A 72089-nucleotide genomic window follows, 5' to 3' on the forward strand; every position below is an offset into this window, starting at 1 on the left:
TATCAAATTCTCTATTTTTAATATAAAATCGGAATTTGGTGTTTATTGAAGGTAAACTAAATGCACAATCAAATACTTACCATGTCGGGATAGTATTATGAGGTTTTTTTCCTGGTTTTTCCCTCATAATTTACTATGGAATCACTAACAGGAGAATTTTACTGTCATCATGGCATGTATTTGTCTTTTTAAAGACGAATTACATGTTATGATCTTTTCTGACGGATATTCTCAAGTTAAAGTTGATTTCATGTAATCGAATGAACTATCTTATAAGTAAAGTCGTCCCAGGAACGCAACTCAACAATATTGGCAATATCATTTTAAAGTCGTCTACTTTAAAATGTATAAGGTATGTCTGAATTGACAATATAGATGAGTCAGATAAAATTAAATTATTAGAAGAATTTTTCACTAAGTAACAAAAAACAAAATTTGTTTAATTTACTAATGTTTGTATTTTGAGAACGATTTCCGAAGTGGAAATTGAAACGTCAATAAACGTATTTTAACCTTTAATTGTGGCTTATTCCCATTTAAATATAAATTAATTTAAAATGCCACAAGAAAATAGCTTCAGAACAATATTTGATAGTTTATCTGCTAAATCATTGTTGTTATTTTTGTTTTCAGTATTTATGTGTCCAATGGCATGTCCAATCTTTATTACTGATTCTGTTTTAGTGTGACCATATTCTTGACATCGTGTCCTCCTCCTCCTCCTAAGTGCCTTCTCTGTTGAGGTTGGCGATCAATCTGGCAAATTTCTCTCTGTTCTGAGCTTGATAAATTAATTCATTTCCTTTTGTGAGGGTCCAATCTCTGATGTTTCGTAGCCAAGATTTTTTCTTTCGTCCTATGCCCCTTTTACCTTCAATATTGCCTTCTAATATTACCTGGAGCTGCTCAAATTCCCTATGGCGCATTATGTGTCCTAGATATGACGTCTTTCTAATTTTGATAGTATTGACCAGATGAGGGCGTGTGTTCATTACTCTCAGTACTTCTTCATTCGTAGTTCTGCTGGTCCAGCTTATTCTTAGCATTCGGCGGTACATCCACATTTCAGGTGTCTTTGGTAAAATTTTATTGGGTTGTTTGTTAAGGCTTTAGTAAAGTAAGTTTCTACTTCTACTGCTTGAGCTAAATTATTTATCATTTTGCTATAGTCATTCACGCCATATAAAAATTGGGGAATTTTTATTCATATCATTTACGTTGTTTTCCTGTGGAAGTAGCTGAAACATATTTAAGAGTGTATTTGGAGCTTCTTCTTTTTTTGAATCTTGACGTTTAAGCCTTTTTCTTTTTATTTTATTGTTTGCCATGTGTGTTTATTATTTTGAGAGTCTTCATGTTCTTCATCTGACATCGAATCATATTCATTCTGTGTTTCTGGATTGTTTTTTAAGTTTAAGTTAGCTAGAGAGTTTGATGTAGAATGAGAAACGTTCGTTTGCTGGGCAACTATTGGCTGTACCTGATATTGTTGTTGATAATTATTAAAAGGTATCATTTGGTTTACTGTTGGTTGATTTGAGCACAATGGTGAAGCTAAAGTATTTATTTGACTTGGTAATGAGGATATATTAGGTTTGTAGGCTCGTTCTGCATTACAGTTGGAAACTGCACGGTAACGTACTGAAAATCGTTTGATCCTAGTCCGTTCTCTGTTGGACACATTTTCACTTCACTTAGAGCTGACTTTCATTTCCCATTGACTGGATAAATGAAAATTTATTTATTTTCCAACAGTCAATTTAAAATTACCAAATTTTGAGAAGATTAATAATTAGTTAGCAGTTAGCACAATTGCAATATTTTCAGAGAACCGCGAAAACTTACTACCTATTTTTCCCCAAAATTCTCATTCCTTCCTTCGTTTGTTTTTGGGTTTCGATTATATAATCATTTACCCAGTACATGTAAGGTTATGCTCGTCTTGCTCTAGGCAATGCACAACCAGGGATAAATTTCTACTTCTGTTTACTTTACTGCTAATTGACAACTGGGTGATACTGAAAGATCAGGTTTTTCATTTGTTTATCTTCTTCATTTAAGGTTACTTTTTACTGCTAATTGACAACTGGGTGATACTGAAAGATGAGCTTCTCCATTTATTTATTTTCTTCATTTAAGGTTACTGTTTACTGCTAATTGACAACTGGGTGATACTGAAAGATCAGCTTTTCCATTATTTGTTTATCTTCTTCATTTAAGGTTACTGTTTACTGCTAATTGACAACTGGGTGATACTGAAAGATTAGCTTTTCCATTTGTTTATCTTCTTCATTTAAGGTTAGATTAGACTTTTCTCGTTTGGGGGTAGCTTCCAAACATTGTCACATTAGGTATATGGGTAATGCTACCTTCGGTTAGGATTAAGGATTTTAAGGACGTACATTTTTGTATGTTAGGATATTTCCAGTATTTTCTAGATTTATTTTGTTATTTTGACAAGTATAAAAAAAAAAAAAAAATTTTTTTATAGATCGATTTGAAAAAATTTGATGAATTTAATAATTATTTTTATAACTTTCTCAGAGGGTTTATATAGAATACTATGTAAAGATATTGGACTCTCTATTCCTGCTTTTATTAGTTCTAAATACAGATCCATATTTTTGTGTTTGTTTATGGGACATTCAAAGAAGATATGGATCACTGTTCCAATGGTTCCGCATTCACATATCGGTGTTTCCGTTTTACCTATTTTGTAGAGATAGCAAGGAGTTTTGCAATGTCCACTACGTAAACGATTAATATTTGTTATGGTATTTCTGCCCATATACCCACATTTGGCATACCATGGTTTTATGGGGAAATCACACTGCAATCTGCAATAGTTTGGATCTTTATGTTTAATTTGGGAATGCCATTCATTGTAGAACTGTGTTAAAATGTCTTTTTTTGTAACGCAAAAGATATCTGTACTAACATTTTTTATATTATATGGTACTCTTAATTCTCTCCCAATATTCGCCAGCCTATCAGCTACCTCATTACCTTTAATCCCCTGATGTCCAGGTACCCATTCTATTCCTATCGAGAATCCCATATTATTAGCTTCTACCAATAGTTTTTTGGTCATTATGGTTACGTAATCCATTTGATCCCATTTGAGACTGGAAATTTTGGATAAAGCACTTTTTGAATCCGCAAACATAACTGCTTTCATGATCCCCTTCTCAATGCACACAGAGATAGCTTTATATATAGCTATCATTTCAGTTGTACAGATTTGTGTGTAATTATGGAGCCTTGATGAGAGGTATGGAGGTATGATTACTATATATTCCACCATATTTTGCTAAAAACATTTCATTAGATTCAATTTCATATTTTTCATATTCTAGGCTATTAATTGTAATAGGATACAAAAGAATTTTTCTTTCTACTTCATATATGGGATTAATTTTGTATCGGATTATATTTTTTGATTTTTTGAGTATGTCCGTATATGCTAATGAGTAGTCTGGTATAGCTTTATTCTTCCAAAATTGGTTATTTGCATTTATAGCTTCATTTAACTTATTTAAACTTCTTATTACTATGTTATTTTTTTTCAGACATTTGTTTCAATATATACTTATGAGCCAATATTTCCCTTCTAATTTTTAGTGTGGATACTGAACATTCCGCTTGTAATATTAAAATTGGTGTAGAACGTAGACAACCTGTTATAATCCTTAAGGCCACATTTTGTACTTGTTCCAACTTCATCATCAGACTTTTACTGCAAGGATTTAAAAGATTGGCTGCATAATCTAAATGAGATCTTACTATCCCTTTGTATAAGCTTAAAAGAATGTTTGGGTCAGCTCCCCATTTTGTACCACAAATTGCTCTCATAACATTAATTCCTTTGTTTGCTTTAGCTATCATATCGTTTATTTGAATTGTCATATTCAAGTTACACTGTAGATGGAACCCCAGATACTTTATTTCATTTTTCCATGGGATTTCCATGTTTTGGTACATAAGGTGGGGGAAGTTATAAGCTTGAGCTCTTTTTCTAAATATTATTGCTTTTGATTTATGTGCTGAGATTTTAAAGTTGTGTGTTTCAAACCACTCCTGTAATTTTTGTAAGTAAGTATTTAAGCAATTAATTGATTTATATATATCTGACCCTTGTACCAGAATTACAAAATCATCTGCATATTGGAAGCACTCCATTTCAGGTTTGATTAAATCATGTAAAGACTTAGAGTACAAATTAAACAATATTGGACTGAGAGGTGACCCTTGTGGCAATTCAGTTGATGCTTGGATTGGGCCTAGTATATTGTTTGATTTATCTTTAATATAAATATTTCTATTGAGCAAGAATTGCATAATTAGGTTTGTATAGGTTGTTGGAATACCATACTTTATTAGATATTTATATAGCAAAAACGTATTGACAGTATCATATGCCCTACTAATATCCAAAAAAATTGCGATTGTATTTAAATTTTTACTAAATCCTGTTCTAATATAATTTATTGTTAAAGCTAAATTATCGTTACACCCTTTATTTCTTCTAAATCCTAACTGTTTTTTTTTCAATTATTTGTTCAATTCTTAATTTAATTATATTTTGGAGTAGTTTGCCCACACATGACTCTAGGGCAATATTTCTATAGTTGTCAGCACATAATGGATCTTTATAGGGTTTTAAGAAAGGAATAACAAGAGTGTTTTTCCATTCTTGTGGAAATCCAGCTTTTCTGTTCATTGTTTGATTAAATATTATTGACAGTGATTCTAATGCTACCTGAGGAAGTCTGCCAATCATACTATATGTTATTAGATCTAAGCCAGTAGCCTTATCCTTTTTTTTAATGACACTTATTATTTCCTCTCTAGAAATATCCTCCACATTGTCATTGGATTGGATAACGGTAAATTCTGGATCTGTTATATCAATTCCCAATTTATTTAATATATCCAAAGCTATGTGTTTGCTGGGAAGTTTGGCAGGAATTATTGCATTTTGATATGTGGAGAACTGTTTAACAGTTCGCCATATTTCTGCTAGAGGAGTGTCCCTGTTTAGTCCATTACAAAAGCATCTAAAACTATTTCTTTTTTTATTTTTTAATATTTTTTTACTATAGGCAAAGATTTTTTTGATTTCTATATAATTATCTGTACTTGCATCTTCTTTGTATTTTTTGATTTTTTCTTTCCTCATTTTAATTAAATTTTAGCATTCCGTGTCCCACCATGGAGGACTTTTCTTTTTTCCTGTGTGCTTTTTTGTTTCCAAAAAGGTTATTTCTTCATCACTCACCTTCTCCATAATTTGCGTAAAGGTGCTATATTCTTTACACCCACTTTTCATTAGTTCTTCTATTTTTGAACAGTATTTTTCCCAATTGGCATTTTTAATGTTTCTTTTGTAACTTTTTTGGATAGATGTATGTTGAATTTGTGTCTGGATTTTACACATCGTTGGGAAATGATCACTACCGCCCGAGTCCTCTAACACATCCCATTGACATCTGTTCGCTATTTCCGAGGAGATTAGTGTTAGATCTACTGCTGAAGCATTCTGACCTGGGAGTGTAATCCGTGTGGATCTTCCATCATTGCAACAAACTAGATCCAAATCCTCTAGAGAGTCAGTAATTATTCTTCCATTAGCATTAGTAGTTACCTGACTTCCCCAAAGTGCATTATGTGCATTCAGATCACCCATTATAATTTTATTGCCTCTGATTTTTTCTATTCGCCCAACCCATCCATTTAAATCTATTTTTGCCCCAGGATGAATATAAATATTAATAATTGTAATGTCCCAATCAATTATTTTAACTGCTAAAATTTGAATTTTACTATTATTATTGTTATAAGTATATACTACTTTATGATCCAAACTATTATCAACAGCAGTAGCAATACCACCATAACCATCTAATCTATCCAATCGATGTATTTTATACCCTCTTAAATAAAAATGATGATTTATTTTTAACCATGTTTAATTTAATAATATTACTTTAGGGTTAAAATCGTGTATAAAAATCTTTAAACTATTATAATTACTGTTTAAACTTTTTATGTTCCATTGTAGGATATATGGATTCTTGGGATCCATCTAGATCTAATAATTTTCTATTTGTTGATGTTTCATGTGTAATTAGCTTGTTCAAGTAGGTGATTAGGTCTTCCTTATGTCTCCAATTCAGTTTTTTTAGTATTTCATTCAATATTTTTTCCGTTTCCCTCTCTAGTTGTTCTGTACGTGAACATCCAGGGATAGGAATTTTAGAACTAACAGAGAAGGTTCCCTCTTCAAATCTGCCATTTGGAGATATTAAATTCTGATTGTGAAGCTCTCTGTCATAAGTTTTATTTGACTCGTTAATTTTTCTTTTATTTTTGTTCCCGCTATTTTCTGTTTTTTTGCTAAACCACTGTTCTGGGTTACTTCGAATATTTTCTATCCATCGCTCATTAATTGGAATTCTGTCAGGTATATTAACCTGATTTGATAGAGGTGGAAATTCGTCCTGGCTTACTCTAAATGTATTTTCTTTTGATAACTTTTTATTGGAGACATATGGATACCTTTCACTTGCCTCAAAATAAGAGAGATTATCTAATGACATAACAGCTTTAATATTCTGTTGTCTGACATATTCAGGACACTCTTTAAAAGTACTTACATGAAAATTACTACTACAATGGAGACATTTCATCATACATTCACATTCATGTGCTTTATCAGCACAATTTTTACATTTTTTATCCCCTCTGCATTGATTTTTTGTATGGCCAAAACGAAAACAATGATAGCATTGAACCACCGGAATCATATATGGCTTTACCCTAAAGGGAATCCCATATATAGAAACCTCTTTTGGAATTTGTTTTCCTGAAAAGGTAAAAGCAACTGTCTCTGTATTTATGTATTTGCCTGAATCATATTTTGATTTTCTTTTAAAACGTCTTACCTCCAAAATTTTAATATTTACTGAGGATGTACCCGAACAACTAATTAATTCAACATCAGAAATACTTGCATCAACATTATTTACTATACCCCTACAAGTTACTTTATTAGCAGGAATAAAGAGTTCATATCCATCATTTTTAATCTCTATATTTGAAACAAATTTATTAGCACATTCCCATTTCTTAAAAATAACGCTAATTCGGTTTTTACCTTTTTTATTAATTTTTTGTATATTCTCAATTTTCTTATCATGTATATATTTTGCTATATTTAAAAAACTATAATTTCCGACGTTATTGTTTTTTGATTCCATATAGACCTCAAATGGGCCAGTGTCGGTATACTGATAAGAATACTGTTTTTTGTCTTTTTTACTCTCATGTTGATTAGTGGTCTCCGAATTATCATTATTTCCTACAAATGTTTTGTCTAAATTTATATTGCATTCTATATCTGAATCATCTCTCTTACTTATTACCATCTCAACACTAGGAGGACCAACCCCCCCTGTGCTATCCCCCATTATTAAACCTCTTTAAACCTTTTTTTTCCAATTGATTATAAACAATATAAATTATTTATATACAACTAAAAATTAAATTAAAGTTTATAAGGATAGGAACAGAACTATTATAATACAACCTCTCTCCACAAAAGCCAATCACGGAAACCGAAGATAGCCTCAACCCTCAACCTCAAATGAGTTTGACAGAACCTCTCTTCTACTTTCGATGGACAAAATCGACAAATTGTTAAGACTTTCTTCAAAAAACCGTGCTTCAAGTTTGACAGTTTTTTGACCGTCCAAAATTCTCATTAAGTTTGACAGTTATTTTGACAATTACTGAATCCTACACATGACACTTTTCGTAGGAAAATTATATCGGCAAAAACATATCCCAACAAAGTGGTCTAAAAACAATAATCTATAAATATAATTTCAGCTAGAAAGAGTGTAATATCTCTTCAAGTGGAAACACTGAAATGAACAGAATATCTATTACGATCACAATAAAGCAACCCTCCTAGATGAACAGTTATATCACGGCCGACAGTTATATATAGAGGAAGAGAATGGCCGCGACAAATTGGAAAGGGCTGTCAATGGAGAGAAGAGAACTGACTGGCGACGTTCTTCTTCTTCTTCTTCTTTTTGGCTTTTATTCTACTGAATAATCAGCCAGTACATTTGTTTTGTTAATTTTTGGGCCACTGTCGTGAGTCTGAGAATATATCTCATGCCCTATTATCAATTGTCAGTGAATATAGACATTTTTTCTACATATCTACATTTTATTTATGTTTTCTATTTTCTTATAGTTGGTTTAAATGTTAATATTGGATAGGATATTATTAAGGTTATAATTTTATATGGTTGATCTGTAAAAATCTGAGAAGAATTTTGATAATTTTAGGGTTAATCTCGCATAGAAGCATTGGTATGTTAATTGGGGTTTTAATATTAATTTTGATCAGCTCCTGATAGACATCATAATCTTTTATTTTGTTTATTGGGCATTCCCAAAATATGTGTTCTAGTGTATCCATTTGCCCAAATTCACAGTATGGGTTATCGCGAATGTTGATTTTATATAAATGTACTCCTGTCAGGCAATGACCAGTCCTCATTCTAATAATGGTAGTAATATGCCGCCTATCTATGTATGGGATTGTATCAAACCATGGTTTATTAGGAAAAGAAAATTGTATGTTGTTATACCACTTGCCTTTATATTGAAAAGAATTTAACCAATTATTTTGATGCATAGAACATATTTTATTTTTTAATAATGGCATGATATCCAAGTTACTTAATCGAATTTTAGCAGGAATATTTAATTCAGCCCCAATCTTTGCCAGTTTGTCAGCTATTTCATTTCCCTTAATATCATTATGTCCAGGAATCCAACATAATCTAATATCTTTCCCATATTTATTTAAATAGTATAGTTTCTTTTTAACTTGCAAGACTCTGTAATCCTTTGTTGCAGTTATCATATTGTTATTAATGTTGTCTATAGCGCTCTTTGAGTCCGTAAATATCTAAATATTTATTTAGATATTTTGCTTTATCAAAATTTTTTTCCTCACAAATCATTAGACCCTTTTGAATAGCTATTATTTCTGCTGTACAGATATTAATAAGTGAAAGAATTTTTTCAGAAAAGGAATAATTTATACTAGGTATGTGTATTCCTATGCCCGTTTTGGCTTCCTCAAGGTTTTGATTTTTTTGTTTTTTTGAAGCATCTGTAAATATTTGTATGTAATTATAGTAATACGAATTTACAAAATTGTAATATTCCCAAAGGTTATGGGAACTATTTTTTTTTAATAATGTTTTTATAATTGGTACATTATAGGTGTAGATATCATATTCATTTGAGTAGCAGGCTGGTATGTCACTTCTGTTCATTGATGGTAAAAACTTTTTAACTGCTGTTAGAGCGTCAATCAAATATGTTGGATTTTTTCCCTTCCAATATCCTTGTTGATAACCATGATATTTTTTTAAGTCTAGAAGCATATTTAATAATGAGTGATTTGGAGTTGTGCTAATCTTTGCTATGTATTTCGTGGCAATCCATTTAAATCTATGGTGTAGATCGATAGTTGCACTTTCTGCTAAAATGACATTAGTGGGAGTAGATTTCATCATCCCATGTGTTGTTCTCAAAGCTTGGAATTGTATTCGGTTTAATTTCATAAAATTTTGTTGAGAGAAGTTATTAATTATACTAGCGCCATAATCTAATTGTGATTGTATCAAGCCATTATATATTAATTTTAGTGTTCTTGTGTCTGATTCCCACCATACTCTACACAGAGCACGTATTATATTAATGCCCTTTTGGGCTTTATTAATCATGTTATCTATTTGGTCTGACCAATTTAGATTGTGCTTAAATATTATACCTAAATATTTTTTCGACAGAACATTAGGGATTATATAGTCATTGTAACAGCCACACCGCTCCGTGGCTGAATACCACCGAAGTTACCCTGACAGTGTCCAACGAGAGTGAACGGTGACAAGAGACAGATACATATGTTTGTTGTTGTAAGATCTAGGTTAAATTGTAACACATGGTTTTCTTTTTTAATAAAATCGTGTAAATCAATATTCACAGTCATTACCTAACTATTTTAACTAATACCCACATCACAACTGGCACCCAACTTGGGCAAAATAGTTTAAAGTGTAGTTCGTACTGTGAAAATCGTAAAGTTTCATTGTGAACAGGAAAAAGTGTTTTTGCTCCCGCCATTGTAAGGTGATTAGTGGACATTTTCACTTAGTTTAGTGCTTCACAACAATAAATCTACTGTGTATGTGACTGCTGTGGAAACTCCGCACAGACCATCCAAAAACATCCTGTGGGAATATCAAGCTTCCATTTAAGGGTATTTACAAGAAATAAGCAACAGAAACTGTACGCCTTTAATTTTTATTACTATTTTTGTCTTAAACTTGCAATCACGGCAACAAACAATAAACACAGTTATTCGCTTAGGTCGACGACGGTTTTTAGTTCAAGCGAATCAACACCAGCAGAAATGTCTTCGGTAAATTTAACAAGCGAACAGTTTCAAGCCTTATTAAATACAATAGCAAGGCCTATTTCGGACTCAGGTAGTTTAGCAAAATGCGCTTCTCGCTTCGATGGATCAAAGGGGGCTGATGTAAAAGCTTTTATAGATGCGGTCGAGATCTATAAAGAGTGCACTCACGTGTCTGACGCGAACGCATTAAAGGGTATACCCATGCTGCTAGACGGTTTCGCCGCCACGTGGTTTCAAGGTGTTAAAAATACGGTAAACACGTGGGCCAGCGCCATTAATTTATTACGATCGACTTTTGGACCTCAAAAACCAGCCTACAGAGTATATCGGGAACTGTTTTCGACGGAACAAGATGCTAGAACTCCGTGTGACATTTTTGTATGCAAAGCGCGCGCGATAATAGCTCAGTTACCGGCAGATACATTAACCGAAGCCACTCAATTAGATATGGTATACGGTTTGTTGCATAGGAGAATACGTGAAAAAGTAGCACGTGATAAGATCAATACATTTAGCGAACTCTTAAAAGAAGCGAGGCAAATTGAAGAATCGTATGAAAATCCGGAAATAAACATTAAAAACGAAAACGAATCAAAATGGGTACGGTGTACCTTTTCTGTGTAAGCAGATTCTCGAAAATCTTCGGTTGAGCCCAAACCTAATCCTTCTCTAGTAACTTCTCGTACTAGCCCTAAACCAACCTTTCCTACTTCGAATCAGACTCCTGGATTCATTAAGAGTAACTGTCCAAAATGCAAATCATCCAGTAAATCCTCAGCAGTATCTGAATTTAGGCTTGCTGAAACAGTTAATGTCGACCAACAGTTTGCCACAAACCTATCAACTAAACCCATTGTTCAGGTCACTATTGAAGGTCATGTAGGTCATTGTTATCTTGATTCGGGAGCACAGTGCAGTATTGCTGGCTCTCAGTTAAGAGATATCCTCTTGAAGGATGAGGTACCCTTTTCCACAAAAAGTGTAGACATGACCCTAGCGGATGGTAGGACTACTTCTACCACTGTTTTGGTCTTTGATTTAGTTGTTATCTTACAAAACCGCTCTCATAGCATTTCCTTAATTTCTGTGCCCACACACACAAATAGTCGTACCTTACTGGGGGCAGACTTCTTAAGAAAAGCTAACATCTTTCTAGACATTCCTAATGACTCATGGTTTTATGGTGATGTCCCTAATATTCCCTACTCATTTGCTCCAGATCCAGCTCAGGTCAGCTCTCCTTGCCAGGTCAATAGCGTTACTCTTGCTCATTTAGAACTACGAGTAGATGAAGGAATTTCTCTATCCTTAGAAGAAAAATCCAATCTTAACAACATTGTTAAGGAGAATTCTGATTTATTCGTATATAATATAGACCCTACTCCATATGCTGAACACTCCATTGTATTGGTTGATGATGTACCAATATCTGTTCCACCTTACCGTATGTCAGAGCCCAAAAGGCAATTACTGCGTCAGGAATTAGATAAACTTTTGGCTCAAGGCATAATCGAAGAGTGTGAGTCCCCATATGCTTCACCCGTGGTACTTGTGCCTAAGAGAGATGGAGGTATCAGATTAACAGTAGACTATCGACGCTTAAACGCAATAACACGTGCAGATAAGTACCCTCTGCCACGTATTGAAGATATTTTGCATGCAGCAAAGGAAACCCGATTTATGACTACCCTCGACTTAAAATATGGTTATCATCAAATCTCTGTACGAACAGCTGATCATGACAAAACAGCCTTCGTGTGTCCGTTTGGCACCTTTCGTTACACACGCATGCCCTTTGGTATGTGTAACAGTCCCGCTAGTTTCCAAAGGATGATTGATAAATTTCGTGCTGGTCTTCAAAATCTGAATATCCTAGCTTATTTAGATGATCTGATAATATTATCCCCATCCTTCTCTGATCACCTAGACGATTTGAAACAAGTATTCAACCGGATGCGCCTATTTAAATTATGTCTAAAAAGAGCAAAATGTTCATTCACCTGTGAGGAAGTCCAATATCTCGGACACATCCTTTCACGTTTGGGTATCCGGCCAAGTGAAAATAAAGTATCTGCCATATTAAACATGACACCACCCCTAAATGTTACTCAACTGCTAAAATTCCTGCAAACATGCTCATGGTTCCGTAGATTCATCGAAAATTTCTCCCATGTTGCTAAACCTTTGTCGAATTTAACCAAGAAAAATGTGAAATGGACCTGGGGAGCAGAACAACAAGAGGCCTTTGAATGTCTGAAACAATTATTGTGTTCCGCCCCAATCCTACGACAAGCTGACTGCAATTTACCTTATATACTTCGTACAGATGCTAGCAATTATGCTTTGGGGGCATGTCTTCTCCAGGGGGAGAAAGAGAACGAACGACCTGTAGAGTATGCTTCGAGACTCCTGACTCCTGCTGAACAAAACTATAGCACTACAGAACGAGAAGCTCTCGCTGTGGTTTGGGCAGTGAAGAAATTTCGAGGATACTTAGAAGGCGCTACTACAATAGTGCAAAGTGATCACCAAGCCTTAAAATGGCTAATGACCTTAAAGTCCCCTACTGGACGGTTAGCTTGATGGGCTTTAGAGCTCATGCCATATGACCTAAAAATAGAATATATCACAGGAAGAAAAAATGTAATCGCAGATACTCTATCAAGGCCTCCCATGACAGAAGTTCCCATCATAGCTGAAGTTCATCTAGTAAGTTTAGAAGATCCCTCTTCTGACACAAGCGTAGATTTCAAGAGGTGAGCAGAAAGAGGATATATCATGAACAATGGGATATTATACCGTTATACTCTTGAAGTAGATGAAGAAGAGCCCCAATTGGTAGCGGCTAGTACACGTATTCCCCACATACTGCATGAGTACCATGATTCCGCTACTGCTGGTCATTATGGAGTGGAGAAGACATATCAAAGAATAATAAAACTATTGGCCTGGAATGAAGAAAATTATCTCTGACCATGTAAGTAAATGTCTTGAGTGTCAACGCTATAAAGTCTCTAACCTCAAACCCGCTGGTCTCCGACAAACCCCTGTACAGTCCCAGAGGTTTGAAGTGCTATCTATTGATTTATTTGGGCCTTTGCCCCTCTCTCCTCAAGGTTATACATGGATTCTGGTAGTGGAAGACACTGCTAGTCGTTGGGTAGAATTATTCCCGTTAGAATCTGCTACTGCCGCTGCCTGCGCCAAGTATTTCATAGACAACATAATCTTACGATACGGAATCCCTCGTCGAGTCGTCAGTGACAACGGTACTCAGTTCGTGAGTGCGGTAATGCAGCAAGTGGCGCATTGTTTTGGGTACCAACAGAACCTTATACCTGTATACCACCCGGAAGCTAACCCCGTCGAACGAAAAAATAGAGACATTAAAACTCAGTTGGCTATTCTAACAAATAATGACCATTCGTCTTGGTCTGAAAAGTTACCCGCTATACGGTTCGCGATGAACACTGTGAAGTGCGACTCAACCGGTTTCACTCCTGCGTACCTCACGTTCGGTCGCGAGTTACGAACTCCTGATGATGCAAATCGTGATTTTCGAAGCATCATAACCAAGGACAACTTCGTGCCACAAATCACGCCCTATCTAATAACTTTGAGTAAAGCTCTTAGTGAAGCCCGCGAGACACATGAACAATCCCAAGATAGACGTAAGAAGTATAAAGACTGCCACCGCCGCTCGGTTTCGTTCGAAATAGGTGATATTGAGCTAGTCGATTCGCATACACTAAGTGACGCGTCTAAGTCCATAACTTAGAAGTTCGCGCCGCGTCGTGACGGACCCTACAAGGTGACCAAAATGCTGTCCCCTACAACCTATGAAGTTTCACACATCGACACTCCGGATGTTCCTGCTGGAAAATATCATGTCTCAGCCTTGACGCCTTTCCATGCCGATCCAGAAGATCCGTGCCCTGCTCCAGTCCAACCTCTCCGTAGAAGAGGTCGTCCAGTGAAATCCTCAGAAGCCGACCCTCCTGCTCCACTGGTCTCCTGCCCAGAGTCTTTGACCCTTGGGTTAGACGATAGCGAAATGGGCCCCCCTGTTGGAGATGACCTTGCTCAAATTGAAACTGAACCTGAACCTGACCCTATTGCCAGACGTAGACAACCCCGACCAAAACGTTGTCATTGCTGTCCTGTAGAGCTCTATTCCTGCTTAGACTCTGTTGCGCCACCCGCGAGTCGCCAGGGTGGTGCAAAGGGGGAGGATGTAACAGCCACACCGCTCCGTGGCTGAATACCACCGAAGTTACCCTGACAGTGTCCAACGAGAGTGAATAATATATATGTTTGTTGTTGTAAGATCTAGGTTAAATTGTAACACATGGTTTTCTTTTTTAATAAAATCGTGTAAATCAATATTCACAGTCGTTACCTAACTATTTTAAGTAATACCCACATCACATCATTAATTTTTATATCTGGTGGATTACTAATAGGTCGGTTCATTTTAAACCACAAAGTCTCGCATTTTGATGAGGATAGTTTAAGATTATGTGTATCAAACCATTTGGATAATTCATATAGGATAAAGTTTACCTGATTTGCTATATGGTTAAAATTACTACCTTTTGTTAGGATAATTATATCATCTGCATATGACAGAAGTACACAATTTTCAGGTATTATTGTGTATATATTTTTAAGATAAATATTGAATAATATTGGGCTTAAAGGTGAGCCTTGTATTAGACCTTGTGTAGTATGCGATGGTCCAACCATTTCGTGATAATGATTTTTAACATATAGAGTCCTATTGTTTAAGAATTGAAATATAAGGTTATTAATGTCTACTGGAATATGAAGATTATTAAGAAGTCTGTATAGTATGTAAATATTCACATGATCGAAAGCTGCTTTAATATCTAAGAAAGTAGCATTTACATATTGGTTTTGTGAGAAAGCCAATTGAACACAAGTATTTAAATAATTTAAATTATCATTAACTCCCATACCTTTTCTAAATCCTACTTGAAATTGGCTAAAGGTTTTTTGATTTTCCACAATCCAACCCAGCCTATTTTTAATCATTGATTCCAGTAGTTTTACTACACATGATGAAAGTCCCAGAGCCCTATAATTTTCTGCTCTTAAATTATAATTTTGAATTTTTTTGTTCTTAGGAATACTTATAATAATCTGAGTTTTCCACTCATTGGGAATCAGTTCACCTTCTTTAACCTTGTTGTATAAATTTAGTAGCCATATTAGCCCTATTTCAAGTAAATGTTTTAACATATTAAAGTTAATATTATCAAGGCCTAGTGATGTGTTTTTCTTTAAAAATAGACTATTTTTTAATTCCGTGAGATTGAATTCACTAGACAAGTGATCAATGGTATCTAATATTGAACCGGATTCAAAATCCGGTTCACTATTAGTTACTGAAAGGTTAGTTAATATTTCAACTTATTTTTTCATTGGGAAGTTTATTGTTTGAAGGTTGAGAGAATGCATTTTTAAATTTTCTTATAGTTTGCCAAATAGAGCTGATGTATACGTTTCTATTAATACTCCCACAAAATTCCATAAACTTTTGCTTCTTTATTGTTTTTAGAAGTCGTTTTGATTTAGCAATTATGTGTTTTGCATTGATATAATTATTAAGATTAAAATTATTTTTAAATTCCTTTAACGCCTCTTTTCTTTTATTTATTATTTCAGTGCATTCCTGGTCCCACCAAGATAGTCTTTTTTGATATTGCAGTTTTCTTATGCCTCTGCCTTGTTTATTTGGGATAGCAATTTTTACTGCTTGGTTAATTATACTTGTGAAGTGGTCATATGATTGATTTTCTATATTTAAATGTTCTTCTATGTATTTACTATACTTGTTCCAATCAATTTCTCTAATGTTGTTTCTAAAATTTAAGTTTTTATTGGTTGTAATGCTTTTTCCTTCACTATAGTTAATTTTCATTAGAATAATTGTAGGAAAATGATCGCTACTACCACAATCTTTTAAGACATTCCATGTACATTGTATTGCTAGAGAGTCAGATACAAATGATAGATCTACAGGGCTGGATCCCTCTAGTGGGGTATGCATTCTAGTGCTTCTTCCATCATTTAAGTATATATAATTAAACTCGTCAAAGATTTTTAATAAAAGGTTACCATTTCTATTACTTACTTGACTACCCCAACATGGGTGATGTGCATTCAAGTCTCCCATAATGAGCACATTGTTCCAATTATTATATATATATATTCAAAAAAATTATATGATAATTTATTTTTTGGTTTGAGTAAATGTTTATAATTGTATATTTATCTATTTTGATAGCTATATATCTAAAGTTAGGGCTTTGCCATTTGGAGTCTAAATTAACCCTACTGTAAATTAGATTATTTATAATGAGTGTGGCAATACCTCCTGCTCCATTTTCTATATCTTCCCTAATTACATCATAACCTTTGATTCTACATATTTGATGAGGTTTAAGTTTGGTTTCATTTAACATAATGATATCAGGAGAATGTTCTGTTATCAAGATATTCAGGTTGTAATTATTGGATTGAAAGCCATTCATGTTCCATTGCATCAAACTAATGTTTTTAAGTGAGTTGTTGGTATAACTCATAATTTGTTTTATTTTTTTAATAATATTTGTCCTGATCGTCTAGATTAGCAACTGATTTGTTGAGTTCTGAATATGTTAATATTAATTCTCTAATTTTAATTTGTTCTTCTTTATTCATATTTGTAAATTTTCTGTATAAATCATCTATTGTATTACAGTAATTTTGCGATGCACTAACAGGCGTTGATTTATTAAAATTATGTTTTAAATTGTTATTATTAATACCAGATATAGATAGAGTGTCATTAATTTGAACTGTACTATTTAGTTGAGATAATCTACCATTTTGATTTATTAATTGCGATTCATGTATAGTTTTATCATATGAAATATTTCTTTTCTTTATTGTTCCCGTTGATTTGACTGCAGAAACGTAACTCCTTTTAGAATTTATGCACTGGCTTGCAGTAGTTCTTCTTTGATTAATATTAATACTGTTGTTTTCTGTATTTTGTTTTGGTTTTATGCTTGGGAAGTTAGCCGGATGGTATTGACTATCTTCTTTTCTATAGTTTTTACTTAAATAATTTTTTGGTACTAGTTGTGCAGCTTCATAAAATGATGAGTTTTCATATGCCATTAACTTTTTAATTTCTGTTTGTCTGGTATATTCAGGACACTTTTTATTAACTGAGTTATGCTCAGGACTCTTACAATATATACACATCGTTAGGCATTTTGCCTCGAGATGTGACTCTAATTCACCCTCTTCCACCTGTTGTCCACAATTATGACATTTTGGTTTAGTTCTGCAAAGAGTCCTGCTATGACCATATATCAAACATTTATAACATTGTGTGACTCTCGACACATATGGAATAATGTTGAATTTAAGATAACTAATTTTTATTTCTCTTGGTAATATCTTACCATCAAAAGTTATAAGTATTGTGCCTGTAGGAGCATATTCAACCGAGTTATCATCTTTAATAATTTTCCTGTTTAGTCTTTTGATGTCTATAACATCGAAGGGCGAGATTAATGATTTTTTGATTTGATCTTCGGTTAGTGACGGGTTAACATCTCTGATGATGCCCTTACATGTTATTTGATTATATGGAATATATATTTTATATTTATCTTTAAGATTGATAGGGTTATTAATAAAATTGTTAGCCGCTTCGCTGTTTGCGAAAGAAACACCAATTTTATTTATACCTTTGACTTTAACCTCCAAGATATCTTTTAAATTTAAATTGAAGAGGTCATTTGCTATTTGCAAGTGATTATACTTGCCTATTTTGGATTTTTTCTCGATTCCTTCTACTACAACTAAGTATGGCCCTACAGCATTATTCTTGTATCTGTTGTCGCTTTGATTAAATTTATTTTTTTTCTCATTATCAGACTTATCATTTATTATCGTATTATTTTCATTATTCGAAATATCCATATTATTGTTTTCATTATTATTATTGATCGCTTGGAGATCAGGTGGCTTTTTCTTGCCGCCATGCGGTGACATATCAGTAGCTGATCAAAATTTTACTAATATAGAAAAAAATATGTAATGGAAAAGACTTACCAATGCTCTAGAAGTTATTTTATATATAAAGAGTTATATATAAAAGTAGATTAATTATCTCTATCTCTTAAGACTTTTGTCCGAAATTTCTTTAACCCAGCCAGTAAAAATCGTAGTATATTACGTTGTATATCGAAAGTAGGATGTATTCCTTTGGCATCTATAATATGACCTAAAAATTCTACTTTAGTTTCGAAAAATTTACACTTATTTACATTAATTTTTACATCATAGTCATGTAAACGTTTCAACACTTTTCTGACATTCTCATAACAATCTATAAGTGACTCACCATATACTAGAATATCATCTAAGTAACATTTAGTATTTTGTACCCCTGCCAAAATACTATCCATCACCGACTGAAAAATACCTGGTGCAGAGCTGATACCATAAGTTAGCCTAGGGAAGGCAAACAAACCTATATGGGTGTTTATTACTAACATTTTTGACGTGACAACGTCTTAAATTAGGTTGTGGCTGGGAGTCATTCATGAAAAAGTGTAACGCCCGCTCACGTCTGTTACAGTGAGTCACCGAACGAGAGAGAGTCCCGCCGGACCGGCGAATGCCTTGCGTCTCTCTCCCACTCAAACATGATCGGTCCGCTGCGCGCGCAGCACTAGAGAATTAGGCGCGTTGAATCGGTGCGTGCTTCCGTGCTTGTGTCTCTGTCAGTGTTGTTCCTTCTACCGATTTTTCGGCAGAACTACCGAATTTGATTCCTATCTACCGAACTGCCCCTTGAATCTACCTAATTTTAAAACAAATATCACAATGACTTGAAAATAAATTCGGATAATACAATTTATCTTTTTATTTCTGTTACCATCAAAAAACTTTTCAGTGTAACCTAATACTTGGTATTTTTAATACGTTTGTATTAAAATTCATTTGATACTTCCCTATACTGTTTAAAAATATATTTGCAAAGATGCAAAGAAAGCGAAATACCCCGAGATTCAAGTTCGTAATTTTATACCTAATAATAACATATTGTATAAACATCATTCCGTAATCATAATCATTCACACACGTCTCTTCAATTCTCAAAGAATCTCAAGTATCAAGTGATAAATTATTAGATAAATGACGGTGTGTGTGCTGTTGGTTTTCTTTGACTGCCGACTTAATCCATTAGCAGATAATGGTTGTTACATCTATTTGAACCAGAACGTTTTAACTTTCTGTAAATATTATGACCTATAACTATTTCTCAAAATATTATTAAACCTTATTTGTATCATAATAGCTGATGTGAGCATTTGGTCCCAATAATTTTTACTCCCTCGCCAGTTAATACCTTTAAACAATACTTAACAGAATAAATATTTAAAGCTGATAAAAACTTTTTAAAGTCCTTTATATGAATTACTGTACGACATGCACCTGTATCAATGTCAAATAAAATTGAATTACCTTCTACTTCTAATACTATTTTCTCTGGAGCTGAATTTTCAGGTTCCAATGAAGACAAGAAACCTAGAAATAATGAATTTTCCTCCTCAATTTCATCCTGTATATTATCATCTTCTTCTAACAAACTAACTTTCGAACGACATACTGCACTTGTATGTCCCACTTTCTTACAACTGAAACATTGCCATGCTTTGGCTGGACATTTTGATGAGTCATGTTTTCTACCACATCTAAAGCATGACTTGGGTTGGACATTACTTCTACCAGTTTGATGGCCATCATATTTCTTCACTGTAGCTTCCCTCTTTCTGAACATTACTTTATCTAACTTCCCTTCTATTGCCGCTACATTTTCCTGTTCCATCCTTCTAACTTGACCTTCTGTAAGTTCTATTGACAAGGCTATCTCATAAGCTCTTTCAAAGGAAATGTTGTCTTCTGCCAGGAGATTACGTCTTATTTGGACTGATCGTACACCACATACAAACCTGTCTCTGAGACATTCTTTCAAAAATTGCCCAAATTTACAATATTGAGCAACACTTTTCAGTTTTGACACAAAACTTTTAATATCCTCCTGAGGCTCTTGCTTTGTATTGTAAAATTTATACCTTTCAGCGATAACTAACCGCTTTGGACTATAATGTTCAATCAGAACTCTTTTTAACTCCTCAAATGTTTTTGAACTTTGTACCTCTGGTGCTAATAAGTCTTTTAAGACACTGTAAGTCTCTCCGCCAATTAAAGAAATCAATAATGGAACTTCCTTGTCTTTTTCCACTACATTACATATAAACAACTGCTCAAGTCTCTCTATATAAGAGGTGATATCACTTTTCGCAGGATTGAACTGCTCAATGTATCCAATTAACGACATTTTTCGACTTTTGCGTGGATTCTTTCTGTGACTCGTCACCAAATATGTTATGTATTTAATGAGGCACCGACTATTGTACAAAACTATTTATTAAAAGTGGTTACAAACATACATTATGGATGGATCCGTAGACCCACGGCGTTCCATCACCTAACCTCATTATCGACCCCTAGTCTTTTCCACAGTGTCTCTTATTCCGCTGCCGGACTCATATATAACAGATAATAGACATAAATAAACAAGAAAAGCGAATAATTGTGGATATATTAAAACATTTTAAGTACCAAGGCCGCAACCATTTTGTAGATAGACGTTGAATATGTAGATAACGAAAAATAAAATCTTCATTAATTTATTAATTGGCAACTGAATTCCAAATAATTATTATTCTTACAATATGTTTTTCCCCATTTAGCAAATTTGCACATGTTTATAAACGACATGGGCAAAAATTTGACTACTAATTTGTAGTTTGTTTTATATTATTAAATAAAATTTTATATATCCCTTAAAAACATCCATGTTAACCTTTAATTATAACCTTTTAATAGTGGATAAAAGTGCTGCGAGCGTGTACGCTCTCACTGATTGTTCTACTTTACTTTTGTTAGAGCTTGATTGGGATATTTCGTGACTGCATAATAATTTCTAGATTCTTGAACTTGCTATCAGTAGCGGGTATGTAATAAAATTTTTTATTGATATGCAGATTAGACAAAAGACTGTTAAGCAATTAAATAAGAGGAAAGCAAGAATTAGATAGTAAGACCAAGTAAAACATGATCTAAAGAATCTTAGAGTAAAAAACTGGACAAGAAGTGCCAAAGACAGGAAAAGATAAAGAAGTTGTACAAAATACTTTGGCGCTAGTGGATATGTTGCTCTTTATTTGCAATTTCTTTTGGAAATACGAAAAGTCGGACCACGAAGAACTTATAGATTTGAGTTGAATGTATGCACAAAAACTCGTAAAATAGTGTGCTTAAAAAAGGGCACTTAATAAACCTACACAAAATTATTGCAAGAAAATGAAGACAACAATCATAAAAATATATCTTATCTTATTCAGAAGATATATGTTTTCAGATAAAACATTTTATCACATCTTATATACTAATCACAAAAATGTAATCATCATTATATTGTGAATTTTAGAATTATATTGATTAAATAACCAAAAACATTTGTTATTATTTTTAGTATAAATTTTATGAAATAAGGCTTTATTCTACGTCCAAGTCTAATATTCCACAAAATAATAATTTTAATTAAAGAGGTTAGATAATTGTACGCAACTGATATACTCGGTTCGCTATTCCCAGTCCGATATGTCTAGTGAATTTAGTAATTATTTTTTTGCGAAGTTAGTTACTTTTTGACAGACTAAAAGTGGCTGGAAATTACTATACAACCAAGCACACGTATTCATAGCCAATATTAATAGTAAATAAACTAAATAGTAAAGAAAGTAGAACTTTGCGAATTACCGAGAATAAATATTTATTTATCTGCACCATATAATAAATATTTAAGTATGTTAAATTATAACAACTAAAATATATTTTTTAAATATATACTACCCAAAATTTGATGTGTTTAGTATACACTTCCACTATTTAGAATAATTCTTCTTTTTTTAAACAAAGTAGTATGCAATAGTAGGATACTTTAACTATTAATACTGAGAAGTAGGAATTGTTGTGTTGTAGGTTTCCGACAATGAATCTATCAAAATATGCCCGAGCTAAGCGAATGGAGTTTACAGGAATACTTCAAATTTTATTGACAGTTCAGCGTGTGGCAAAAGTGTATAAAGTGTTGCCGCTTTTTTAGAGTAAGAATTTTGTTTATGTTTTGATTTTTTGCACAATCTGATCATAATATAATATACATTAATAAATTGTATTTATAAATACATATTAAATTTAGATTATTAGCTTTAAAAACTAATTATTGTTGTGTATTGTGATTGTGCTATACCAAAACAAATAAAGTCTGTAGAAAGCTGATAAGCTTTCATATAAGATAGATTATTTTGAACAAAAAATAATGACGGGAACTTTTTACTATTAAAGCCCTAAAAGAGGTAAGTTTAAAATTTAGAATATATAATTTTGTATTAAAATGTTTTCTAATGGATTTTAGTGTGTTGCAATAGTATTAAATCTAAGTGTATTTACTAATATAATAGTTTGACAAATAGTTGACATTTTAAAAATTCCTTACTTACTAACTATTCTGATGTTTTGGCAACGCTGGGGGGTCTGACGTCGTAAATCTTAAATAACGTGCACGCATTTTTATATGAAAAATACTATATTGCAATGTATTACATAATTTTCGAGGTGAATTCTGCGACATGCATATATCAAGCTTTGAGAATATATAATTTTTGGCGTATTCACAACCTTGTTACGAAATGAAAAAGTTAAAATGAAAAATTAAAAATAGTTATTAGCAAAAATGAATTAAATTACGTTTTAAAAATGTATGTCGCGTGTTTCTGACCGTTAGTAGACTGTTCGATTTTTTCTATCTAATACACAGTAAAAGTTAAAAATTCTTGTATTTTTACTTACCACGAAAAATAGGTCATTGGGAAAATTATGCAAATATGTTCTAACAGTATTATTTATTAAAAAAATTCGATAAAGGCAATACATTCTTTTTAAAAGTGTAGAGTTATATGAAAGTGTAGGAACTAACATAACAGAGATATTGTGAATGTGTTCACAGATATTGGAACTATGAGTCATGCTGCTATATATTTTTTTATTAAAGGCAAAGGAATCAATGTACTGATGACAGTACATATGAAAGTGAAATTATTTTAAAACATGTTATTATATGGACCGATGACACTTGGTAGAATATAGGTCGCTCAATATTCTATGACGGGACGGATGTTTTAGAATTTGACACATTTCAAGGATGTGAAATGTGTCAAATGTGTTTGTTGTTTGCACAGTATTTTGGTATTCGTCCCTAAATAAGAGAACCGACATCGACAACTTGAGCCAGATATATCACTCCCTCATCATACAAAATAAATAAAAAAACCCCTTACAAGACAGTAACTTCATTCCCATTCTTCTTTCCATTTTTTTTTGTTTGTTTGTTTTTTAAAGAAACAGGAATAAATGAATCCTTTTTTAAAAAAGGTCAGTCCTTGTTCCGCTTGCTAATTCCCTTAAGAATCGTAACCGCACCATGCATTCCAAAGAAACACATGGACGACAATAAGCCACATGTAAAAATTATGACATCCTAGAGCTGATTGAAAACAATCGAAAAGATTAGTGTGGTTTGACCCTCGAAAGAGCTTAAACCAACATTCAAATGAAGCCATCGGTTAAAATTAAATGAACTAATGTTCTTACAGTTTTACTTGTATTTTTTTGTTTCGTTTCTCTCGTTTAGTTGTTAATCTTTAATGTTAAGTTATCGTAGAGTTTTTATAACATCTATAAAAAAACCCTACAAATTGTTTTTGTAAGTATGAACCCTGTTGGTTTGTTTACTTATATTCTAAAATCTTTTTTATTTGTAGTGAACTGATGATGCTTTTAAAAATAAAAGCGAAACGTATTCGAATAAATCAATAAAGTAGTTGACGACTTTTATTTGCCAATTATTGACCGATAAAACCTCTGCTATTCAATCATTGAATATATTTCAAATTTAATCAACGGTCGTATTTTTTGCTATATATATATATATATATATATATATATATATATATATATATATATATATATATATATATATATATATATGTATATATATATATATATATATAATATTTATTAATATTATTATTTATGTGATATGTTTTGTATTATTTTTTAAATGTTCATAATTATTTTAGTCTTTTGAATTTCAAAATAATAATCTCAATCAATCACTGTATGACCGAGAACTGTCAATTTTGAAACCCATTTGTGTCATGTCTAATTGACAAATATTTTACGTGTTTGGTTCATACGCTGGTGTATGTGAGTTCAAATCCCAATATGAATTTCGTTTTTTATTTTTGAAATATTTAAAAACCCCACGTTAATTTTATTAAATATATGTAATATACGCAAAAATGCTAAATTTTAAAATAAAATAAAAATTTACAACATAATCCGAGTTGTTGGTTTTGAAGTTATACTTCTATACGCGCGTTCGACTTTGGAAATTTGCACGGGAGTAAATCGGAAATTTGCATGGGAGTAACAAGCCTCGTTAGGCATGTTAAATTATAAATTAAAACTTGTAAATATCTCAAGAAAGTTCAAATGTGTACTTATATACACAACAAACAACAATTAAATATTGTATATGTCAATGTCGGATAAATTGACAGTTGTATCACCAAACAATATTTTTTTTATTAATAATATTATCATGGTAAATTAAACATATTATGCGTAGGTAAGTTACGTATATTGTCATTTTTAAATACTTATGAATATTGCATTTTAATTTGTATTGTATTATTATATTGAATTATGTTGCAGTGTATTTTATTTTTATAATAATAACAAAATTAACAATGAATTTTACTGCAGAGTATGTGTAAAAAAATTGTTTTGCATTCCACTCCTTTTATACATATATGAAAATAAAAATATATATTTTCATTAAAATATTGATTCAATCCTTCATTTACTTACTATACTCCTATTACAGGTTTGCTGTAATAGGTTTATATACAGCAAACGATGCACCATATAACTGTATACCTAAATATTTTTCTCTTTCTGCTCTCTCTTACCTACAGCATTACATATGTAATGATTGTGCAGATTGACTCCAATATAAATTTGTAACGACGAACGCGTGTATAGAAGTATAACTTCTACCGGCAGTCACACTGGACTGCCACACCCGTTTTTTTTTCTGTTAAGCAATTTAGTCGGTTTCTTATGATTTTAGTCAAGATCTTAAACATTGTGTTTAGTATCATAATAGTTCTATACTGTTGCACTTAGTTGGATCCCCCTTCTTAAAAATTGGTGTGATGTGTTTCTTCTGCGAATCGTGTTTCCTAATTTTTGTTAGCCTTTTATATTGCAAGGTCTGTTGTCTTAATTGTCATAATAATAGGTATCGTTATATTTTAGGAGAAGAACCGTTATGAATTGTGTGCAGTTCCTGAAAATTACCCAAATTAAAAAGGTATAATTATAGATGCGAGGACTGGTTTTTATTACCCCTCCAATGATAGATATTGTGTTGTACATTTTTGTAACATAGAACATTTTTTTTCTTTATTGTCCATTCATTGTCAAGTGATGGATTCGACCGTTACTTGATGAAAATTCATTTTATATAACAATTAAACACTGAAAACTTTGTTTTCAAAACTTCTATCTATTAACTATATCATATCTATTTTTGGATGTGTTTACAATTTAAAGTCTTTAAAGAAATAGGTTAAGGAGGGGAGAACTGTTTGTCTCAAGTTGGTCATTCAGAATTATGTCTGAGTTTTTTAATTTGTTAATTTCCATAGATTCTAATAAAGTTAGCTTAAGGCTTTTATTTTGAATAAGAAGGATTTAAAATTCGTCATTAAAAGAATGATTATGATTTAGAAGGTCGCCAAAGTGTTTGGGCGCGTTTAAGAGTTCCTCAGGAAAAATTGAATATTTAAGTAGTTCTAAAGTTTTTTTTACTCGATTCCGATCTGTTGTGAAGTGCAGAAATGTATTTCAAGATATAATACAGAGCGTTTAGCCGATTTTGTTTGTTTTTCTTTATTTTTTAAGTTCTGTTATTCTGTCAACTGTACTGTAAGTAGAAATTTTTTATATACTTTTTGTTAAACGCCGTGCCCCGTCATGTCCGCGGGCAAAAATGGCATTTCTGGGAAAGATCCACCGGATCCTGGTATAGAGGACATTGAATTTACAGATGGGAATGACATAATTATAACTACAAATGCTTTGCATATTAATTCTCAGGTTGACTACTCAATTAATATTAAAAACAGTATTGATACAAGCTTGCAATCGACTTTAAACCGACTTTTACAAACAATTATCATTTTATCAGTTGACACTGTAAAAGTACTGTCACGATCAAGACCATCTGCGTCAAATTATATTAATGTGCTTCATTGATTGGATATCTATTTAGCGTATTCTAAACTGCAACCAATTATACATCCGTAAGTAGAATTGCTTTAATATACGAATACCCGTAAACGATACCTAACTTTCTAAGTTCTATGTATAATAATCACATACTCACGTTTTTTTTCTGTAACTTCTAGCTTAATGCGTTAGAGAGAATTCGAACAACTATGAAGCACTGAAAGAAGGGTTTGGGACGGACTATACAATGATTGTGAAGTTTAGCATATAATGTTGACGGACACAGATATTGTATAGTATTTTTCATATAAAAATGCGTGCACGTCATTCAAGATTTACGACGTAAATTTTTGCCAAAACATCAGAATAGTTAGTAAGTAAGGAATTTTTAAAATGTCAACTATTTGTCAAACTATTATATTAGTAAATACACTTAGTTTTAATACTATTGCAACACACTAAAATCCATTAGAAAACATTTTAATACAAAATTATATATTTTAAATTTTAAACTTACATCTTTTAGAGCGTTAATAGTACAAAGGTCCCGCCATTATTTATTGTTCAAAATAATCTATCTTATATGAAAGTTTATCAGCTTTCTACATACTATTTAGTTGTTTTGGCATAACACAATTAAAATACACAACAATAATTAGTTTTTAAAACTATTAGTCTAAATTTAATATGTATTTATGAATACAATTTATTAATATATAATATATAATGATCAAATTGTGTAAGAAATCAAAACATAAACAAAATTTTTACTCTAAAAAAGCGGCAACACTTTTACCACACGCTGAACTGTCAATAAAATTTGAAGTATTCCCTTATCAATTTAATGTGTACTACAAAATGTAACTAAATGCCGTAATTCTCAATTTAAAATTTATATTATTATTTTGGTGGGATTTGGAGTTACTATTTTTTGTTACTATGTGCAAAAAAAAGTTTTTTTTAAGGTTTGAAATGTATGGTAGCTTTGAACTTAACACGCAAAGGTATTCCCAAGGTCAATCGAAAAACCCAATGTAACTACATTTAAAAGGAGGTAATTCTTTGAATTGTCGGCAATAACTAAATTTTTGATTTTTAGAAAGTTTAAAAGTGAGGTTCTGTTTTAGCCAGAACGCAAGCGCTGACAAATTCAGTAGTTCTTATGAATATTTATGTCGTTAAGGTTCATTGGTAAAAAACGAATGAAATTAAATCCCAGTATAGGGAAATATTATTTTGATTTTCTTTATTTAATTATATTCTATTGTTCATGCATTATTATATCTTATTGAGATGTATCTAAGAAAAGCAAGGGATAGTTATCTTTTTTAGTTAATGGAAATTAATTATAAAGGTAGGTTAGTTGTTAATGGATATATCAGTCAAGTTAGTTATCTGTAATGTTGTATTGTTCTTGGTATCTGATTTAAGTAAGAAGTGGTATATATCGCTTAGATTCTTAATGTCACTCTTAACATTAATGGAGAAATCGTTAAGGAAAATATAAGACATTTCGATGAACTCTCTTTTAGATTTATTGTTCTCACGGTGGAGAATTGTAGTGTTCGTATAGCCATGAGATGACCAGTGGAATGGACATGTTTGGCTAATGCACAACGGTCAGGGTGAAGTCGAGAATCACTTTTGTGTAGTGTAATACGTGATTTCAATAATTGAGATGTTTGACCGATGTAGGAATTGTTGCAAGAGAGACATGGAATGTTGTAGACAATGTTACTAAGCCTATCTATGGGAGTCTTATCTTTTATCTTAGAATAAAGATTATTAATTGTTAGGGCTGATCTACAAACCACATTAAGTTTAATGTTGTTATTATTATTACCAAAGCTATTTTTAACACTTTTCAGAATCCTTGTTAACCCCGGAGTGATATCTCTGAAATATGGTAATGAAAAATATTTGTTGATAGGAGTATCCGAGACTGGGTTCCCACTTAAGACATCAGGATCAGCATTGTTAGTCGCGAAGGAGGTGAAATATCTTCGTTATGGATAGTATTAAACAAAATCTTATTCACTAATGGTGTTGGATAAGCGTTTGAAATAAAAAGTTTCTGTAGGATTTGTAGGTTTTTTTGTATGAAATGAAGGATCTGATAGTTTTATTACTCTATTTTTCATCTGTTTAATTAAGTTGACTTTGGTAGAATTATTATGGTATGAGTGGTAGTTAAGGTATCTACCAGAATGGGTCGGTTTTTGATACCAATCTATTTTAATGTTGTTGTTTTCCCTGATCATCCTTATGTCGAGAAAGGGGACGGACCAATTACCATCTTTCCTCTCTATAGTGAACTGGATGTAGGGGTCATAACCATTAAAAGTATCTAATAGTTCATCTACCTTGTTATTGGGTATAGCCAAAATGATATCATCAACATTTTTTAATAAATGGAATTTTAAAGGATAGTAAAGGAATGACTGAGTCTAATACATAATCCATAACGTAAGTTGGAAATCTTTAATGTAATCTGTAATTAAAAGAAATCTTTAATGTAATATTTTCTGAACCCACTGAAATATTTTCAGTGGGTGTTCCAATGGAAGCTACTATGGGACGAACCGATAGTGTTGCTTTGTGGATTTTTGGCAAAGCATAAAACTTTGCAATGTTCCCATTATATGTTGTTAGTTTTTTCTTTGTGTTACAGTCAATCTCATTGGAAGAACTAAGGATGCGATTAATGTATTGCATTTCCTTTGTAGAGAACAAGTGGGATTGGATGTAAGTGAAATGTAAGATCTATCATTATCTATAAGAGAAGAACACAGATGTAAGTAGTGAGTTCTTTCTAAGATGACTGTAACATTACCTTTGTCTGTTTTTGTCACTAAGAAAAAAAGTATTAGAAGATTTAGAAGTATTCAAAATGTGATTAGTGATAATGTTGGTGGTTCTTGATCGGATTCAGTTTTGCTATAATTCAGATGGCATGGAAAATATTTCAGCTTTTGTTACAGACATACTTACTAATGCATATAATTATGAAAGTCAATATTACATTAAAGATTCCTTTGAGATGGTAAATAAATATAATGGCTACATACTACCATCAAATTATGTCCTTGTTAGCCTTGATGTTATATCCTTATTCAGCAACGTTCATCTAGGAATATGTTTGACATCAATAGAGATCAACTGGGATCGTATTAGAGGTTGTTCCATGTCTTACGACAGATTCATCAGCATCGTCGAATTTCTCTTTAACAACACTTATTTCTCATTTAATGGTAAATTCTATCAACAAACTTTCGGTACCCCTATGGGAGCAAAGATATCTCCTATCATTGCAACTTACGTTATGGATTATGTATTAGACTCAGTCATTCCTTTACTATCCTTTAAAATTCCATTTATTAAAAAATATGTTGATATCATTTTGGCTATACCCAATGACAAGGTAGATGAACTATTAGATACTTTTAATGGTTATGACCCCTACATCCAGTTCACTATAGAGAGGGAAGATGGTAATTGGTCCGTCCCCTTTCTCGACATAAGGATGATCAGGGAAAACAACAACATTAAAATAGATTGGTATCAAAAACCGACCCATTCTGGTAGATACCTTAACTACCACTCATACCATAATAATTCTACCAAAGTCAACTTAATCAAACAGATGAAAAATAGAGTAATAAAACTATCAGATCCTTCATTTCATACAAAAAACCTACAAATCCTAAAGAAACTTTATATTTCAAACGCTTATCCAACACCATTAGTGAATAAGATTTTGTTTAATACTATCCATAACGAAGATATTTCACCTTAAGTCTTAAGTGGGAACCCAGTCTCGGATACTCCTATCAACAAATATTTTTCATTACCATATTTCAGAGATATCACTCCGGGGTTAACAAGGATTCTGAAAAGTGTTAAAAATAGCTTTGGTAATAATAATAACAACATTAAACTTAATGTGGCTTGTAGATCAGCCCTAACAATTAATAATCTTTATTCTAAGATAAAAGATAAGACTCCCATAGATAGGCTTAGTAACATTATCTACAACATTCCATGTCTCTCTTGCAACAATTCCTACATCGGTCAAACATCTCAATTATTGAAATCACGTATTACACTACACAAAAGTAATTCTCGACTTCACCCTGACCGTTGTGCATTAGCCAAACATGTCCATTCCACTGGTCATCTCATGGACTATACGAACACTACAATTCTCCACCGTGAGAACAATAAATCTAAAAGAGAGTTCATCGAAATGTCTTATATTTTCCTTAACGATTTCTCCATTAATGTTAAGAGTGACATTAAGAATCTAAGCGATATATACCACTTCTTACTTAAATCAGATACCAAGAACAATACAACATCACAGATAACTAACTTGACTGATATATCCATTAACAACTAACCTACCTTTATAATTAATTTTCATTAACTAAAAAAGATAACTATCCCTTGCTTTTCTTAGATACATCTCAATAAGATATAATAATGCATGAACAATAGAATATAATTAAATAAAGAAAATCAAAATAATATTTCTCTATACTGGGATTTAATTTCATTCGTTTTTTACCAATGAACCTTAACGACATAAATATTCATAAGAACTACTGAATTTGTCAGCGCTTGCGTTCTGGCTAAAACAGAACCTCACTTTTAAACTTTCTAAAAATCAAAAATTTAGTTATTGCCGACAATTCAAAGAATTACCTCCTTTTAAATGTAGTTACATTGGGTTTTTCGATTGACCTTGGGTATACCTTTGCGTGTTAAGTTCAAAGCTACCATACATTTCAAACCTTAAAAAAAACTTTTTTTTGCACATAGTAACAAAAAACACCACTATGTTACTAACAAAGTTTTTTAATATTCTAACTCTACAATTGTAAGTTACGGTAAGATCAATAATGTTTTAATAGATAATATATGGTAGCTAATTATAATTTATTCCCTTTCAGCCCTGAAGAAGCCAAATTAATTCTCTTTGGAGAAAACGTTCGGCGAAACAATTGATACTCATTAGAGTCTTTCTTGCAGATTTCCCCAATATTTAAAAGTTTACTATATATATATATATATATATATATATATATACATATATGTATATTTCGTATATATTTATTCCAATCTGTGTTACTAAGATCAGATAAAGATAGTAGGTATGGCTAATGTAGTATACAGAGTAGTATAAACCTCTGGGTTTCTTTTATTATGGCTAAATTATGGAGTATAATAAAAATTTCTGATGTATATCAAAGACGTCAATAATTTAAAATTATTTTTGATTATACAGGGTCGGTCAGAATACCTTTTGTTTTTTAAATATGAAGAGTTTGTATATGGTTTTTTATGTATAAGGTTAATAATTTTCAAAATATTTAGGTACACTTTTATTGAGAATAACGTTGAGATTTAAAGCATTGTGGATTGGTTTTTAAAAGTAATAAAAATGTAAATATTTTGTCAAAGTTTTTCCAGTACATATAGTGCTATTTTTAAATAATTTAATGTTTTTGGCTTGTAGCCATAATAATAATTATATCGTATGCCATATTTGCCGAAGAGATCCTACCCTATGGCCTCGGAAAACGCTAAAATTGACTTTTTTCGGTTATTATAGTAGTTTATTTGCAATTTACGTTTAAAGTAAGCATTTTACATAAAAATCATAAGAATACCTTTCGTCTTGAAATAAATCTCAAGTTGTTAAAAAATATATCATACATAAATAGGTTGCCATGGAAAATTTCATCATAATAATATCGATTAAAACAAGTTTCAGCATGTGGGTATAAAATCGAACTTTTTCGACAAAAGCCATTTGACTAACATGCTTAGCAAGAAATAAAACCTAGTTTATCTGGGATTATTTATTTCCCAAGCATTACATAAACCAATAATATTTTTAGAATAATTTGTTGAATAATAGGATAATTAGTTTTTTTATAAAATCTATTATAAATAAAATATTTACGAAGTTTATTGAAGAAGTATATATTAATCATAAATATTTATTTTTTACAATAAAAATTACCCCGAATATTCCTAAAAAAAGATTAAAAACTGAAAAAAATTTTTAAACAAATTGGATGGTTTATTTAACAATCTTATTATTTAAATGAGACATATTCGTAATGTGGTAGAAAAAACGTCGAAATCCATAAACATGAAACAGAGATACAGTTAACAGCTCCTTCCCCCTCCTCCGCTCTCACTAGTTTCAAAGCCGACCAATTTTAAGGACCACATTTTGAAGCTTTGTGAACGATTCCATTATAATGTAATAATGTTAAAAAGTTATTCTAATTGTTTATAAGCAAAAAATCGACAACTTTTTGCTAAATTCTTTTGGCAAAATATTTAAAATTATTTTTCCTCATACAAACAAATAACATTCAGATAAACAAATTAAATAACTTTTAAACTATTTAACCGATCGACTTGAAAATTTTAATCATATTTTAAGCACCACAAGACCCAACATTTTATGTAATATAATGGTTATAAGTTTATTTTTAAAAAAGTTAATAATATTTATAAAAAACCAAAACTTTGACTTATTCTTTTGCTGATAGACGAAAAAAGCAAAAAATTACAGTTTTTTAAACTTAATTTGTTAACAACTAATTAAGTTAAAAAAATCGATTGCAGGAGACATATAGGTTCTTGTTATAGAGATCGAGAAATGTCGAATCGTCAGAAAATAAAATATTTGCCAAAAAATTTACATTTTGACATTTCTTCCGCTCACATACAAAAATTCATTCTTGTTTAAAATCGTTTACAAGTACCATAATACAAAATTAATTTTCTTGGCTCAAACTCCTGTCGGTATTAATGGTTTAAAATACTGTAGATTGCTCGAGTAAACAAAGCCGTTTAAAAGTTTTCCGAAGGCTCATTTTGAAGGATATCTCCTGTGCGGATATCTCTGACTATATAATTGTATAAAGCAAGTAAACAATTTTTAAAGCATTTTTTAACACAAAATGCATGTCAACTAATTCTTCAGTTGAAAAATTCATATTTAAAATATAAAAATTGTTACAAAAAATGCAACTACAAAAATATTATTAGCTTTTGTGACACAACTAAATACATTTATTTTAATAAATATTTTAACAGATACATTTAACGTTCAGTTGTTTCAAAGTATGCTTTCTACGTTATCAGAATGTAAGTACTTACAATAAAAAGTTAATAAACTGATCTTACTCGTAATATAATTTAAGTAACAATAAATTTAGTGCAGGAAACTTGCACTAGAATAGAAACTACAATAGAAAACTTACTAGGGCAGATTTTAAAATTTGTTATTACTTTGATTTAATAATTAATTTAAGTATTTTGATTATATTTATTAGTATGATAAATATTATTTTGCAACAGATTGAGTTATTAATTCAACTACATTGCACTACCATACGTTTTTATTGTAATCTGGGATATTTTATAGTATGGTTACAATTTAATCCTCAAAAACATAAAAACTATCGTTCTTTCGTAAATATCTACAAAATGAATCATCCTGGCTATATACAACCTCATACCAAAAGAAAGGTTTTAATATTTCTTATAAAATGCAATAATAATAAACAGGTTGTTCCGTTAAAAAATGAAAACATTTTGTATTTGAAAATAGTGATCACATTGTATATCGTCTGGATAGAGATAAAGAATATTAAATTATTTTAAAATAAAACTACATAAGTAAAATTTTGATTTTTACTACTTTGAAAACCTTTTAATAGTGTACATATTTCGAAATTTGTTAACTTTAGACCTAAAGAACCTTATACAAAGTTTTTATGTTTTTAAAAAATATATTTAAAAATGCTTTATTATATAGGGTGTTGTATTTAAAAAAAGAAAACTTTGGTTCATTTCGTTGTTCCGACTCACCCTGTATAATATAAGTTATGGACGTCTTTGATATACAGTTTCATATATCAGTTTCATTATGAACATTTTTTATATACCCCATAATTCAGCAGTAATAAAAGAAAGCCAGTGGTTTGGCAAACCCTGTATATAACCCTCCCCTCCCTTTCATTTACTTTATTAGTGTATAGTTTATCGTTATCTTTTGCTAGACGGTGAAGAAATATTTTTAGTTTATTTTGGATGATATTAGCTATGAAAAATAAAATGTTATAACGTTATAAATTAATTGATTTAAACCAACATTTATTTTAAAATATAATAAAAGTATTTAATTTCTTATATAACATTATACAATATCCTATCGTTCGATATCTAACGTTAAATCTAAGTTTTGGTCCACTTATTCACGAAACCGCCAAAAAATGCAAATTCGCACAAGCTATTCGGCATTGACAACATTATATTGTCACAAAATTCACTATTTAGGCAAAACAATAACAAGGTCAAAATTTTAATTTAATGAACTTATATTTAATACATAAGAAGCTTTCACGCACATATATTCTCTTTAAAATTTAATAAATATAAATATATGACATATATTATTATTAACAACTAAATTTAAATCTTTGCCATATATATCATGGCTTGGTATTACGAAATAATGAAAAAATGTGTTTATAGTTAGAATAAATAAAATAAAATAAGAAGGATTAGGAGATGTGTTTTCTGAGAGAGAAAACAATTAATGAAACTGATGGGTAAATAGAAAAAACATAAAATTAGTTAAAAAAAGAACAGCGAATCCATATTACAGAAATAACAAATAGGTAGACGATTACAGAAATAAGAAATCTTTAGGGTAAAAATATTTTTAAAAAAATTTATTTCTCATAAAAGTCTGTCTTACATAGACATTTGATAATTTATTAAATTGTTGTAAGTTTGCAATGATTTTTATCATTCTTGGCGCAACCACCAAAATGTAAATTACAAATAGGCGCAACCAGCAGAAAACAACAACACATTTTTAGCAAATGTGACTTTATCAAAATTAAAATTTGAAATATTAGTGCCTGTCTAAAATATAAAATAATGAAAGATTATAACGAAACAAAATATAAAAAATAATGATTATCACATAGGGTATACAAAACCAGAAAATATACCGTCAGGTGACAAGTAAAACTCACTAAGTACCATATTGAAAGAACAGAGAAATCGAAGTTTTAAAGCATATTCTAATGTAAAAAATTCATTTTTGAATCAATGTTAGAACGGAAGATAATTATTTTGAGAAACCATTTAAGCTACCTTATCTTAGAGTTTTTATTAAAATAGGGTATATTTTTGAAGTTTTTGAGAAAAATGCAATTGATGATGATGATTACCTGCCGTAATATTAACTAAAAACTCATGCTATGACAGAAGGTACGTTCAATAAAGGAAGGGAGGAATGTAAACTCAATACTATAACAGACGGTAATTATTTTGACAATTAGTTTAAACTATCTTATGTTGCAGAGTTTCTATTAATTTTTTGAAGTTTTTGAGAAAAATGCAATTAGTGAATTTTATCTTCCAACATATTGTCTAAAAACTCATGCTATAACAGAAGGTACACTCAATAAAGTAAGGATGTGACGGAATGTAAATACTTATTAAAGTAATTATTGCAATTTAAGAAAGAAAAATAATAATAAATACTGATTAAGTCAAGTAACTGAACAAATATAACTCACAAACTATTATGCAATAATGCCTTTTACCTTCGGGATCGTATTAAAATTTGCAAATAATGAAATGTTTTAAATTGAAAGCTTGTGTTGAAACGATGTTTGTAGCTAGTGACTTTTTTCAGGCAAAGATCATAAACCATTAAAGCATTTGATAGTAAATTGCTGTATTGCTGAACCCAAATTTGTGGCCTGGTATTATTCTCTTTTTTATTTCTTTTTGTTGAATCAAAGAAAATAAAGATCTTTGTGGGTCTCTAACCATCGTACCTACTGCTAAAATATTTGACGTATCTCAATCTTTCAAGAAACTTTTATTTATATTTATTTTCCTGTATCACAAGTGATCTTATATGCTGAAAATCGCTTTGTAGTCCATGTACAAATTTCTGTAACTCACTTTTATAGGGCTATAATATACACTAAAAAACCTGTTTTTTTTTGTGAACCAATTTAATTTCATAGATGCCACTTATTTAATTATGTTATATAATAGTTATTTATTAAAATTATCAAAAATTTAACAGAGAAATAAAAGACTAGACTGCAAATTTTAGTTACTAACTAAATAGAAAATACTCATTCTAATTCTTGATAAAAAAAATATTACAATATTGCCTTTGCTTTTTTAAGCCGGTACTTATGGTAAAATTTTCCATGTTTACCTTGTGCTGCACTCCTGTTCTGGAGTGTTGTAGCACAAACCTAGAAAAAGAAGAGATGCTAATAATAAAGGAGCATTAAACTTCGGCGGGAAAGTGACCGCTAGTGTCAATGATAAAAATGAATCTGGAACACAACGAATTTTAAGCGGTAAACGGATTATGATTATGATTTGCTCAAATGCATGTTTTTACAATTTATTAGATCTTATCTCTACTTAAGCTTACCTTTACAAAACAAATATATTTTAATATGATATCTCAGGGCTATTATTTCAGGGCTTTACTATATAACAAAAAACGTGGCTTCAAAGTATTTTTTATATTTGCCTTTAAGGAAAGAGTAGACAATAGGCAAATAAATGACCAAAAAACACTATGAAATTATAAAACAAGTGTTATATATTTTCAAAATAAATAAAGTATTACAATTTTAGAATATCAAATAAAAAATATACCATACACGGTAATAAGAATAATGAAAACATTAATCATCCATCAAATCATACATCCAAAATTATTAATAAAAAATTAAATAAACTTATATCCAAAGCGAAGACCTCTTATTTTATTCTTTCATTTATTTTTTTACTAGTGACTCAAAAATTTTATATTTACTTTAATTTTCAATTCAAAAAAACAAACAGTTAAAAACAAATAACTCTAATTTTAATATATGGTCGTGATTGATCGTGGTTAACTAAAAGACAAAACCAACCTTTTGTCTTCATAACTGCTGACTCCACCTTATTCTACTTTGATTGTGGCCTATTCACCTCGCTCGTACTTCCCAGTTTCTCCAAATACCCCTGCTCTCTCCTATGCCTATCGTTTTTGATAAAATAATTCTACAACTGCATTAATCGTTGCCCAACTCTTTACTTAAACCTCTATCTTCTGAAAAAACTCCTCTTCAGACTCAAGGATCTCTCAACTGATCGATTTGGTCAAATATAAGCTATCCATCTGTTTTTTTACTTACAGTATGTCATCTATTTCTTCAACTTCTTTTGCCTGCAACCACAGTTGGACCTCTTTTCACAAACAGAAAACTCAACTTTTCACAAAATTTACTTTTTGGGAACTCTGATAATTAGCATCTTCGTATCAGAAAAACTGTAGTGTAGTAGTAGAGTCTTTAAATCACAATACATATTTTTTCTCCTGACAGGACTCACATCGACCCCTGAACACCTCCCTCTATATTTTCTAAATCAATCAAAACGCATAAATCCTCAATCTCCCATAAATCTTTCTTATTTCCAGTCGTTTTTTACCAAAAGAGTTTGAATTTTGTTACAAAGAACCCACTGCTATCAAAACCCCATCAATTAAACATTTTTTAATAAAAGCTCTTAAAAAATTGTTCAATTTCTTAGAAAAAAAAAGATAAGTAACTATCTATCTAAAAAAAATTCACTAATCATATGATTTTATACATTTTCTAATCGTTCGTGGTATGCCTTATAATGCAGCGTCATCTTAACATTTTATTAAACTTTTTTGTTTACAAAATTCTTATCTGCATAAATGGTCGAACAACTGCTATTGCCCTTATCCCCGTGAGTCTCCCCTTTGTCTCTACACAATTATGGTTCACTTATTCGGAAGAACACTTAATATCCCTAATACCTGGTTTATATTTTAGAAATTTAATATCACTGTGTACAGAATTTGATTTTTGGTCTCAACAGTTTCTTTTTATTTTTGCAGAAATTTTAAATACCAATATATATATATATATATATATATATATATATATATATATATATATATATATATATATATATATATATATATAGGTATATGTATATATATATGAGTTTTTGGTATAACCTCGCTTGTTTTGTTTGTTTTTTTCTTAGCCGATCAATGGGGGAAATTTGGTGTTATTAACCACCTTTCCTTTTCATTTATTGGTTGCTTACAAGCAGGTTGTCACACAAACTCATCCTATCATTTAAATAAACCGCTCTATCATTAGGGTTGGTATTTCACCTTGCTGTTCTGTCATAATTAATAACCTCAAGGTTTTGACTGTCTTTTACGTTGATGGCGTGATTGTCTTAATTGAACTTCCATTTTACCGACAGCATTCAAGAAGCCAGGAGTGGTAATTTCATTATACATTAAATTATTCAATTTCAATATTAATTAATACAATAATGCTACCTAAAGTAAAAATTAAATCATATCTATTGCTATATTGTTGGAAGTGCTTCTTTGATTTTCTTAGTTCTTCATTCTCTTTTTTAATGTTTTTTTTTTTAACTTATACATTTATATAAAAAAAAACAAAACCACATGTTCTTTTTGCTGTGCTTAGTTTGAACAAATTGTTAACTTATCTAGTTCAATTTATTGTTTATACATCATAATCGTATAATGTCCATTTACTTAAGTGTCTTTACAACTTTGTTATCACTGACTGCTACCTATCTTTTTAAGGTAACACATGTAACAACTTTTCCATGCTTGTGTGGTTTTTTCATATTGTTCTTTTTAGATGAACTGATGATGCTTTCTGATTAAAAAAGCGAAACGTCTTCAATAAATAGATGAAGGAGCCATCAACTTTGTCTGTTTTCTCCACCTTTTGACCGAAAAAACCCACCACTCTTGTGAGTGGTCCTTAATTTATATATATATATATATATATATATATATATATATATATATATATATATATATATATATACAGTGTGGAAACCACTTATGGAATAAAATTGTTTGTGTCCTTATTATAGAAAATAATAAAAAACTCTGGGACACGTTCACTTTTACATTTAAATATAAATTTAAATGTAAATTTAAATGTAAATTTAAATATAAATTTAAATGTACAGGGTGATCCATGCAAGTCTGGCATAGTCCATAATCCTTATTTTTAATAAAACACCCTGTATATTTTTATGTTTTTAAAATATTTTTAACAACCTGATTTCAACGAACTATATCATGTAGGGTCTATAAAGGTGAAATTTTGAAATTAATAATTTATCACGTGTTATGGTATTATTTTAAATTAGCTATAATAGGTTTCATATTGTTCTTTTTAGATGAACTGATGATGCTTTCTGAGCAGAAAGCGAAACGTCTTCTTCTTCTTTGTCTTTTATTTCTCTACTTTGACCGAAAAACCCACCACTCTTCGAGTGTACCTTAGTTTATTTTGGATTGACGGTCGTACTCCTTTTCTCGATATATATATATATATATATATATATATATATATATATATATATATATATATATATATATATACATATATATATATATATAATGGTAGATCGTAGTATAGTTAATTTTAGTTTAATTTTTAGATTGTAACTGGAGATCTTAGAGGATTTTCACAACCCACGGTTTCGAGATGCATTTTTAAAACTTCCCGCCTACTTGCTCAGCTATTACCCACATATATAAAATTTTCTGAAGGTCTCGAAAACCAGAGAAAGAACCAAAGGCTGTTTTACGATATTGCCAATTTTCCCAAAGTAACAGGGTGTATAGACTGTACCCACATACCAATAAAAAGTCCTGGAGGGAATATGGCCGAGGCATATAGAAACAGGAAAAGATATCTTTCAATAAACGTCCAAGTAGTGGGTGGACCAATTTAGAAATTTTCGATGTTGTAGCTCGTTGGCCTGGAAGAGAACATGATTCGATGATCTTCAATAATAGTTCAGTGAAACACCGTTTCGAGAATGGCAGGATTTCTTTTTGGAGATAGTGGCTATGCTTGTTTACCGTATTTAATGACGCCTATTTTAAATCCTGGAATTGAACAAGAAGTAAGGTATAACAGATCTCATATTAGAACGAGAAATACCATTGAGAGATTGTTTGGTTGTGGAAAAAAAGATTTTGTTGTTTGAGTCGGGGTTTAAATAATAAATTGGAAAGAGTTCCAGAAATAATTGTGGCATGTGCAGTTCTTCACAATATTGGGATCAAAGTGAATGATGTAAATGATGAACAAGATAATGTGGAAGAAGAACTGGATGATAATGAATCTCACATACCGAATCAAGCTTAAAATATTGGACATATTGTACGAAGAAGACTTATTGAACAACATTTTAATTGATTTAAATTTTATGTTACACCGTTTGGCGCTCTTTCACTTAGCTGTGTTGAAGTAATTAATAAATATCTACAATTCTCCCTTTTAAAAATTCCAAATTTTCCTGCTCAATACTACTCAAAATTCCATACAAACCTATCACTTTTCCCATTATAATATCAATAAATAAAAAACAAATCAAGAAAAATAAATGTATGTACGAGTAATTATAACATATGAATGTGTACAAAATAAAAAATCAAATTAGAAATTGTTAGTGGGACATCAGCTAACAATTAAAAGGTCTTTAGAAAATAAAATTTTTATTTAAACTAATATACTGAATGCAATCTATCTGTTGGTTGAATGGTATTTGCGAAAACAATATCCTATGCATAGTCCAGGTTTTTTTGTCACAATCAGCACACTCGTTAATTGTGTTTTTTCAAATTTTATCCATACAACATATTCTACATCGTTTTTTGTTACGTACTGGTTATATTTCAATATTGATAATGGTCTGACAACATTCCATCCTCTCTTGGTTGTATGTGCAGTCAAAGTATTGGCAAATTCAGAAGATCCCTTTTTCCCTCCTCGTAGATTCGCCACTGACTACCCAACGCTTAGCTACTCTTCATACAATTTGTATTATCTTGTAAAAAAAACCAAGCATTTGCAAGAAAATTGCACTTTCATATAAAAAACGAGTTATTTATCTCGTACTTTTTTTAAGCAAGGCGCAATATTTAATTACTTAGTATTATTAATAATATTAAAAAACGATATTAAAAGCTTTAATACTATTACCAATATTAAAAACTTTAATATATTATACATTATAATATTAATATGAATGAGTAGGAACGATTACATTTAAATTTGGCAAATTGTAACTCCAGTCGACTAGTTCACAAGTACGATTGCTGTAGATCCTTGTTATCAAATACGTCTACGTTTTCATATCGAGTAGTAAGTAACCGATCGCCCACTAGCGGTTCTCCGAAGATTGACTATATAATTTTTTTATTTATATGAAACAGGGGATGAAATCTCGATGGAGTGTTCGCTAACTGAAAAGCCGCCGGCGACTCTTCCTGTCGACGCACTATGAATACCAGTGTAAATTTTTTATGATGAATATTTTTTTATTATATTCATTAACTTGATTACATTATTATAATGTATGTGAACCTTGTTTTTCTGACCATCGAGCTCAATTTTTATTTATTGACTCTGAGCATAAACTTGTTGACACTAATCAAACATTTCAACGGTTTATTACTTCTGATGATTTACAGTAGCTTAAACGTGCGCTAGCTGGTACAAATATTGACTTTTTCTACGATATTAATAATGATCCTGATTTTTTAACAGCCTTTCTTACCGAAACTTATAAGAATTTAATATTAAAGCATTTTCCACTAAAAAAAGTACGACAAATGGCTGAAAAAACACCTGTGCAATAGTTTATTAATGAATCTGTCTATAATATATATCTATGAAAATACAGATCTACTCTTTCTCTTATTAAACACATTGCAGATGCCACTAAGGATCCCGATTTGTTCAAGGTATATAAACAACAAAAAATTGAATATAATCGGCAATTAAAAATTACTAAAAAGTCAGTTTACTGTAATTATAATTCTACTATAATACTAATTCTCACAATAAACCTAGAGACTACTGGAAAATAGTAAATTTCGAAAGAAACTAGAACATATCCATTTCGGTACAACCTGATCTACCTCCAGACGAAATAAATAAATTTTTTACTACAATTGCAGAGAATATAATTACATCTCTTTCCATTATTAACGTCGATGTCCTCGTCAATTATAAAAATTATCCTTTTCAGAGTAAGTCCTTTTTTTTCGCCCGATTCTGGAAGATGAGGTCTCCCAAATCCTACTGATATATGCGAATTTATTGAACCATGGTAGTGTGTGGATTCGTTTATTAATTTTGGCGTAGAATGAATTGCTTGTGCCATATCCTTCGTACCATTCAGCTGCCCAATTAGACCAAATCTCTCTTTTCAAGTAGGGTGTGAAATTTGAAAACTCTAGCTTGATATTCATGGGAATATTCAGGGAACGACCTATATTGGCAAGTTGGTCGGCCTTGTAGTTTCCAGTGATACCAGTGTGTCCTGGGATCCATGCTAGTAAGATTTTGATATTATTGTTCCTTGCTAGGATAATTCCTCTTTTCGTTAAATACGATATATGTTCTGTGTCTTTAGAAAACCCTGTTTTTTTAATTTTTTGTAGTGCACTTTTGGAGTCAGAAAAGATAATGGCTTCTGTGATATTTTGTTCCCGTATAATTTGGACTGCATGATTGATCGCAGTAACCTCTGCTGTACATATTTGGGTATGATTGGGTAGTTTAGATGAAAATGAATAGTTTATATCTGGGGAAAAAACACCAAATCCCGCATTTCCCATTGTGTCCGTTGAGCCATCTGTAAAGAATTTTTTGTATGAATGGAATTTTTTAACTAAGTTCACAAAATTCATAAGATTGAATTCATTTTTTGTAATATTTTCATTCAGAATTCCTAATGGTTGAAGTTGTAGTTCCAAGTCATATTCATGGCAAGGAAGAAGTTTACTGGAATATAGGTTCTGCAAATAAGGTTGGATTTTTCTGATAGTTGCTATCAATATGGGTTTTTCCTTATTTCTCCAGTATTTATTGTCCATATTACAAAGTGCTTCTAATTCAATGATTGATTGAATGACAGGGTTGTTTTTAATGCTTAGGTTTTTTAGCAAAAATTTTGTGGTGAGCCATTCTCTTCTGTATTTTAATGGCAGTTCTCCAGACTCTGATAACAAGGCTTGGATTGGAGTTGACTTCATGCATCCTGTGATAATCCGAATACTTTGGTAGTGCATCTGATCTAGTTTCTTCAATATATATTTAGGGCACGTAGATAGGAATTGACCCCCATAGTTTAAATGACTTAGGATAAGTGCTTCATGGATCAGTTTTAATATTTTTGGGTCACTGCCCCACCATGTTCCACACAAGGCACGCATTACATTCAGTGCTTTACCTATTTTGACTTCCAGCTGGTTAATGTGTGCCTTCCATTTAAGGTTCTTCTGTAAAACCATTCCTAGGTATTTAATTTTATCTACCCACTCTATATGTTGACTCTTATAACTGATATTTCCAGGCATTATTTTGGTATTACCCCTTGTAAACAAGATAGCTTTAGATTTGCCCACAGAGATGTTCAAATTATGATTGTCCAGCCAGGCTTCAAGATTGACTAAATATTTGTTTAATTTTGATATCATATTTTTAACATTCACTCCCTTGATTAGAATTACAAAATCGTCAGCATACTGTATGACTTTAGCATTTTTGGGGAACACTTCGTGTATTGAGTAGGTATATATGTTAAATAGCATTGGACTTAATGGTGATCCTTGTGTGAGTCCAGTGCTAGTGGTATTTGGGCCATGTACTAACCCAGAGTTATCTTTGACAAACAGTTCTCTGCATTTTAAAAAGTCATATATGAGGTTAGCTAAATCATGTGGTATATCCAAATGTATTAATGTAGAGTACAGTTTGTCAATATTAACATTATCATATGCTGAATGGATATCCAAGAATATTCCTATTGTACATTCATTATTACTAAATGATTTTTGGATTTCAGATGTCAAAAAGGATAGACATTCTAAACATCCTTTACCCCTTCTAAAACCTAGCTGCAATGGTCTGAGGATTCCCTTATTTTCTATACGCCATTCCAACCTATTTTTGATCATTGATTCTAAAACTTTACCTACACAAGAGGTGAGGGCAATAGGCCTATAGTTAGTTGCAATGAGTTTATCTTTCATAGGTTTTAGGATTGGAATTATTAATGATTGTTTCCATTCAATCGGAATGGTCCCTGTACTTAAGCATTTGTTAAAAATTTGTAATAATAGTAATGATCCTGAATGAGGTAGATTTCTAATCATAGAGTATGAAATTAAGTCAAGTCCCGTAGCAGATTCCTTTTTAGAATTGATTATGAATTTGTATTCATTAAAGGTAAAAGGGGAACTTGTATTGCTAGTTTGTATACTTTGTTGATGTAAATGTATACTGGGAGGAGCCAAGGAATTCAGTATCTCTTGTGCCATATTAGGATTAGGAAGGGAGTTAATTGGGCTATTACCATATCCAGCTATTTTCCTAACTTTATCCCATATTGTCTTGATTGGCGAGTTTCTATTAAGGCCTTCTGCAAATGTCCTAAAATTATTCTTTCTTTTTTCTTTAAGGAATCTTCTAGCTATAGCACATTTGTTTTTTACTATTAAATAATTTTGTAAGTTGGGTGTTGATTGGAATTGCTTTGTTGCCTTAATTCTGTCTTTAATGACTTCAGCGCAAGATTCGTCCCACCATGGGATATGATACTGTTTATTAACATTTGATTTGTACAATGGGATGGACAACTGTGCAGCTTCATTTATTAGATCTGCAAATGATCGGTAGTTCTCCCCTGGAAATGATGTAAATGATGACTCTAATACTGAGGTATATTGGTTCCAATTAGCTTTTTTGAAGTTTCTGTTATTCCTTGGTGGCATGTGGATGGTAATGTTTTGGACACCAATTTTGCACATTGTGGGTAGGTGATCACTAAATCCTAGGTCAGGAATTATTTGCCATGATGATCTGGTAGCAATATTCTTAGATGTTATTGTTAGATCCACAGCTGATGATCTTTTTGGAGGTGGTGCTATTCTGGTATATGAACCATCATTTAAAAAAACTAGTTCCAGCTCATCTAATGTTTGGAAGATGTTTCTCCCATTGGAATTATTACAAGGGCTACCCCAAACCTCATGCTTGGCGTTCAGGTCTCCCATTATTATTACTGGTTTGTTGATTTCCTGGATCAGTTTTATCCATTTTTGTTTAGATATGGTATTTGAATTAGGGAAATAGGCATTAAGTAGGTTAATTTGGAATTTAGGTAGGAAGATTGCTTGCAGTTGAGAGTTGTTATTAAATTTATTACATACAGATATTTCATAAAATTCTAGTTCATTCCTAATAAGGATGGCTATACCACCATATGAATCATCTCTATCATCTCTAATTACTTGATAGCCCTTGCATCTGATTATATGGTTATTATTTAACCATGTTTCATTTAGCAATAATATGTCAGGATTGTATTCTTTGATAATTATTTTTAAGTTATCCACATTAGCATTATATGATCTCATATTCCATTGTATTATAGTCAAAGGAGTGAAAGCTTTATTTTTTATTTTTATTTTGGGCTTAGTATTCTGAAGCATCAGATACTGTCCCATCTTCCATTAACTCATAGGTTATGTTATTTGTTGAGCTGCTTTTAATTGTTTTATATTGTGATACATTAGATGAGTTAGGGTATAAGTTTCTTAGCAAGTTGTTTACAAAAGATAGTACCATCTCTTTATGTTGTGGTGGTAGTAATGACATTGCATGGGAGATTCCATGTTCAGTTTCCTTATTTGCACTGTATCCTTTTGATGTTGATGGCATTGATTGAGAATTTGTTGCCCAGTTCAATCTTCCCTCCGGATTAATTAATTGAGCACTATGTTGTTTTTTGTCATATCCTGTCATGTTTGGTTTCCTTCTTTTGGTGGGTTGAGATTTGACGATTTGGTTATATTTTGGTATACTTGTGTCATTCTTTATGGCTTCTATTCTTCTTTCTGTGATATCTATTATATTATTAGGCTTGGATTCTGTATGCAAGACAGGAAAATTCTCTTCGTTCAAAGAGTATTCCCTGTTTTCATTTTTTGGTATTTGCATGTTTGCTTCATAATATGAGATGTTAGAGAAAGACATTAGGGCTTTTATTTCTTTTTGCCGTTGGAATTCTTTACATTTTTTATCTTTAGAGATATGATCATGATTTTTACAGTGTATGCAGTATGTTTCACAATTCGAGGCTTCCCCGTGTTGGTTTTTCTCACAGTTCTGGCACTTTGGGTTCCCTCTGCATTGATTATTACTGTGACCATATAACAGGCAGTTTCCACACATTAGGACTGGGCTGACATATGGAATAACCCTCATGGGTAATCCATACACAAGCACCTCCCTGGGCAGTGCTTTTCCTGTAAATGTTACGCATATGGTGGTTGTTGGTACATAGTTTTGTTCTTTTCCCTCTTCGATAATTCTCCTATTTAGTCTTTTTATGTCAATTACTTTACAGGATACTAATTTTGTTTCGATTGTATTTTTAATTTCTACTTCAGATATTTCTTTACATATGTTCCTTATTATACCCTTACATGTGACATTGTGATTTGGGATAAAGACATCATATTGTAAACTTTCCCATCTCTTATCATTCACAAATAGATTTGCCGATTTAAAATCTTTAAAAACAACACCTAACCGGTTTTTCCCTTTACGGTTAAATTTAATAATTTGCTGTAGGTTTAGGTTAAATATTGTTTTAGCAATACTTAAGATGTGAAAATTCCCTATATTTTTGTCTTTTCCCTGTACATATACTTCGAAAGGACCGGAATCATATATATTATATTGGTTATTAATTTTTTTTTCCACTTAAATCAGGCGGGGGGTCAGGAGGTTTATCAGGATCGAGGTTAGTGTTAGTGGTCTCCATTTTCGGCTGGAGGAACCGTGTCGTGTATTTTATTACTATTAAGTATGTATGCGGTAGGATCGGGTTACAAACAAAGGATTATTAGTAATAGCCTTATTATCTATATATATCAAAGGAGAAACTTTGAAATGCGTCTATACACTTTGACAGTTGTTTGACGTTTTTTTTCAACCCTATTTTTCCAAAATCTAATTTATGATTAGGTATGTACTAATTGTCAAAAAATAGTGTTAACTGTCGTATTTCAGTACTAAATTTAAAACTTTGAGAATAATTAATATGACAGCTAGCCACTACCTTATATTTATGATTTCACTTATTACAATTTCTCAACTTGTCACGAAAGCAATTATTAATGAAAAATATCTATTTTTACTTTTAAAAAATTTAACAAAAAAGGGTACCTGGTTTTCACTCAATGTTGATTTTTCCTTTAAAAGTTCTGGGGTTTAAAAGTATCTGGACGCAATCTTTGAAACTTGACTTTTTTAAAAACTCAAGCACAATGGTTCGTTGGCTCTTAAGCACAACGACTAATGGCAGATTTTTACAAAAATAGCTCTAACCTAACCAAAAACGTGGAACAGACCAGTGTTGAAGTTTCTGGGAGCGAAAAGAGGGGTGCTTCCAGCTCAACAAAGGCGGATGGCCAACAATGTAGCTTAAGCAAGCTTCGCTATGGTTATCTACAGATAACCAAAATAGCATCAAACAATAACAAAGTTGACTACGATAATCAAACAATGCTTTTCCCACTACTTGTTGAAACTCGAACTAACCCAAAAAAGAACAACAGGATGGCCAATAGTTCCTTAGGAATATCCCCCGGGATCAATCACAGCAGAAAAATTCCCAAGTCAGGAAACTCCCAAAAGGACAAAAGAAGAAAATAAATCCAAATTGTTAATACACAATATTGGAAAAGTAGAAAGAAAAGGGGCACAAGACATACAGGCCATAATCGGTACACAAACAGTTCAGTCTCAAACTAATATTTCCAAAAGAAACAAAACAATCGTAACAGTCTTCCAAAGAAACAAAAAAAGTTACGACAGTCCTCCAAAGGAACAGAAAAAGCATTACAAACTTCCAAAGGAACAAAAAAATATTACAGTCCGTCGTTAATAATTAAACTTCCAACTTGGTACACTAATTTCAAACTTAAAGTAAAGAAAAGTAAAGAAGAAGAGTATATAAACATAAGGCAAAAACTAATGCTTATCTTCCTTAAAAGCTCAATAGGTCTCCTGTTCCGCTCATGACAACTTATAAGGTCAAAGACATAGTTTTTAAAGGGAATAAAGGAACACCATTAAGAAATAAACCTTATCATTTTACGGATGATAATTAAATCCAAAATATTCGTCATAGAAATCACAAAGAAATGTTCACCATTCTTCAGAAAAACTCGGACAAAGTCACAACAATATAAGACTTTCTATTCTTAGTGGTTCATTTAACGGTAGTACTAGAACTACTTCAGCTGTTTAACGAACGTGGTCTCATAGTCGACATACACAACATTTTCACAATGGGCGGCAGACAGGTACTTTCATCTCAGCATATCAAAGCGTCACAATCGACAATGCAAGTGTTTTTACCTCCGCTTCTACCAAATCGTGAACATCACATCACAAACACCACAACAATGTCGAACTCACAAAAAGAAAAGCTGCTCGAAATTCAGTCTTACATCAACAGAAATATCCAAGGATACAAAAATCTAGGTCACGTCCTACATGATATTTCAAATAAAACAATAATCAAACCATAATCTAATACATTTCAGTACCACTAACATACCTCTACTACAACATCTGACCACATAAAGACACAAAACTAACAGACAGAAGAAACAAAACAATAGTCTCGCTCTATGTCACTAACAAATCGGCCTTAGCCATGGACAAGTGAAGTCGTATCATTATTTCCTCCTACTTATAAAACAAAAGATAACACGGACAAAAGACAGACTGTAAAATAGAGAACATTTTCTTTTTCGGGAATTAAAAATTTTTTTCCACAGTGGCTAGACTATGATGAAAATTTTTTACAACTCGCCTATATTTGTCTAACGAATCCCATATAGGTACAATAGCTTACTTGACACAAAGGATATCAATATATTTAAAACATTCAAAATTAAAGAATAAAATCTTCATGTGTCTCACGAAAAAATCTGACCTAATTTTTTCATAAGAATTGGGTCATCGAAATTTCTCAGCTGAAATTATATAAACAACTAAAAGCAATAAACAACTTTATAGGAAGGTCAACGTTTGCATACGAAATAAATGATTTATAAACATAAACAATATTCATTCCTCGCTATGGGATGTTTATTCATTAAAGAATTACAAATAAACAGAGACTAATATCTTTATCTTCCAAATTCAAAATACTGACCATAAAAAATTCACATTATTTGGTTTATAAGATTAAAAATAGACGAGAATATTTCTACGTAATTTTACAAAGACTGAACATAAAAAAACGAAGATAAGAACTTAGGAAAATTGGAAAAATTGGAAATTAGTAGAAGTTAAACTTAGGTCGACTCGATTTAACAAAAATTGGATGAAAGCAAACACATAATGTAACTGAAGAAAAATGGTGTAAAACAAACAGACTCAACAAATTGCACATACAGGGGTAGACAAAAATACCAATCATATTGAAAACTTGACTTTTGAGTGAGCTACACAAAATAACACAAAATAAACCAGTTCATGTTCTGAAAACTAAATGAGATTGCTCCTAGGCGAAAGTAAACAGCACTTCTTATCACGAGTATTACACTTGTGGTCATTCAGATACAAGAAAGGAAACACAAAATTCAGTCTGCTACGGCGACTAAAATTGGTCCTTCTCGTTCCAAATATCCAACTAACTCGTGGCATAAGAAACACCGTCAAAGATGGACTTAGTAGGAACAAAGGGCAAAACACAACTACATAACTACACAGCTCAAACAAAAGTCACTCGAACAATACACACACTTAATCAAAATGACCAAACAGACAAAATTACAAAATCCGATTATTTTGTAAAGCCTCTCAAATAAATTAAAAATTGATGCAAACAATAACGGTATTAAATATTACTGTTATAATTTTAAAAAGTCATTTCAATATTAAACATCACTTAAAATTAATGTAAATATTCAACCTCCAAATATTTGCTTTCATTACCAATACACATTAAATCTACAATTGTCTATATACAAACATTTCTACAGTACATTAAATCAAAAAACAATACATAATATTTTAATATACAACAATACATATGTTAATATACAATACATAAATACAATCACTATTTGTGAGACACTGGGGCATTATTCAAAAGAGGGGGTTTCATATAAATGAAAGAAAACTAGGAAAAATAAAAAAAGAGATAAATGACTAGGGGAAAGGAAATCTGTCTTACTTTGGTAAGACTACTTGTAGGCAAAAGAAATGAAAAATGTTGCCACTTTCGCATCAGATGTAGGAATATTCAGAATCTAAAACATGCTAGCCATATTGGGCGCTATTTTTGTGATAGTTTCAACAACTAGTTGTAACTATTTATAAATAATTATTAAAAATAAAAAATAGGGTTTACACTTTTGAATAAAAGAGATTTAAATAATTTATGTGGTTATAATTTACAAATGTTATAATGTTACAAATGAAAATTGTTTATTTATACATTAAAAAAGTTTAACTAAATGAATACCTGATTTTCACTAAATGTTTTATCTCCTTTAAACCTTCTGGGGTTGGAACTGGACTCAAATTTACTGCAACACAAACAAATGCATCTCACACTGCAAAAATAGTCTGGAATGACCTGGAACAAACACAATGAGGGTGGAACCTGGGCACTAGATTATCTCGAGGCAATCTTTGAAACTTGGCTTTTTTAAAAACTCTTTAAGCTTGCTTAAAACGCCGTTTTACAAATTCCTTAGGTGATAGACGGCACGAAACAAAACAGTGATTACTCTTGCAAAAATTGATACATTGCATGCATGTATAATTAACTTTTTTTTTACAAACAAATTTGTCGGTTACTTTTGAAGATTACATATAACCTCTTTTCCCGTCAAGATCTCAAACTTAACTTTTCTAACTGCACAATTAACTGCTAGAATACACTATATTTCCATGACAAAAACGAAAAACGAAAAGCCATTACGAATTTAAAAAAAATCTGGACTCGAAACAATGAAGAGACCACTTCGGTTGCAGATTGCAGAGTGATAATCTTTAAAAATCATTATTTCTCTTTATTTGACGCGCAAAGTATCCTAAATCGGCTTCATGGTCAAAGAAATACCAAGGAAATACGCATCTGTGATATATAAACAAACTTTAAAATGTGTTTATTATCAACTCCAGCGATAAAAAAGGATTGAAATAATATTTCGGTGTTTAAACATATACGATAGGAAATAGAAATACATTGAAAATATTCTTCGGTATTTTAATACATGCAAGGTAATTTCAATACATACAAAGGAAAATAAAAATGCTACATCATGAAAACTAACGATTCTCTGGCAGTATGCGCTCCGAGATTGTCTAGCTGAAACATCGGGTTTTGGATGGTGTTTAGTTATGGAATAAGATGAGGCTACACTACATCCTGAATATAGCGTCAGGCTATCATATTGCCTCTGATAAATTAGTGGTAATCTGCTACCATAAGCAATATAACCCCATCCAATAACTCCTACAGTGTGACGAACGTGCCACTCTTTTTAAATTGTAGGTCACATCTTTTAACACGTCGCCTTCTCATCATGCACGCCCACAACCATCGTGCATTTTCAGACTGAAGCAAAATTTGCCACTAAAGGCCACCTGATTCCATCCCCTGTCCTATATAATTATTTTTCTACGCCAGAGCAAATGGTGACTCTGATATTCAGGTGTTAGAGGTAGCAACCAATGTGGGCGATAAGAAAAAAGACCCCTGTTGTAATTTGCGATATATCGTATGCAAGCTAACCTTCTTTTTATGCTTTTCAATCCACTGATTTGCGATGGCTCGACTACTACGAAATCTATCTCTTAGAGCAGGAAGTTTTAATCGGTGATCTTGTCGCTCTGTGGTCCCTCTTAGACGTCCACAACCCCTCGATAGATGTACTCAGAGCCTTCCTAAATTAACGCTAGTTTACACATTAATATACTTCATAAGGATCTGTTGGTCCTCCTATAAACTTTTCTTATCGATAGACCGGCTTCACGCAACCCGACAATTCGACCCTTCTCAAAGTCACTTAGCTGGGACACCCAGCGAATTCTACGTACTCAGGCATTTTGAGCAATAAAAATCTTATCAATCAACTACATGAGATATTAAATTTAAGTGACACCGTAAATTTACGAAAATTGAATGCTTCTTTATCACCAAACAATTTACGCAGCCACCATAAAAATTTAACAGATAAAATGGTACCTTGATATGTAAAAAGCTATTGAATTCTAATAAACATACGCAGGTGTTTACCTTTTTTTTGTCAGTCCGTATAAATTTAATATTATTTTCGAACATTACAACATACGTACATTTTTTGTTGAGTATAATAGAAAAAAAAATGAAAATAAAAAGCAGATTTTACGTGCCTCATTTCGCTTAATCTGTTTTTATCCGGCGTCTTGAAACAAAAACTTTTCCTAATAATTATTAGAAAAAACTTATCCGCATGCGTGATAAAGATCTAAAACACGTTGCAGCTACCTATTCCGGAAACACCAATGGGGCAACTGTGGGGGAGGAAATAGGGTGGTGGGTGAAAACGTAAAAGAGGCCAACGCCGTCACAAGGGATTGGCCGTTACACCGGCTCATTGTCCAATTGAAGAAAACAGCGCAGCAAAACGTATTAGAGGACATTACACCACATGTGGGTAAAGGATTTTCACCTATATGTAAGAGGTTATTTGGGAGTTTATTTGTAGAGAAAAATATTTACAGTTGTCTTTTTATTTAACTGTAAGTAAAGTAAAAACCAACATAGGCGTCCGAATTATTTTTACTATCAATATTACAAATTCCAAATCTAACTCAGATAAAATACACAAGTACAAAATATAAAAGAAAAAAATATTTTATATTTTAACAAAATATTGTTTGATATTAATCTCAGTTTGTGATTTTTATCTTCCTAAAAATATCACTGGAAAAATATTTTTCAATCCTTTAAAACTTACTACATGAAAAAGGTTCATTTACAAATAGTTCATCCCTATAAGAAATTTATTCACTAAACAGTCACGCTTAATATATGGCTTTTTTCTAGATAAGATTTTTTGATCTAATTTGTTGTAAATAGAGAATGTCTTTTCCTGCCTATGGCATTTCCTTTGACAGCCAGTTTCCAAATCAGGGAACTGATCAGACCTTTACATGATGCAAATCTATTACTATACTCGTATAACTTAAATAATTTCAAACTATACTTGTCTACTAGATTCATATTTATTTTGTTTGTTTGTAACGTTTTGTCTTGAATTTAGACAGACAAAAAGTCGTTTATTTAAAATCGGTATTGACGTTTTAGGTGCGTTTGGGGCGAGTTTTATATTTTGTTTTGTTTAATTGATTAAAATTCATGAGTTGTTTTTAAATGTCGATAGGTTCTTTAATCGTGAGTAGTACTCTATTAAGTACCTGTATTTTTTCCAATGTGGGAATTCTACTAAAGAAGAAATGGGAAAAATCTATAGACGATTGGGAACCCATAAACGAGAGAATTGCCAAACTGAAAATCAAGATGTATGGCAGAGAAATTATAATACTAGCAACATACGGTCCAACGGAAGACAGTCTAGCCAATGAGAAAGAACGATTTATCGAACAACTTCAAGAACAAATGGATAAGAGAAAACCTAAACAAGAAATAATAATAGTGGGGGATCTAAATGGAAGAGTCGGAAGAAAAGACAATGACAGAACAGTTGGTCCATTTGGAGAAGACACAATTAACGACAACGGAGAAAGATTGGTAGAACTATGTGAAGTAAATGATTTGAAAATTATGAACGGATTTTACAAACACAAAAATATACATAAATACACATGGACTCAAGAGACAAGAAAACTAAGATCCATTATTGACTACATTATCATGAACCACAAAAGCTCCATCAAAGTGAAAGACATCAGAGTGAAAAGAGGGGCAGAGTGTGGAACAGATCACAAACTTGTGGTGGCATGGATGGAATTCCCCTATATCTGGACAAAACAAAAACATACATCGATTGTTACAACGGGAACGACAATAAACGAAAAGAGGCTCAAATTACATCTATTGCAGGAAGAATCAATAAAAGATTTATACAAAAGAAGACTAGACCAAAAACTAGAAGAATTCAGATATGACACGTTAGATGAAATGCATGAACACATAAAAACCTGCCTGATTTCAGCGGCCTTAGAAGCTCTTGGAGAAGACGACCAAAGGAACACCCATCAGAATATCAAATTAAGGGAAGACACATTGAAATGCATAAAAGAAAAGAAAAAACTACACATAAAATACCTAAACACCAAAAAACAGGAAGACTTAGACCTATATAAAGCGAAAAACAGAGAGGTATGGCAAGAAGAGAAAATACCCGACGAATGGAAGAAAAGTATAGTATGCCCAATCTATAAAAAAGGAGACAAACTCCAGTGCAAAAACTACCGTGGAATTTCTCTACTATGTACAGCGTATAAAGTCCTCACGTATATTATAAACCAGCGACTCCAACCACTAGCAGAAAATATTATTGGAGAATATCAGACGGGCTTCAGACGGGGAAGATCGACAATGGATCAAATATTTACAGTCAAGCAGATCTTGAGCAAATCGTGGGAACACGACATTGATGTTCACAACGTGTTTGTAGACTTCAAACAGGCATACGATTCAGTCAAAAGGGACAGACTATACTATATATTGGCAGAATTAGCAATACCACATAAGCTGATTAGACTCATTAAAGCCACAATGGATGAAACTCAGGCATGTGTACGAATACAAAACAACCGGACAGACTTTTTCAAAATCTCGCAGGGACTAAAGCAGGGAGATGGGCTGGCACCAACATTGTTTAACCTGGAACTGGAGTATGCGGTTAGGCAAATGCAAACTGGACGAGAAAACCTACTGACCAATAAAACGGTTCAACTGGCTGCCTACGCCGATGATATTAATATTATGAGTAGAACATCAACAGGAGCACAGGAAGCATACGCAGAGTTAAAAACACAAACGAAAAGGCTAGGTCTGGAAATTAACACAGAAAAAACAAAAATAATGGTACAGACGAGAAGAAATATAATCCCACAAAACATTATGCATGAAGATGACATTGAAACGGTTGGAAAGTTTACATACCTGGGAGTAGAAATATATGCCGATGGAGCAGAGGATGGAGAAATACGAAAAAGGATAACGCAGGCAAACAAAGCTTATTTTGCCCTCTCCCATATATTTCGGTCTAAAAGTGTCCACCGAAATACAAAGATGAGAATCTATAAAACTTTAATTCGGCCAATAGCATGTTATGGCAGCGAAGCATGGGTCCTGAAAGAAACATCCAAAAACAAACTCGACACATTCGAAAGAAAAGTACTGAGGAGAATACTAGGACCTGTGAGGGAAAACGGAATCTTCAGAATTCGATATAACAACGAGCTCTATCAACTGTATAAGGAAACACCCCTGTCAGACTTCATTAGAATACAAAGATTGCAATGGGCCGGACATGTGATACGAATGGGAGAGGATAGGCTACCAAAACGAGCACTGAACGCCAGAATGCAGTGAAAGAGACCAGTTGGAAAGCCAAGAAAGCGCTGGGAAGACACAGTAAGCAGCGACGCACAAGCACTTTTAGGAGTCCGTGTATGGAGAAGAGCAGCCACAGACAGACAAGGGTGGAGGCAAAAAATAAAGGAGGCCAAGGCTCATTTTGGGCTGTAGTGCCGTAGAAGAAGAAGAAGATTGTTACAACGGGAACGACAATAATAACGAACGACAATAATAAACGAAAAGAGGCTCAAATTACATCTATTGCAGGAAGAATCAATAAAAGATTTATACAAAAGAAGACTAGACCAAAAACTAGAAGAATTCAGATATGACACGTTAGATGAAATGCATGAACACATAAAAACCTGCCTGATTTCAGCGGCCTTAGAAGCTCTTGGAGAAGACGACCAAAGGAATACCCATCAGAATATCAAATTAAGGGAAGACACATTGAAATGCATAAAAGAAAAGAAAAAACTACACATAAAATACCTAAACACCAAAAAACAGGAAGACTTAGACCTATATAAAGCGAAAAACAGAGAGGTAAAGAAAAGAGTAACAAATGAAAAGAACGAACGATGGGAACAAGCATGCACAGAGATAGAACGACATATCGGAGGAACGAGAAATTCAGAATCATGGCGAATATTAAAAGCACTTCAACGAAATAAGACAGAGAAAACCCAGATCGGCAAAATTAGTGAAAACGAGTGGCAAGAATACTACGTAGAACTACTTACAGAAAACCGTCCCCAATTTCAGGAAGAGAATATAGAACATGCAGGAAATGGGGCATACGACCAGATAGAAATAAGCCTGGCAGAAGTTAAGAGAGCAATCAAGACATTGAAGAACAAAAAAGCCAAAGGACCCGGAGGAATACCAAACGAACTAATTAAAAACGGAACGGAAAAGTTATTCCGCATGCTACATAGAATGTTCGAAAGAGGACTAAATGGAGAAGAAATACCTGCGGAATGGACACAAGCATAAATCACATCCATACATAAGAAAGGAAACAGGAAAAAATGTGAAAACTATAGAGGAATTAGTATAATATCGTCGGTAGGTAGACTTTACGGGAAAATTATTAAAGAAAAACTAGAAACTGAAATAATAGGAAAAATTGGAGAAGACCAAGCAGGGTTCACAGTAGGAAAATCATGCCTAGATCATACGTACACATTAGAACAACTGATAGAGAAGAAAATGGCAAAAGGTAGACCGGTCCATCTGGCCTTTGTTGATCTAAAGAAAGCATATGACTCAATACCTAGAGTCAAATTATGGGAAGCAATGAATGATCTCGGAATCCGACAAACACTAATAAAAGCAGTTAAAGCACTATACAAAGAAAACAAAGTAGCTATTAAATGTGGAAATAAAGCCTACAATCCATTTAAGACGACAAAAGGACTTCTACAAGGCTGTGCTACGTCCCCTACTCTGTTTAAAATATTCTTGGAAAAGACACTCAAACCATGGAGGAGAAAGTGCGAAGGAATGGGCATACCAGTAAGAGACGAATACCTATACACCTTAAGTTTTGCCGACGATCAAGTAGTCATCGCACAAGATGAAGAAGATCTCAGCTTTATGCTCAGAAAACTAGAAGAAGAATATAAAAACAACGGAATGGAAATAAACTTAGAGAAAACCGAATACCTAACAACAGAAAACAAGGATATGAGAAACCTAGAGATAGACGAGGGAAGACAAATAAATGGAACAGATAAATTCAAGTATTTAGGAACCATAATATCGAACCAGGGAACAACAGAAGAAGATATAAACAACAGACTGAGACAAACAAGAAACTGTATAAGACAACTAAACTCAGTGTTGTGGGATAAGAACATTACGATAAAGACAAAAAAGAGAATATATAACACCCTGACAAGAAGTATCCTGACATATGGGTCCGAAAACTGGACAATAAACAAGAGAAATAGAGGTAGAATAAGAGCAGTAGAAATGGAGTTCCTGAGGAGAAGCTGTAGACTTACAAAAAGAGACAGAATTGAAAACGCAGAGATTAAGCGGAGAATGGGAGTGCAATCAGACATAATCGACTATATAGAGGAGAAGAGACTATCCTGGTACGGCCACGTCAGAAGAGCGGACAGAGGACGCTGGATAAACAAAATCACAGAATGGAGCCCGATTGGAAGAAGAAAGAGAGGAAGACCCCGAAGGTCATTCAGAGATGAAATCGACGAGGCTATGGAGAAAAGAACCCTGCAAGATGGAGACTGGAATGACAGGGAAAATTGGAGAAAACGGTTGAGTGAAGGAAGACAGTGAAAACTGTGGAAATCCTTAGTAGTAGTAGTAGTATTTTTTCCAATAAAATTCGGATTGGTATCCGGGTAAAGTACTTAAAAGTTAGCGGTTTATTAAACTTTGAAAACAAATACAGAGATATAAAGTTTTTAAACGGAACAGTGCGTAATTAAATTCAGGTTTTATTTGGTAGTATACATAGGTCATTTAGTAAGGCGAATCAATCTTTGCTGCGTAGCTTTTAATTGTCAGGATAGAGACTTGGCGATATTTACATATATTTGGTTTGTTTTACGTATAATAATATTGTTTCAATGCGTTTTATAAATATATTTAATTTTTTTTTGACAATTTATATTTCTTTGATTTCCGTCTGCTTCTGCCGTATGGTTTCACACTATTATAAGGCAAAGGTATTCCAAAACTCAAAGAGGAACTCTGAGAATAAATTTAAATATTTGATTTGAAGTTGGTGTTGACGTCTGTAATTAAGATCATTGAGATATATTTTGAATGGACTACTGATTAAATGAATTAATTGTCTGCTGTGTCAAATTATTGAAAGTTATAAAATCAGTAACTTTATTTAAATGTCGATCAAATTTCAATATTATAATGACTGTTTAACGAACGAAGCATTACCTATATGTTTTAAAAGTTGACATTTTTTTCTGAATTTTCAAACAATTGGTAATTATATGTGAATTCCATAAACATTCTAAAAATTATTCAAAGGGATTTACAAGTATTCGATATAGCAATTCGGTAAAATTTTGGTTTGCTTTGGTTTTTGGTATAAAAGAGATTATTTGTGGCTACTAGTAAACATGTCGGTCACAAGAAAACAAAGTAAAGTGCAGGAAAGAAAATAACAGAGAAGAAGAAGTTATTGTGGAAGAAAAATCTGATAATGAGAAGAATGGTACTGTAGTTAAAGAGAAACAAAAAAGGAACATGTTAGAAAATATAATAATGATGATACATGTACAACAATAAGAATCAAAAACAATGATGAAAAATAGGCTAGAAAATACAGAAGAAAATAAAAAAAAGATGGAAAGACAACAAGAAGAAAACAAAGAAGAAAATAAAAAAATGCCAACTGAATAGAAAGTAGATTGGATGAATATGACTATTAAGTGGAGAGTTATCTATAACAAATACAAAAAGAATTAGGTAAGATAGCAGAAAAAAACAAAAATATAATTAGAAAGTCAAAGGAAGAAAATAGAAAATTTACTGAAACAAATAGAAAATGTAAAAGAGAAGACACATAAAGAAATTCAAAAGAGAATAGAAAAGATAAAATGGAAACTGGAGAGAGCTTTCCAAGAGTATAAGGAGAAACAAAAAGAAAATTAAAGAAATAGTAAAGAAATGGAAGAGTTGGGGAACGAAAAAGTTGTACAAGAAACTCGGGAATTGGTCATCCAAAATTCTAGCGACATCAAAATCAAATTTGGCAAGGCTGTAAGAAAGCAGCGCCCAGTGCCGTTTATGAATATAATTAAAAACAAATTGCAAAACACTGAAAATTTTGAGGATTGGAAGGAGGCGATAAGAACTTATTTAACGGATGAAGCATCGCTGTAGTTCGAAACAAGGAAAGTACGTTGGTATCGTGGATCGATTTTGAGACGAAATTTTTAAAGTATTTTTGGGGAAATACTAAACAATTTTAAGTAAACAATACATTACAAAATGGAACAGTTGGTGGATTTGATAGTGCGGCATTTTGATGAAACAATGGAAGACCAAGTGATGCTACAAAATTACCACGATATAAATAGCCTATGCCAATTCTTACAAATGCGGAAAGCACGTAGAAAAGATAAAGGAGCAGAGAAGTGATGATAGGAATCGAACATCACCACCTAAGAATATAATTCTAAAATAAGAACCAATTTAATAGACCCCAAGGACAATTTCATAGTAATTTCGGACAAAATAGATTAAGAGATAATTCATTACATCACAGGCAAAATGGAAATGGTAACACTTTTCATCACAACCGAACAGTAGGACATGGAGGAATCTGGGAAAATTGCCACAACAATAATAGAAACGGGCAATACCATCATAACAGAAAGGACCGCAGTGGTTTTGTTAACAAGAGATTCCAAAGAATAGAGATGAATTTTTTTAACAACTGAACGACATAAAGAGAAACAGAAAATCTAAAATAAGATGCCGGTATACAACAGATCTTACGGTTCGTCTTTTATAAAGGCGCTCACTAAATTAATATAGTCCCCTAACTCATTAATACGGGATCAAAAATTTCGTTGATAAATAAACGTGTAGTTAATGAATTGAATTTACTTTATATATAAAGTTCAGAAAGTAACCCTTGGTCACTGATAATAAGAAATTAACGGTGATAAATCAGAGAATAGGAGTCAAGGTTAAATTTGAAATTAATTAATATTTTATGCATTTTTTTGTGATTGACAATATGAAGTATGGTATGGTTGTGGAAGCAGACGAATTGGAAGACAAAAAGGCTAACATAAACTTTACACAAAAAATACAGTGACAAAGATACGGTAAGGATAAAAGAAAAAATTGCGAATGAAAGTGAAGACGTCAAAACAAAGAAAGGAGTAAACCTAGTAAAGGTCTAGGAATTTGAAAATAAGATGAGAGTGTCATCAAAGAAGATTAACATAAATGGAAAGCCTCGAGAGTATAAAAATGAGCGAACAGAAGGATTAGAAGGGCCAGTTAATTTAGAGAAGGCCGAACAGGAGAATTGGGAAGAAAAAAAATTGAAAGCGAATATGTATGAACATGCGGTAAGAATGAAAAATTTGTCTAGCTTTCGCGCAAAGAATTATACTATTCCATAAAAGTATTGGCAAGGTGTATATAAAGAAATTGAGAAAATGGTAGACGATATAATAATAAAAATATGTGATTCGCAATATATATCGTCAGCTGTTATTGTTAGGAAAAATATTGGGGATTTGCGGTTGTGTTTAGATGCGCGAAATATTAAGCAACATACTGTTTGTCAATATGAGACACCTTTAAACATAAAATAAATTTTCGGGAGAATAAATTTTCGGGAGAATAACTAAATTACATATTTTCTCTAAAATATATTTAAACCATAGTTTTTAATTAATTTTACTGGCTAATTGTAGAGATTACACCGCGTTTTACATTAAAGAGGTAGTTTATCAATTCAAAGTAGTACCTTTCGATTTACAAAGTGCATGTGCAGCTTTATTTAGCGCATTTAATTAATACTATTTTAAACAAACATGACGAATTTGTACGATGTATTAATTTTTTCACCTGATTTAAAAAGAAAGTCTTCTAAAACATATTAAAATTGTACTAAAAGCATTGGATACGGCCGGTTTAAAATTAAACATAGAAAAGTGTAATTTTTTTTAACGAGAAGTTATCTATCTCGGATTTCAACTGAATCGAAATGGAATAAGTTTGGCGGAAGATAGGGTAAAGGTCATTCAGAAGTTTCATTGGAATGATTATTTTAAGACACTTATTTTAAATATCATTTAAAAGGAATTAGCTTTGATCAGCCTGTTGAAGAAAAATATATAGTGAAAATGGGGTCCAGAACAAGAATATGTTTTTCTATAAGTTTATATAAGTTTTAAATATGAATTGGAAAGTGGACTCAAAATATACCATCATATCTACGAAATTGCCGTTCAGATTAAGAACATATGCATTGACACACAAATTTGCGGGAGTTTGGTCACATCTACAGGAAAAGCAAGAGGTATCGGTTTATTGTGTCTCCAGAGTAACAAAAACTTATGAAAGATAGATGAATACAGCGTGACTGAATTGTAATTTGTAAGTATGCTTTTCTGCGTTAAAAACTAAACTAAAAAGAGTTTACTTATTAGGTTCGAAATCACGCAGTTTTAATCTATATTACGAAAAATGTTAACAATAAAATCCTTCGCGGCGTATTATTGATGCAAGAATATGATTCCGAATTTAAATAGATAAGAGGACGAGATAACATTAGCGCTGACGCTGTGACTAAGGATTAAAAATTTTATGAAGGAAAACCAGAAAGTACTACAGGTAGGAATCAATCGATTAATCGATGAGGAAGAAATTTATTCAATAATAGAAGTCATGAGAGACCAACAAAATTTGGATGAAACAGAAAGAAGAAAGACCGAAAGAGAAAATGACATATATATTAAGAGATTGGAAGGAAGAGAATTATATGTGATAACCAACAAATTGACAGGAAAAATCATAGAGAATATTCACCAAAACAACGAACATATTGAAAGCAGGAAAGTCTGACTGGTTTTTAGGAAAAATTATATTAGCAAAGGAGACTAGAACATGTCATAGAGAAATCACGAGAAAATGCGAAATATAAAATGCGAATCAGAAATATAAAAGTAGAACAAACTCAATATAGTGGCAATAGATTTGCTAAGTGACCTAGGGACACCACCGCTAAGACCTTGGGAAGAACCAGTACAAAGAAAATATCAACAAGTGACAGAAATAGTAGAAAGAAGATTAACAAGAGGAGGAGAAAAATACCTCTAACCACAAACTAGACAAAGAAAAGGAAGACCCGTTACTTTTGAAAGAGAAGAAAAGATAATAATAAGGGCGCTAAGGGTGTCAAATCTAAATAACGGTGTATGTCCCAAACTATTACCAGTGTTTGAAGGCCCATATGGGATGCAGAATGAAAATGGGATTAACAGTTACGTTTGAGAACATTTGGAGACTGGAAACATCAGGGGAATATTTTATATAAATGATATTTACAAATACCATGAATAAATTAACCCTACATTTTTGTTTGCTTAGACGTATTGAAGGGTTATGTTTTTATTTAAGGTAAGATGAAAGATGCATTGGCAGCGAGAATAGAAATATGGAGTAGATCTATTTTGATTTTTTTATAAAAACATTTATTTCTTGTTGATCGGTAAAAATAAAAATTTTGCTGAGTAAAATCAAAGGCGGGGAAGTTATACGTTTGATGGGATTTTTAAAGTGAAAAGAAGACAGATTTATTCTATTCGTGAAAAGAGTAACATCAGAAGCTAAAAAGGGATTGAATGCCGGTAAATCTGAACGGTAGAAGAAAATTAAGTTGTGTGAATAAAAAAGTTACTTTGTTTTCGAAAGTGTTTAAAAAAGTGTAGCAATGCTAATTCCATGTATGCTGAGTGGTACAAGTGCAGAAGTTAATGTTAACAACATTTGTGAGTACCAATAAATTATCATTGTATCGAGAGAAGAATGTCAGTTCTTTTGTTTATTGCAGATGAGTTCTTGAGGATCTCACACATTTCAATAAAGAAGCGTGTCTGATGGTTATTTTGTTTCGCCAGTATTTTGATATTAGTGTAATCAATGTAATGATATATATATATATATATATATATATATATATATATATATATATATTATATATATATATTTATATATATATATATATATATATATATATATATATATATATATATATATATATATATATATATATATATATATATATATATATTGTCATACTTTTTCTTTCCCAACCAAAGAAAAATAAATAAAAATATCCATGGGAATAAAATTTTAAGATATCATTATAAACAAAAATGTATATAGTAATTTAAGATAAGATTTAGTGTAGATAAAAATAGAAATTTGTTTGGCAAACGACCTTTTTCCGTTTCAAACAAACTTATCAAAAAAACCTTTGTTTAGAATTAGAAGACATTTTACCTGTCTTAGTTAATGTTTTCATTGTTTGTATAGTCGAGTATTAAATGACCATATTCTAATCTTTTGAAATATGTATAAATTGTGTATTGACAAAACCATTTTAAAGTAAGCTATTTAGTTTTTCTCTGAAACCGAAATTAGGCTTTTCCAAAATCATGGTAAACACAATTTGAGCTTTTGATTGGACGGTCGTTTTTAAATGGGAATTTGTGAGCCGATCAGGAGACCGGAGGAGTTAGTTATATTTTGGTCATCGAAAGGAAACAGTCGTTTGTCTCAAGATAGGGTGTGGTTCGTGAGTTTGGATACCGGCGTAACGAAAAGAAGTGAATAGTTTGCAGAAGAAGATAACAAGTAGATTAAAAGAGGTCCTTGTATCTACCGTGGGCATTTTATAAAGTATATGTGAAAGTATTCTTACGGCATCAAGTTGACAAAAGGAGGTCCTGGTGTCATAAATAAGTAGCTGAGTTTGGAGAAGTGAATCAGGTGTTTTTTGTGTAGTCTGCAGGAGGTTTGCAGAGACGTTAAGAAGGAGCCGAGGTGCCAAAGAGGAGAGATCACATCGTTGAGGAGACTGGACTTTTCTGGGTATGTTCCAACATACAACTCAAGAAGAAAATAAGCTGTAAGTGTTTGTACAATTGAATTTTATATCTGCGAAGGATCGGTTTGACATCATGGTCATTAGCATTCAAATTTAAGAACTGAGGTTTTGTTAGGCTAATCAAAAGTTTAAAGTTTTGTTGTTTCTTGTTTCAAGTAAAGAAAATTTTAAGTAAAATTGATTTTCACGTAATATAAATGTATGTAGCTTTATAATCTTATTATTATAAAAATTTGATTTATTTTCTTGTATGCTGATTGATAAGATAACGACAGAATTTAATAATTGTTTTATTCGTTCATATAAAATAAAGAAACGTAAATCTTTGTAATATAATATATTTGTATTCTTATCCTTTTCTTCTCTCACCCGATAAAAGACAACTAGAAAATCTTTTGAATCCATCGAACACAGGTAACATAAGGATTATTTTACTTTTGATAGCAAATAAGTTATAATTCTTTTTTATTGGCTCAATAAACTAAGATTAAAGTCAAAATAAACAATCATAATAAAATGGCCCCCAACGTGTAAGGCGTAGAAAGTATTTCTAGTTAAAATTTAAACGGATAGAGAAAGAAAGCAGATTGATTGAAAATTTATTTGCCGATGGTTAAAGTTTATAATATTTGCTTTTATGACATTACATTTCAAATTTCTCTAGGTACAAATTTTTACATGATATAATTTATGATATTTGATTGATTTTTACAACAGACAAAAGTTTTAAAATTTTATTGCATTTATTTGAATTTATTGCATTTGGGATAAGAGGAAAAGTTTTCGTCTTTGCAACATTACTCGAATTTTATATTTGGCGGGGATATTATTGCACAAATTTCAAAGCTTCATATTTGGCGGGGATAAATAATCTAACTAACATGTCGACCACAAGGAGTCAAAGCAAAACGCAAGAAAGGAAAGAGGATAAGATAGAAGAGGAAACAATTATTGATGAAGAATCGGATAATGAAGGAAATGCTACAACAATGGAGAAAAGAAAAGAAACAGGGATGCTGGAAAAATTATTAGCAATGATGCAAATATAGACACAAACAATAGAGAAAAACCAAATTGAAACAAAACAGACACTGGAAGAAAACCAACGGGAAACAAGGCTAGCAATAGAACAAAAATTAGAAGAAAATGATAGAAAAATGGAAAAGCGTTTGGACAAATATGAAAATGAGGTAAAAGTCTGTTTAGAAAAAGTCAGAGAAGAAACAGAGAGGAAACTAGAGATGCAGAGAGAAGAAATAGAAACTAAAATGAAAGATATTAAGACTGTACAGAAAAAGGAATTAGAACAGTTAGAAACAAAATTTGAAATGGCTTTACAAGAAGACATGCGAGAAATAGAAAGAAAAATGGAGGAAATCAAAAAGGAACAAAATTCCGGGGAGAGAAGTTAAATGTTTATCCAGGGAACAAGCGAGGTAAAATTACAGTTTGGCGGGGATGTAAGAAAACTTCACCCCGTACCGTTCATGAATAATCTAAAGAAGAAGATACAATACATGGGAAACTTTGAGACAGCTAAGGAAATGATCAGAAATCATCTCAAAGATGAGGCGTGTCTATGGTTCGACAGCAAAGCGGAGGAATTTGAAAATTGGCAAGAATTTGAAAATAAATTTCTGAGTTTTTTCTGGGGAAAGACAGAGCAATTACAGATAAACAAGAAATTGCAAAATGGGAAATACCATGAGAGGATGGGTATATCAGAAAAAACATACGCATTGCAAATGTACAATAACGCAAAACATCTGCAATACAATTATTCATCCGAGCAATTAGTAGAGTTGATTGCAAGACACTTTGATGACACAATTGAAGATCAAATCAATCTACAAAACTACAAAGACATCGATAGTTTATGCCAATTCCTACAAATAAGGGCATCACGGATACAGGAAAAAAGAGCAAGAAGGTCACAAGAAAATTACAGACACCGAGAAACTCAGGAATACAGAGAGAGGACAAAACTTTAGGAGGGATTACACTAGACGAGAATTTATTCCCAGGAGGGAAAAAGAAAATAGGGAGAACAGAAGAGGAAATGATGATTTCAGAAATCGGCTATGGAATGAGGACAGATATCGAGAAAATCACAACAGAAATAACACACGCGCATATCCCGAAAACAGAAATTACAATAGACGAAATGAACAGGAATATCGTGGAAACCGGAACGGATATGACAGACCAAAAGAAAACAGAAGAGAGGTAAATCATACACAAATAGAGGAAAATGAAAATGAAAGACACAGCGATAAAAGAAGAAATACGGAAGAACAACAGACGGTTTTTCACGAAAGCACCCACTAAAACCAAAAAACCAGGTAGGAATTTTTTGTCACCCGAAGGAATTCATTAAATTAGCAGGAAATAATGAGGAAAGAAGAGGAGTTAATTTAAAATTTGTAGATGGTTTCATAAAAAATAGACCAATCAAAATTTTGATAGACACCGGTTCAGAAATAACATTGGTAAACAGAAAATTAATAGAAGAAGTGAGTTTGACAAATTTAATTTACAAAATACCAAGGGTAAATTTGGTGGGTGCAAATAAACGGACATTGGCAACGATAAATGAAGGAATACGAGTGAGGGTACGATTGGATGAGAGAATGTATGCACTACAATGTGTAATAATGCCAAATATGTCGCATGACATGATTGTAGGAGTGGACGAACTGGCAGAAAAACATGTAGTCATAGATTTCAAAAATAATACGATGAAACTAACAGAAGAAAAAGAAGGAGAACAGGAAAATGAACATGGGAAAAAGAAAATTGATAATTCGGAAAAAGAACAAACAGTGGAAATGAATTTGGCAACGAAGCAAGGACAAAGAGGAAAAGGAAGAAAACTTTAGAAAAGGATAAAGGAAGTCAATACCGGAGATTGCTCAAAAGAAGGAATTAGCCCCGAAGAAGAAGAAGAAATAGTGTCAACAAAGGAAAATGAAAAGGATATGATTGAAATAGTGGTATTTAAGGAAGAGATTGATGAAAAAGAGGAGAAAAAATGTGCGATAAATATGTGTCAAGAATCTGAGGAAAAAGAAAGAAAATTGATATGTGGAGAAGAAAAAGAAAATGAGGTGCGTCTGATGTTAAAAGAACACGAAACTTTAATAAATGAGGAAAACAGAGTGGCAACAAAGTACGAACATTCTTTTGAGGTAAAAAACTTGGGAAACTTTCGATCGAAGACTTACCCGATCCCATATAAATATCGACAACAGGTGAAAGAAGAAATTAATAAAATGTTGGAAGATCAAATAATTGAACGATGTGATTCACCGTATATTAATCCAATTGTAATAGTAAAAAAAGTAGTGGAGAATTAAGACTATGTTTAGATGCCAGAAATATCAACCAGCACACGGTATCACAATATGAATCACCTCTAAACATCGAGGCCATATTTGGAAGAATTACAGGATCACACATATTCTCTAAAATTGATTTAAAGCATAGTTTTTGGTTGATACCTTTAGCTGAAAAATGTAGAAACTATACCGCGTTCTCAATTGATGGTATTGTATACAGGTTCAAGGTAGTGCCTTTTGGTTTACAAAGCGCTTGTGCACCATTGGTACGGGCTCCACATTCTATTTTAAATCGATACGAAGATTTCATAGTCCATTACATCGATGATTTGTTGATTTTTTCACGAGATATACAGAGCCATATGAAACATATAAAGATAATTCTGGAAGAATTGGACAGAGCGGGATTAAAATTAAACATCAAAAAATGTCAATTTCTCCAAAAAGAAGTAATTTATCTAGGTTTTCAATTGGACACTACAACAGTTAGCTTAGCCGAAGACCGAGTCAAGCTCATTGATGAACATCCAAGACCAACGAATTTGAAAACATTGAGAGGTTTTCTTGGCACGATCAATTATTTTAAAAAACTAATTCCCGATTTAAACCAAAAGGAAATTCCTCTAATAAAATTGCTGAAGAAAGGGATAAAATGGAATTGGAAAGAAAAACAGGAGAAGGCTTTTCAAATATTAAAACAAGAATTTGCAAAAGGAACAAAAATATGCCACCCCAATTATAATCTACAATTCATACTCCGAACTGATGCGTCAATACAAAAGTTTGCAGAAGTTTTATCACAGATACAAAACGACCAAGAAGTGCCAATATGTTTTATATCTCGGGTGACCAAATCTCACGAAAGAAAATATAGTGTGACAGAATTGGAATTTGCCAGTGTACTATTTTGTGTAAACAAATTAAGATATTACTTATTGGGAGCTAAATTCACAATCGAGACGGATCATGCCGCTTTGGTTCACATCATGAAGAACCGATTGGTGAATAATCGGATACATAGAGGCATTCTATTACTACAGGAGTACGATTTTGAATTCCGGTATATCAAAGGAAAAGACAATATCATAGCCGACGCGCTAACACGGGATGAAGACACAGGAAAAAAGTAAGCAATTACGTTACATGTGGGACTAAATATCTTGACACAAGAAGAAGGTGTATTCTCATTAAATGAATTAAGAAGAGACCAAGGAGAATTGGAGGAAAGAGAAAAAAGAAGAGCGGAAATAGAAAACGACATATATTTCAAGAGAATAGACGGAAGGGAACTATATTTGGTGACACAAACATTGGCAGAGAAGATTGTAAAAAATTTACACGAAGACAATGGACATATCGGTAGCAGAAAAGTCTGGCTGGTTTTTCGAGAAAATTATATTTGCCGACAAGATTACCGCATCGCAAAAGAAATTACACAAAAGTGCCAGATCTGTCAAAAATATAAAATTAGAAATTTCAAAAATGAAAACGTTACAAAAAATATTATATCCCGGAACAAATTAGATATTGTAGCAATAGATATGTTAAGCGATCTAATTATGACGACGAAGAGGAATAAACATGTTTTAGTCATGGTAGATGTGTTTTCCAAATATGTAAAATTATACAGTTGCCGTACCACGAAAGGGGAAGAAATAATGAGAAAAATCGACAATTTTATAGCCACCGTAGGAACACCAAGAAGGATTCTTCTAGACAATGCAACATATTTTAGAAATGATCGTTTCAAGGGACAACTTCGAGAACGGGGAATAGAGACAAATTTTGTTAGCATCAGACATCCACAGAGTAATCCTTCGGAACGGTTTATACAGAAAGTGACGAAGTTTTTACGGATTACAACAGAGGGTCAACATCGACGATGGGATAGGAAAGTCGCCGAAGTAGAAACGTATCTAAATACCATCCCGAGCACCGTAACGAAAGAGACCCCAGAATCCAGAGGCAAGACCAAAATAGGAAAAGAAGACCAATTACTTTCAAAAAAGGTGAGAAGGTTATGGTGAGAGCATTGCGCGTGTCCAACATACCTAGCAAAGTGTGCGGAAAGTTAATGCCTGTTTTTGAGGGTCCGTACATAGTAAACAATGAGAATGGGATAAATAGTTATGAGTTGAAGCACATAGAATCAGACAAGATTAGGGGAATTTATAATATCAACGATGTTTACAAATATTATGAATAAAATACTGGTATTGTTTTTGCATAGAGAAAAATCCCTGCATAATTCAGTAATTTTTATCATATGCAAAGGCGGGGATTTGTCATACTTTTTCTTTCCCAACCAAAGAAAAATAAATAAAAATATCCTTTGGAATAAAATTTTAAGATATCATTATAAACAAAAATGTATATAGTAATTTAAGATAAGATTTAGTGTAGATAAAAATAGAAACTTGTTTGGCAAACGACCTTTTTCCGTTTCAAACAAAATTATCAAAAAAACCTTTGTTTAGAATTAGAAGACATTTTACCTGTCTTAGTTAATCTTTTCATTGTTTGTATAGTCGAGTATTAAATGACCATATTCTAATCTTTTGAAATATGTATAAATTGTGTATTGACAAAACCAATTTTAAAGTAAGCTATTTAGTTTTTCTCTGAAACCGAAATTAGGCTTTTCCAAAATCATGGTAAACACAATTTGAGCTTTTGATTGGACGGTCGTTTTTAAATGGGAATTTGTGAGCCGATCAGGAGACCGGAGAAGTTAGTTATATTTTGGTCATCGAAAGGAAACAGTCGTTTGTCTCAATATAGGGTGTGGTTCGTGAGTTTGGATACCGGCGTAACGAAAAGAAGTGAATAGTTTGCAGAAGGAGATAACAAGTAGATTAAAAGAGGTCCTTGTATCTACCGTGGGCATTTTATAAAGTATATGTGAAAGTATTCTTACGGCATCAAGTTGACAAAAGGAGGTCCTGGTGTCATAAATAAGTAGCTGAGTTTGGAGAAGTGAATCAGGTGTTTTTTGTGTAGTCTGCAGGAGGTTTGCAGAGACGTTAAGAAGGAGCCGAGGTGCCAAAGAGGAGAGATCACATCGTTGAGGAGACTGGACTTTTCTGGGTATGTTCCAACATACAACTCAAGAAGAAAATAAGCTGTAAGTGTTTGTACAATTGAATTTTATATCTGTGAAGTATCGGTTTGACATCATGGTCATTAGCATTCAAATTTAAGAACTGAGGTTTTGTTAGGCTAATTAAAAGTTTAAAGTTTTGTTGTTTCTTGTTTCAAGTAAAGAAAATTTTAAGTAAAATTGGTT

This window comes from Diabrotica undecimpunctata, chromosome 2, assembly GCF_040954645.1.
Source record: "Diabrotica undecimpunctata isolate CICGRU chromosome 2, icDiaUnde3, whole genome shotgun sequence".
NCBI classification, from domain to species: Eukaryota; Metazoa; Arthropoda; class Insecta; order Coleoptera; family Chrysomelidae; genus Diabrotica; species Diabrotica undecimpunctata.